This window comes from Pocillopora verrucosa, chromosome 12, assembly GCF_036669915.1.
Source record: "Pocillopora verrucosa isolate sample1 chromosome 12, ASM3666991v2, whole genome shotgun sequence".
Classification (NCBI taxonomy): domain Eukaryota; kingdom Metazoa; phylum Cnidaria; class Anthozoa; order Scleractinia; family Pocilloporidae; genus Pocillopora; species Pocillopora verrucosa.
Genome location: NC_089323.1, coordinates 4,410,398 through 4,482,182, shown reverse-complemented (window position 1 = coordinate 4,482,182; position 71,785 = coordinate 4,410,398). Strand labels below are relative to the sequence as shown.

General features: G+C 37.3%; 8 protein-coding genes and 1 pseudogene across 9 annotated transcripts; 8 read left to right on the top strand and 1 right to left on the bottom strand.

Annotated features, from left to right (window-relative positions):
• The first annotated feature begins 5,997 nt into the window (after positions 1-5,997).
• On the top strand, positions 5,998-6,942 carry LOC136277415 (melanocyte-stimulating hormone receptor-like). Its single transcript, XM_066159444.1, has one exon. It carries the CDS (start codon positions 5,998-6,000, stop codon positions 6,940-6,942), a length of 945 nt encoding a protein of 314 aa, XP_066015541.1.
• Positions 6,943-11,125: 4,183 nt separating this feature from the next.
• On the bottom strand, positions 11,126-15,203 carry LOC131793463 (QRFP-like peptide receptor). Of its 2 annotated transcripts, XM_059110878.2 has the most exons (6): positions 15,134-15,203; positions 14,437-14,628; positions 13,899-14,038; positions 13,468-13,738; positions 12,750-13,007; positions 11,126-12,089 (listed from the first exon to the last, which is right to left on the bottom strand). In XM_059110878.2, the coding sequence occupies exons 3-6, from the start codon at positions 14,015-14,017 to the stop codon at positions 11,775-11,777; spliced, it is 963 nt and encodes a 320-aa protein (XP_058966861.1). In that variant the 5' UTR covers positions 14,018-14,038; positions 14,437-14,628; positions 15,134-15,203; the 3' UTR covers positions 11,126-11,774. The 2 variants fall into 2 exon arrangements, with proteins under 2 accessions (XP_058966861.1, XP_066015483.1); XM_066159386.1 differs by lacking the exon at positions 15,134-15,203 and having other exon boundaries at positions 14,437-14,733.
• Positions 15,204-26,474: 11,271 nt separating this feature from the next.
• Positions 26,475-27,656, top strand: LOC131793464 (5-hydroxytryptamine receptor 1D-like). Its single transcript, XM_059110879.2, has one exon. It carries the CDS (start codon positions 26,475-26,477, stop codon positions 27,654-27,656), a length of 1,182 nt encoding a protein of 393 aa, XP_058966862.2.
• Positions 27,657-31,982: 4,326 nt separating this feature from the next.
• LOC131793503 (melanocortin receptor 5-like) lies at positions 31,983-32,924 on the top strand. Its single transcript, XM_059110919.2, has one exon. It carries the CDS (start codon positions 31,983-31,985, stop codon positions 32,922-32,924), a length of 942 nt encoding a protein of 313 aa, XP_058966902.2.
• A 2,534-nt stretch (positions 32,925-35,458) lies between these two features.
• LOC131793482 (melanocyte-stimulating hormone receptor-like) lies at positions 35,459-36,589 on the top strand. The gene has a single exon (XM_059110894.2). The coding sequence runs from the start codon at positions 35,501-35,503 to the stop codon at positions 36,440-36,442; it is 942 nt and encodes a 313-aa protein (XP_058966877.2). The 5' UTR covers positions 35,459-35,500; the 3' UTR covers positions 36,443-36,589.
• A 5,114-nt stretch (positions 36,590-41,703) lies between these two features.
• On the top strand, positions 41,704-42,246 carry LOC136277414 (5-hydroxytryptamine receptor 1D-like). The gene has a single exon (XM_066159443.1). The coding sequence runs from the start codon at positions 41,704-41,706 to the stop codon at positions 42,244-42,246; it is 543 nt and encodes a 180-aa protein (XP_066015540.1).
• Positions 42,247-46,554: 4,308 nt separating this feature from the next.
• On the top strand, positions 46,555-47,502 carry LOC131793465 (melanocyte-stimulating hormone receptor-like). Its single transcript, XM_059110880.1, has one exon. The coding sequence runs from the start codon at positions 46,555-46,557 to the stop codon at positions 47,500-47,502; it is 948 nt and encodes a 315-aa protein (XP_058966863.1).
• Positions 47,503-53,840: 6,338 nt separating this feature from the next.
• LOC131793467 (melanocyte-stimulating hormone receptor-like) lies at positions 53,841-54,886 on the top strand. Its single transcript, XM_059110881.2, has one exon. It carries the CDS (start codon positions 53,841-53,843, stop codon positions 54,780-54,782), a length of 942 nt encoding a protein of 313 aa, XP_058966864.2. The 3' UTR covers positions 54,783-54,886.
• A 6,695-nt stretch (positions 54,887-61,581) lies between these two features.
• On the top strand, positions 61,582-62,519 carry LOC136277413 (melanocyte-stimulating hormone receptor-like; annotated as a pseudogene).
• The last annotated feature ends 9,266 nt before the right edge of the window (positions 62,520-71,785 follow it).

The following is a 71,785-nucleotide window of genomic DNA, read 5'->3' as shown; positions in this document are numbered from 1 at the left end:
CAATCGCTTGCCAAAGAGCAAGTCTGAAAATTATGGCAGAAAGAACTTATGATGTAAGGAATAGTTCGAAAACTTTAACTTGGTTGATAAGACAAACTGTTTTTCAGCATGTTACCAGCATCTATAAAGACTGTTTATCCAGTGCAAAATTGTAGTCCTCAGAAGGTTATCCATACATTTACTTGAGCGAGTAGTTTTAAAACCCCTTTTATGACCAAATTCAATTATGCGAGAAGACATGATTTTAAAGAATCCAGAAAATTTTAAGAGCGTTTGTCTGTAAAAATCAAACATATCGCGGCAAGGGTGGAAAATTCGATTTCTTTCTTATTTTAAAGTTCGATAGGCTAGACTATAACTAAAATCACTGGATACTTTTTTTGGCAAAATATCTTTTTATTTCAGAGAAAAATACAAATAACGAAATTCCGTTAAAATCGTCATTTTTAGCAGCAAATTATCGCACGAGTTAGAGGGCTTCGCGTGCAAAAACGAATCTCTATCTCGTCTCTTAAACACTCAAAACTTCTTTTTCGATCTCATAAGACCTCACAAAATGATTTTTGCTAACATTGCGCTCTCCTTTGCGCTTGAAATAATTTAATTTCGAAAGCATGCATTTCTCTTCAGCAAAAATACTTCGTGAATAAAATTAGTTTTCACCATGTGCTAAACCTTCAAATGGATTAAGCTTTTGGTGGTTGAATTTCGAAAAGATGTTCTCATTATTACTGTAAAAATTTGTTTGGGCAAATGATTGAGAGCGATACAAAAGCTTTTCAAAGTCCGTTAAAATGCAGTTATTTCACCTTTTGCGGTCAACATTCCAGTCGCGAGTCACACATATTTTAATATGTTTCAACCCATATGAGGCCGAAAAATGTACATAGAAAGATATTTCCAAATGCTCTAACCTCATTTGCCGCAGAAGACCGATCCAGAGACCATTTTAGTGTGATTCTCTTGTCGTTCGCCGTATTTAGGTCTGTATAAGTGATAACGTCCGATGAAACCACCAACCCTGTTGAACACCATCTTGTTGTCAAACGTTCGATATCTTTCTTCACTGTGGCATCTTATTCAACGGTTCAGTTGACTGCGAGTATTGCTCAGTTACAATGCACTAAAAAATTACATCTGACAGTCTCATTCAATGCTAAACTGAGTTGACTACAAACATGTACGCTCTTTGAGTATTTGGGTTGTCACGCAATAACGGTGACAAAGGAACTTTAGGGGGTAGGTGAAGGGCAAAACTCCATATAATTAAGCACCATCAGAATTGAACTCTTGGAACCTACAAATTATTTTATTCTGTAAACATTTTTGTAATAGTGTCATCTTTGTCTGGCGACAAACAGTAAAATACATTTACTTTAGGGGGTAGGTGAAGGGCAAAACTCCATATAATTAAGCACTATCAGAATTGAACTCTTGGAACCTACAAATTATTTTATTCTGTAAACATTTTTGTAATAGTGTCATCTTTGTCTGGCGACAAACAGTAAAATACATTTATTAATTGCAGGGAATTCTTCTTGTTTTTTTGGCGCTCTGTGCCTGTCGTACTTATTAGGGGTGTTTTTCTTTCCGCTAAAATTGCAAGGAATACCCTAATAGCATGAAAGAGAACCTTTTGTACATTTTTATAACACCATGCTACAAAACGCAGTGGTGGGGATGTGTGGCTTATGTGAGGCTGGGGTGCTATGCTCCGTGGCCAATGTGTGGGGCTTGCATAAGGGAGTGGTATTATTAACCGCTGTTAACAGACCCAACTACCGTTTAAAACCATAAACTACAGAGGGGCCGACATATGTGCGCTCGGCACAAAATAAGGTCGATCTCATCTTCAGGACCGGTAAATTTGAAAGCCGACTCGTGACTTGCGATATTCTTGGTGCATCAAAGTAAAGAAACAATTTCCGTTTCACGAATTCGATCTCTAGTGCTGTAACCAAAAACTTCGCCAATAAGCAACTTAAACGAACAACAACCTTCCATTTTTTATGTAACAAAGTTGACTCTGTAAGTTAGTGTATTTGTGAAAAACAAAGTCCGAAGTCCCGCCTCAAAGCCAACAATTGGCATCGTGTAATTACCATAAACCAGGTTTTGTTTACTTAGGCCAAAGGCCCGATCTCCGCGACTTACATGTAAGAGATTTCGATGTTCACAACAACAAAAAAGCTTAGCAGCAGAGTGACGTCTTTTTACTTTCCCCTTCCCCTACCCCCTAAAAAATAACTTTCCATTGTATGATTTGCATTGCGTGACGACTCTCCGTATACAAAACTACGTTGACTGCAACATACGTGTAGTACCACTTTTAAAAGCATCGATCAGATCTACTGCACCACAAACCGAACAACACTCACAGTTAACTGAACCGCTGGATAAGATGCCACAGTGCAGAAAGATGTTAAACGTGTTACAGCGGTTGGTGACAGTTTGCAGGTTGACAGGCAGTTTCATCGGATGTTATAAATACGACGAGCGACAAGATAACCAAAGTAAAATAGTCTTTGGATCTCTCTTCTACGGCAAATGAGGTTAGAGCATTTGGAAATGTGTACCCATTTACATTTTCCGGCCTCATATGGGTTGAATCATATTAAAGTAGGTGTGTGACTCGCAACTGGACTGTTGAGCTTAATCTATTTGAAGGTTTAGCACATGCTGAAAATTAACTTTACTCACAAAGTACTTTTACTGAAGAGAAATGTATGCTTTCGAAATTAACTTATTTTACACGCAAAGAGGAACGCAGTGTTTACAAAAATCGTTTTGTGAGGTCTTATGAGGTTGAAAAAGAAGATTTGAGTGTTAAAAAGACGAGATTGTGATTCATTTTTGAATGCGAAGCCCTCAAACTTGTGCAATAATTTGCAGCTAAAAATGACGATTTTAACGGAATTTTTTTATTTGTATTTTTCTCTGAAATAAAAAGACATTTTGCCAAAAAAAGTATCCAGTGATTTTAGTTATAGTCTAGCCTATCTAGCTTAGCTATCTATCTAGCTCTAGTCTAGCCTAGCTAATATTAAAATAAGAGAGAAATCGAATTTTTCACCCTTGCCGCGAAATTTAGAATTTGTCTGATTTTTACAGACAAGCCCTCTTAAAAATGTTCCTTTATTTAGTTTTTCTTGTTGAGTCATGAGCTAAGCAAGGCAAGCCAAGCTGAAACTGAAACTGAACTTTAGATAGAATATGATGAATTGATATAGAGTGTCCCAGACTGTTAAGCATGTCTCTATAAGCAGAGTTCATATTCAGCTACTGTTGTTATCACTAGCCTTTTCCAGGCGTTCATTTAGTAAAACGGAGCGAAGTGGTACACGATACGGTGGTAGTGGTGGAGTGATAAAACGGGGGAGTTTTGTGTCGGTTCGGGTCGGGTCGGGTGAACGCCCCTGTTTACCCCACTAGACCCAAGCCTAACTCTTTTTTCGGTTCGCCCTGAGTATCGCGCCCTCTACTGAGCACCTCGTTTTATTCTCTGTACGCCTCAAACAGGCTGTGTTATCACTCGATAAGCTGTCAAATCAAAGTGCTCTGTGAGCAAACTGTGAATTGACACATGATTTTTTAGATTATGTTTAATGTTATCTGGTTTAGGGAATTTTGTGGTTGATTGTCATATCTAAAGTACGAGCAGTAGTTCAGTGTTCGCTAATGCAGCAAAGAAACAAAGTAACGATGGGATAAGAAGGCATTACAATTGAAATGATCATGTTATTACATTTGACAAGGTAGATGATGTCATGTGTTTTAAACGTCTATCATTTTTGTTTCGGTTTCAAAAGAAAAGGTTGGAAGTAAATGTGGGTGAAAAGTGAAATTTACTGTCTTTCGTTGTAAATATTAGAAAATCAAGGCAATACTGTCTTAATGAAAACATTAACGATTCCCTCTTTATCAAATGAGACAAACGGGAACGAGTTTTGAGTGATATAACTAAGCCAAGCCTGCCACCGTCATTTTGGATCTCCGCCTGGGTAGATTTGAGTCACGTGCTAGGCAACGTATAATCAATAACAAGATAGAATTTCAGTTCAGGCCTATTTATCAATTTTGTGGTGTGTAACTTTCGCATTTTAGTACGTTATATGTATGTTGAATCTTCAAATTGTCTTGAAACTTAAAAGAAAATTGTGATTTAAAAATTCACTGAAAATCGGTAGCTAAAATTGTTTGTTTAGGTGTTATTTGATTTTCGTGTTAACTTGTTATTTCGTCAGTCGCCGGCATCTTCTATTGCTTCACACAGGAAAAACACAAGCGACGAAACGTAATGATCATTTTGTCCTCAATCTCACGCCATAACAGAAAAACCTTTTGAACATCCGTAAACTCCGAGCGTTTCGCAGTAAGCGATATTTTCAATGAATCTTCGGATTGTTTTTAAGTTCAAGGATTGTAAATTACAATTTTATGAAAAACGAAGGTTGTTCTGTTATTTCAGTGTGAATCCTTGCATGTCTGCCAGTCGCTGGCGCCGCTTGTTGAAACTAAAACGAAAAAAAAAAAAAAAATTTTTAGATTATCATAGGCTTCTTTTTCACCCTACCACTATTCTTAGCAACAAAGGTCGCCATTTCGTCTGTTTACTGCTCGCCAAAAACCATCAAATGCACTCAATAGCCTAAAATCTAAAAAAAGTTTACTGGAATCAACCAATCGAGCGAGCGAATGCCATTCCCTACATCGTATCTATAACTCGCTCTTGCGCATGCGCGCAATTCACGAGTTAAAAAGGGGCTTTTATGCAGAATACAAGAGACTACTACACATATTTTCTTCGAGTCAGCTTATTACGAAAGAGGAATCGAGACACAAAATAAATGTAATCACCTCTCGCATACATAACAACTTAAATTGTTACTACGGAAATGTTCTACAATCAAATAATGACTCAACAAAAAAAATTAAAAGTTTATCTTACTAAATGGTTTATTAAGCAAACAATGTAAAAAGGTTTCTGTAGCTGTATGCTTTGCGCCTATGAACGTATTGTAGAAAAAAAAAAGCGTGTACAAGTGTAGTTTTTCAAAATAACTAAAACAAAACCTTGGCTGAAATAACATGGTATTGGTGATCATAGACTCATCCAACTGCTTCCTGACCAAGTAACATCTGCGCTGCAATCTTTTTGCTTTTTCGAGTGTTCCGTACGCATGTGATCATGATTCTGGTATGCCCCAATATCTCAGCATTAACATAAGCTCTTCATCATCTGTCAATAGCTTTCAGTGAAGGTTTTCCTTATCAAACATTGATGTTTTCACAATTTTTTTTTTGAAACAATGGTCACAGAGAATATAAATTTGTCCCCTTTATATGGTGCCATATCCAAAATGTCGTTTGGTTTATCAATTAAAAGTAGGAAACTTCCGCCTTAGAACCAGACATAATTTGCACTCACAATGTCTCCCGTTAGAGGAGCATTGAATTATTTATGATCTTTTGACTAACATTTCCACCCTTTAAAATGTGCGACACGTAGAGACCAAAAATTTTAATATTTCTAGAGCAACTTTGCATCCCTAACCGACACAGATTTTGAGATTGGACTTTTTCTCTAAGTTTTCCTCAGCTGGTAACGATTCGTGGCGTCCCAAGATGTCGGCCGATGCGTTGAACAAGGTTCATTTGAATGTTCATTTGAGTAAATGACAAGTTGTCATTTGAATGTTCATTTGAGTAAAGAAGTTTTTTTTTTTTATTTTTTAATTTTTTTTCAAAATTTGTTTTATTTTTTTTATCACAAATGCAGGTTTACTTTCCCCTTAATACAATTTTTTTTGTGTGACAAACCTCACAGCTTTCGGACATTTTACAAAGTCAGAAGCTAGTGATGAATTTTTACTCTCTGTGATTATTATTCAAAAATTAAGGTTTAACAGACCTTGACTTAAAGGGTGCTGTTAAGACGAAATATTCCTCGTTTTAACTTAGGATAACCTGCAAGAGAGTGGAAACGACGGCAGGATGATGGCGACAACAAATCTAACGGAAAGGGGAACACATACGCAAGCATTTGAAGAATCGCTATGTTCCCCAGTTTGGGTGGGTGAGTTTAAACAACAATCACTTTCATTCTCAGCAGTCAACATTCTCCTCTCCATCACAGCAACTCTTGGGAATTCTCTTATCCTTGTTGCCCTTCACAAGGAATCTTCCCTCCATCCGCCATCCAAACTCTTATATCGTTGTCTAGCAACCACAGATCTGTTGGTTGGTCTTGTTATCCAGCCTCTCTTTGCAACTTACTGGATGTCCTTGGTTAACGATCACTGGAGTCTTTGTCGATACGCGAGGGACGTAGGCTACATGGCAGGCTTTACATTGTGTGGAGTTTCTCTCTTTACAATGGCGGCCATAAGCGTGGACCGACTTCTCGCCATGTTGTTGGGACAGAGATACAAAGAGATTGTAACTTTGAGGCGCACGTATATTATGTTAGCTATCGTTTGGGTTGTATGTCTAGTCGCTGGTTTATTCACTCATCTCAATTACCGTATAGCCCTTTGGTGCAGCCTTATATATACACCATCTTGCCTGTTGATTTCAATCGCCTCCTACACAAAGATTTTCCGCGCTCTTAATCATCATCAGGCTCAAATACAAGGCTATTTTCAGCAACAGCCGAGCCAACCGAATGCACTGAGCATTGAGCAATACAGAAAGGCAGTCTACAATGCACTGTGGGTGCAGTTAGCTTTAGTTGTCTGTTATGTACCACTTTTTACAGTGAAAATTGTAATCTTTTTTAGTTCAAAGAGATTTTCGAATTTGTTCTTAATCTACGGAATGCCAATTGTCCTAATGTTCTTTAACTCTACTTTAAACCCGTTCCTTTACTGCTGGAAGATAAGTGAAGTGAGACGAGCAGTAAAGCAGACAATCAGACAAGCAATCTGCTATGTCGAGAGGTAGACCTACTTAACGTTGGAATGTACTTTTTCTTCTTATTTGGAAACTGTGATATCTTTGAGTTTCACCGATTATCGAATTTCATCATAATATGGGGGCATGGCGAATATTTTAGTTTTCTTTAACTCGACTTGAAACCCGTTTCTCTACTGTTAATTTTAAAAGCATTCTTATCACCAAAATCGAATATTTAAGGGAATACGCGTCTTTATCACAAGCCGTGTACAAAAAGCCGGTCTTATAAGAAAACAATCTCTAATTTCATAAGAATCGAACAGGAAAGCTACTGACACACGCTCTTGAGTACCTATCACTGCTCTAAATTTAAAAGGTTTGTATGACAGCTCACCACTTCAAGTTTTATTTCCGCGCTTCAATTTCATCTGATGGTCAAAAACTGATTTATGTCAATACGATTGTGAAAAAGGGAATGATTATAGTGGAAGGATTAAGACTTTGGTTTACAAACTACGTTCTAACCTCTTTTATGTGGTGTCCTTTAACGCTTTCCTTTCGTCCTTAGGACTGTTGTGAATATCACGGAAATAATATAAGGTTTTTGTGCAAATTTTTGACCAGTAAATAATATGAAAAAGTTCATGTTGCCATAAATGTCATAAATGAAGGCGCATCTTTTAGATAAAACGATGTATAAAGGTACAAGGTTATTTATCGATCGACTGATTTCCGACCGTGATTGCTAGATATCGTACACTTATGTTCTAAAATACTCCAGAAAATCTAAAATGTTCCTCTATTTACTTTGTCTTGCTGAGTCATGAGCTAAGCCAGGCAAGCCAAGCTGAAACTAAACTTTAAATAGAATATGTTGAAATGATGTAATGTATCCTAAGCTGTTTAGCATATATCTATAATTAGAGCTTATATTTAGTTGTTGTTGTTATCACCAGTCTTTTACAGGCGTTCATTCAGTAAAACGGAGCGAAACGTTACACGGCACGATAATAGCCAAGGAGAGGAGAAACGGGGAAGGTTTGGGTCGGTTCGGGTCAGGTCGGGTCGGGTGAAAGCCATTCTTTACCGGACTCGATTCAAACCCCCATTTATTTTCGGTCCGCCCTGAGGTTTGCACCGTTTACTGTGCTCTTCTTTTACAAGCTGAATTCTTCGAAAAGGCTGTGTTATCACTCGATAAGCTTTGAAAAGGCTGTGATGCAGACTGCAAATGACTACTATAGATATTTTCTTGGAGTCTGTAGTGGAGCCATTTATTTCGAAATAGGAATCGAGAGACAAAATGAATGCATTTTCTCGTCGTGGTGACGATAAAAAATTAAAGTAAAAATAACGGAGTTAAATGAAAAGCATTCGTTGGGGATAAATTTAGTACTTACATATTACTGATTATATACCAAATTCCCCAAAACTTTAGCCCTATATGAATAAAATCTTGATAAAATATTAATATCAACCACTGGTGTTGGGATAAAGTACGTACACAAATCTTAAAGGTGGTGTGAGACTTCGGATAGCCTTCGCAAAAAAACACACCGATTAACGATAAAATAGTATTTTAGGGTCCAAAAACAATACAAGTTTTTAAGATCTGGGGAATTAATAAGGGCGTACATTCAACTTTGGTGTAGTTTTTAAAATCTTAGCTGGCCTTAATTCTGTTAGTAAAAGATCGAACGATCCACGGCAATAGCTGATCCCTCGCTTAAGCTCGTTTAGTTATCAAGCTGTCCTCCTGACAGATACGCCTTGATTACAACAAAACCGGTCAGACTCCTCGATGGGTTTTAGCTCAGTGTTGTGCATTTGATGAAACCAATATTACAATGTTCGTTGATAACGTGGACAAATCAGAGTTTATCGTGTATTTAATCAAAGCTTAGTTTCTTCAGCCGTTTCAGCCCAGGGCCTGGGTGCCACAAGGCGTGTGCAACACATCATTCCCTTGACCTCTTGCACACACAAAGAGGGTTGGCAGCTGAGTTAAACAGCATCTTCGTGTCGACAGTAGTAATATGGACAAAGATGATGTTGAGATTCGAGACGATTCTTAATACGTATTCAACTGACTCTGCTCCCCAACAAATTGCGAACATGACACTGACTGTTGTGACCATCAGAGTGATACGTTTCCGCACCCCCAGCACACCCTGAGAATGGAGAAAGCTCAATTCAGCTCAGCGGTATGTGGAGATCATATTTTAATCGCAAACCGTGACTTCTGTTGGGCCTTATGATAAACCAAATTGTTTGAGGAGGGAGGGAGGGTGTGGCGGTCGACAGGGTCAGTTTGAACCCAATATGCTGCGAAACACGTTATTCTAGATATACATCGCAGGCATCCCTACTGAAGAATTCATTTGACAACTCTGGTCAGTGAATCTAATCCTGAAATGTGAAATTGTCATCCAATTTTCCATATCTACACACAGAGGTCCCTGAAAGTGTCTGAGCTCAAAGACCAGGTTAGAATCGGTTTATATTGCCATTTTGTTTTGGGAAAAATGATGTTGGTCTAAAAACTCACATGTTGTCTATAGTTCAATGGATTACTATCATCAGGATCGCACCAGGAGATGAAAAGGACTGTGGCGTGACACGCATGACTAGAGTCATGTGATCAGCAAGTCTCACGAACCGTCGAGACTCGTGGCACCCGAGTCATCACAAACACAAACCTGAACTGGACATTTTTTTTTTTTTTTTTTTTAGCTACAACAAAAATTTTTAATGTCCAGTTCAGGTTTGCGTTTGGGACGACTCGGGTGACTTGCTGATCACATGACTATAGTCACGCGTGTCACGCCACAATGACCTGAGAGTATAACACAATCATAGTGACAGCAAAAGCTACTTGGTGGAGTACTGCATTGGTATCGCGGAGGTAACGGGTTAAAATCCTGTAAAAGCCTGAATTTTTTTCAGGCCTTATCACCATTTCTTAAGTAGTGTTTATTACTGCGAAGATCGCTTCCATGTTAATTTCTTAAATCGAAGTTCGCATTTACGATTTTCATATATTCCCTTGCAGATTTCGAAAAATTTCTTACAAGTTTCGAGTCAATATGGAATATTAAACAACAGCTCCATGGTTATCATCTTTCAAGGATTCATTACCAAGTTTTATCCTCGACGATGGCAAGCATATCCACGATTTTGTTATACAGCTATTTCAATTTACGTTGTCGGATCAAAGCTTCAAGGGTACGGGACAAGACCGAAAGGCGGTATGGGTAGATTAGAATTAATTTTACGCTTTCGGGGTTGTCGGCGCGAGATGGACATGGAGGCTGAAAATACATCGGAGATCTTCGCTGTATGGACGAGGCATTGTTAATTTTGCTGATAATTATTCATTAAGATCCCATATTCCCCTTCGGTCTTGTCTTGTAGGCTTGAGGCTTTGATCCGACAACGTAAATTGAAATAGCTGTATATGCTTTGACAGTCTAACAGAAGGCCGGTCAATTTGCAGTTTTTAGCTTTCGACTGATGTTTATGTTTGTTGCTGTTTTTGTGGTACGTCTAATGAAAGTTTCGCAGCGGTGTTTCTGAATCAGTTAGCGTTTCCTGTAGTGGTGAAAGCGAGAGAATCGATCGAATCATTAAAACGAGTCAGAGAAGTTGAGGAACTTGCAGTTTGAACATATCTATGAACATATGAATGAACATAACCAAGTCAATAGCATGGCACTTTACATCGCACTTTGCATGGAACCAGACATCGCACATATCATATTGGATTCCATTTTGGTTACTTTTAACGGGTGTGGTACATACACCGCGAGGATGCTTATACTGAAGACCTGAATTGCTTACAATATTTCCACCGAACGAAAATAAGATTAGAAGAAGTTGCTGGAAAGCATCCTTTGAGGGCCTAGAAAAGATGGCAGAACGAACAAGGCCACGCCAAGAACGATTTACGGCCGCCTCAAGTCCTGCCTGAATGGTTTGTTTGGAGGCCAAAGTTATGTTTAAGCCAAAGTCGATGTACTCTTCCTAAAATCCATGCCAACTTGGTAGTATTGAACTCAAATGTAACTCAAATAGGAGCAAAATAGCCACCAAAGTAAAAACACTCATCTTGTGTCACCATTGATGTAAATAGCTATTTATAACCCTATTATGAAGTAAGAACTCGAGGTAGTCATCGTTTCAAATATAGGCAAGGTATGGCGACAAAAAACGTTTATTTTTATTCCTTTCCTCAAAGACCATAAGATTATGAAATGAACTACCCGTGGAAATAGTTGAGTCAAACTCCTTGGCTGTTTTAACTCTAAGTTACTTTCCTATTTAGTTAACAATCACAAGGCACTTTTATTTTATATTCTCATATTTTATAGTATACAGTTAAAAAAGTACTATCCGAATTTCTTTATTCATTTTATCCGAGTGTTGTATATTTTATATCTTTGTACAATGATAGTTCGTGTGGTGTATTTACATATTTTACCAACTTAAAGAATCTAGATGTACATTAAAAATTGAAAATTTACTACTTCAATTGAATATCAAACATGCATCATCACAGAATGTGCACGCACAGATGATTTCCTGGTAATATTTCTTCTCCGTAATTATTACTCGTTTTAAAAGAGAAGAAACGACATAACAATGACATATTCGGGTAAATATTTAAATTTTTTGCTCAAGATCTCCGAATTTTCAGGATGACTTCTAAGCTGATGTGTACATTTCATATGTCATGTAGCAATTGCGAGAAATCCTGAGTATACAAAAGGCACCATAAGTACTCTTCATTCGTTTAATGTACAAATAATCTTTAGCTCTAAGACACTACTCCTTAACACAACTTTCTATTTTCTAATCAATAAAGTCAACTATGCTACCAACTAAAGCTTAGTCTCTATACTGGTATTTTCCTCGATAGTTATAGTCCTTTGCCTAGGTGCTACAGCGCGTGTGCCGCAAATCACTTCCCTGATCTTTTGTCTAAACTGATGGTTCAGGAGGCCATACACCAAAGGATTGACGGCTGAATTGAACAACACCAATATGTCGACAATGGCAATGTGTACAAACGTGATTTTTAGGGTAGTAGTAGTCCTTAAAACGTATTCAACTGACTCTGCTCCCCAACAAATCGCAAAAATGACACTGACTGTTATGACCATCATGGTGATTCGTTTTCGCACCCTGATCACACCCTGTAAATAAAAAAGACAAAGATAGTCATTCTGATTAAATTTTGACAATCAATCTCTTGATTTATCTTCAAGGCTTCTTTTCAGCAAAATCAAAGCAGGTGTATTTGTTATCTATGAGAGAATTCCTACTTTTATTAATCCCGTCCTTTGCTTGACGTTTTCATTTAATCTAGTTTTTGTTCAAAATGATATATATATATATATATATATATATATATGTATATATATCATATTTTCATAGAGGGTGATCTTATAGAAGAATGACTACAATTGGGCTATCGATTATTAAGAGACGCACAGATAGGGTCACTGAGATGTGGATCATCTGATTAAAATGAAGAATAAAGCGTTCGAGTTCCCAAATGTGAACAGGTCAGTTATAACGAATATATATAAAAAATTACCCGCGTCTGATTGGCTGAAAACGAGTTCGGTTCTTTATATAATACGAATGCAAAGTTGTAACATGAGTGCAAATTACAAATAGCATGCACGCACTGCTGAAATTTCTTCCGTTAGTGTGAGGGAAATGTCGCGAAAAGTGTAAAAGATGAGAATTTTAAGGTAAAAGAAACCGACGGCGAGAAGCGCAGAAAAACGCAAGTTTCCATGCCGCCATCATTATGCAATGTATTATTAATGAAATACATTTTGACTTACTTGTTGCTTATAGCTTAAAGGAACGCAACTCTTTGGTTTCAACCATAAAGGAAGCACGACTTGAGAGTAAAGAGTAATCATCAAACCAACAGCTGCAACAACCAGGAACAACCATGCATAACAATTGGCTGTGGACATCCACTTTTTGGGCCAGCTTAGCACACAGTGGTTTTTTCCATCTTCCCTCTTATAAGTACGGGCAAGAAAGAGAGGTATATTGAAAATCACCGAGAATATCCAAGAACAAAGAAGGATCACCTGGAAAGGTAAGTGAAAGGAAAACGTGTAAGTGAGTGTTTTTTTGGGCACGACTAACAACAAAAAACATATCGTTTCTCAGTTAATATGTCACTTCTTTGCACGCGTGCGCTCTCGCGGCCAAACTGCATTTTCACTTATTATGCGCCACCGACGCCAAATTTCCGGCGCTGTCTCTGTTGAACTGAGAAAATGATTAATTTTATCTCACTTTGACGTGAGATCCTCTTTATTACCCCATGATGATTGCTTTCGTGAAACTAATCACTTTTCATAGCCTGTATAACCATCATCATTTATTGTGCTATTAAGTGGCATTGCCAAGTTTACGAGAACAGCGCAACGATAGTATACGCGAATAAAAAAAAAAATAAAAACACTTTGCAATAGTACAAAGGTAAATAAAGATGCATAGCAATCACCCTCCTCCAGAGCGCCACCAATTTATACCATAACTCACCTTCAGCTTATGCTTAGTCATTTTTCTATTTGGATCCATTGGATGTACTACAGTATAATATCGTTCCACGGCAATCGTAACCAAAGTAACAACAGAAGAAACTCCAGGAATCCAAGCAAAATTTCCACCAGTCATCAACTTGCAGAGGATGGAACCTGTTGCTCCCTCTGGGTGGCTCAAATTCAAGCCGAAAATAAGTTTTGGTGCAATAAACGTCGCAAACAGAATATCGGAGACAGCCAGGTTCACGAGTAAATAATTTATGGGAGTCCTTCAGAGTCAAACAAAAGGTAGACATGATGATAATGACGTTGGCAGAATTTTAAAGTATATATTTTATGATCGTAAGCAATAAATCTACAAGCACAGGTCTCAATCTAACTGCATAAAAACGTATCCAATTTACTGTTCGATCGTTACCGGCGACATACCTCATTTGCCGACTTCTCTTGATAATCAAACAAACAACTATATTGCCAGTGACGACCAAAACGACGAGGACCAAGAACACAGTGGTAATCACAATAGAAGAAACCTCGTACTTGACCATCGTGACTCAAGAGTTAGTTCTCTGCCAAAAAAATTATCATTAAATGTAAAACGGACGCTGATTTAGCACTTTGCAAACAACCCGCATAATTTTCTCCTAAAGTTGGTGCCATTTCGAGAATGAACACGATCACTTCGCTATAGATGAGGACGGTCTGAGAAATGGAAACCTTTCAACTTCCGAGTTTCAACTAAATATCAAGTGGAAATAGAAAAAGTACAAAATAATTAACGAGAAAAAGAGACTCATTCCGCGGTTCTTTATTGAAGTCAACATTTGCTATGCTTTTACCCGTTTTTTGGTCCAATTTTTCCCAATAAAAACACAGCTGATCTAAGTTCTGTTCATTTGAATGCAAACGTCATAAGATTATCGCAACATTTTAACCATATCATTGAATAACAGTAGGAACGTCTTACCTGTTAAATATCGAGATAGAGTAGTCTTAAAACCAAATAATTCAGACAAATCCGTTAAGGATCCAGCCAATTCGACGATGACTTCCACTTCCCAAAAAAATGGCTTGAGGCCAAATAGCGGGGAATTAATTTAACCCTTTTATACGAACAACATCGTGCAATACCAATTTACGCCTAGCTCAGACGCGTTGACTATAAAAACATGAATAAGATTAATGAAAGTATACTGACAAGAATCTGCGTTTGATAATACGTTTAAAACGGGCCAAGCCGTTGATATGTGGGCTACAATGTTGAACAAAGAGGGGCCATTACAAAAAATTGGTATCTGGACTTGTACGTTTAGATTGCGACGATGACAACTTCTCAGAAAAGTCGGAAACGACTTGTAAATTTATCCAACTGCATGTGTAAATTTTCGCAGAGAAAGTTGACAATTACTGTTCTCAAAAGAAGGTGATTTGATAAGGCGCGCGAAAGTAGGTATCATTAATCCAACTAGGTGTCTTTACCGTAATTTCATGACTGATTAGCAAATTAACTATCCTTCTTTGTATCAATATCTTAGATGCTTCATGCAAAACAACAATAAGGAAATTTAAAAAAAGAGCGTGGGACGAATATAGATATTGCCGACATGTTAAGAGAGCAGAATTAAGCACATGCCGAATCAAGAGCGAGGAGGTGTAGCACCTACCTGATCCAGAGTAAACTTAAGGGAGACCATATGGCTGAAGCGTTAGAGATCATGCAATGGAAAGTCTTGCTCAGTAGACTAATTGTTTACCATTTGCGTTTATTTTATTCTCAAAAATAGACAGCCACGGTTACTAATGACATAAACTTTAAAATTAATGCAATCAGCTGGTGGTACTCTTATGCATTATCCCATGCAATATGTCAAAGCGAGTGTACATTACATTACCCAGACAAAGATCGTTGAGAAAGTTTGAAAAAGAGCATTGGATTAAAGCTGAATATTTTATTTACGAAGTGATTTTCTGACAAGATTTTACAAGGTGCATTAAAAGCGAACCATTGCTCCTGTCAACGTAGACGTTTCGTGCATTAACAATTCAACTTAAGTTGACAGTCGCACGACAGTTATAATTAAAAAGGGAAAGAAACTTCACCGAAGGGTAGGCGAAAAAAACGAAATGCTGTCCAACATCTCAAGTCTTTTTGCGCAACTTAGCAGACGAGGACTGAAGCCAGAGTAAGTTTCAAAAACCTATCTGAAGAGAACGCTTATGCGGCCTTCCTGGCGTACGCCAATAGATTGTAGGTTTTAATAATTATAAATAGAGTAATAAAAACAAAGTTAGATTTTCAACCCAACTATCATATCGGCAGCCGTTTATGCCATTTGTTTGTTTAAAAAGGAATCTTAAGCCTTTTTTTCTGGCAAAGGCTGTTTTCTTGCGAAGGCTGTTGCTTAAAATATTAATACGATAATAAAAGATATGGTTGGAGACAGGTTACCTGCATTTTAGTATTGCGTTTTGCGGTTAAACATCCCTCATCTTTGGGATTATTTCTCGGCCGCGGACATTATAAGCGGTAGTTTAATTCAAAAGGAACAACGCTTTAGAACTTCAGAATTTTTTTTCTCCAAATCGGGTTCATTTTCAAAGTTATGTGGCTTTAGTAATCATTTTACCTAACTTTGTCTCTTAAGGTTACTCCCCATCTTGGTTTACTTGGATAAACTGAATTCAAATATTCAACCTGACGTTTCTATTGGAAAATTTTCTGAAATCTTCAAAAGAAACCGAGTTTTTTTCAAACAAAAGTTAGTTAATCAGAAAGGTGTGATGATCTCGGATCTGGCGGAAGTTTCGCGGCAACCGCTCATGTTGAGGCTCGATTTTTGTGTTATTTCCATATTTTGTTTACATCGCGCACTTTATACAATTCACACGAGGAATTTTTTGCTTTTGAAAAAATCTTTCCTATGGAAAAATCAAAGGCGGAAGAAAGTACCGTTCATTGATGTGTTGTCTTTACCAACGCCCCACTGAGCGATTGAGATGAAAAAACAAAACAGAATACACACACAAAAAAAAATCGTGTTTGCAATAGGCTCCTTGTCCCAGCTGCAGGAAATCTTGGTTCATCGTCATTGACGCCAGAAGGTCCTGCATGTTCTCCCATTCGTTTGCGGTTTCAGGAGGCGAGATAATCTCCTGGCGTGGCGCGAGTTGTTTGTGAACCTTTATGAGCTAAAATATCTTGTTTGATCTTGGGTGGAATACAACCACTTCAAATGAATTTATAGGGTATATAGATTTCTCCGATTTTCGTAAAATTGCGTCTAAACATTCCAGAAATAGTGACAAATGAAAGTGTGTTAGGAAATTTTGATATTTGAAATATTTTTCCCGTGGCGTCCATTTACGCATATTTTTAGCTACTCCAAATTTAGATGCCGGTATCTAGGCAACCAAGAAGTATATCGAAAAAGCCTGATATACTTTAATTTATTGATGCCTTGTAAATAAGACTGTCAGCCATTTTGCTCGTGCTGCGGCATCCAATAAATTCATCCGATAAATTCAACAGAAGAACCCTCGCTTGTTTCACGCCTTACTGCCTCCTGACACTTCCTTAAAAGAAGAGTTGCTTAAATTATATTTTCATCGTAGACTGCAGCCATTAAGGTTTATTCTGATATACAGTTTGCTAGGATGTTACTGAAACTAGTGCGCTTGCGAACTTTTCCCGAAGGACACCGCGAAGGTGGGAAGTAACCTTAAAAATTTGTGTTCAAGCTGTGAATATCAAGTCAGTTAACAACTTGCGTCGCGTTCCAATCGAATTTTTTTACATTCATCGAGGAAATATTGCGAATTACTGATGAAAAAATGCTGCAAGTTAGTAAGCTTAATCTTCACAAATATGTCTATCGATAAAACCATTGTAGTAGGCTTGTAGTGGCAATCTACCTCAGTGAGTTTCGTTTGCTAAATTCTCTTAATTTTCCTGTTATTGGGACCTTCTATTTTCCATTTCACACCATCAAATGTGCTCCCAGAAAAAAAAAATATTGGAACATTATTGCTAAAAAATCATCAAGGAAGGACAACTAGTTATTAATTTTAAAATTTTGCCAAAGCTGTGAACCTAGAATTAATGTTAAAAAGATCTTGTGATCCTTTACAAGGTTTAGTTTCCACACCATGTGACGGTAACAGCAGAAACATTTACGTACTACGTACCTAATTGTTTTTTTTTTATTTACATAAGAAAACAATTGAGACAGTTAACAAGAAAAGGATGCTTGAAGTTTTTGCACTTAACTAAGGTGCTGGAGGCCCGCGATGTCATCCGATACAGCTCAGCAGTAACAGCAGACAATGAAATAAGATAAGGAGTAAAGTAATGGAAAGAAGCTAAAGGAAGAGAAGAAGCACTTCTCTAGTTGTCAAATAATCAACTCGCTCCATTCAGTTTATAACAAACAAGAAGAGGACGAATGTGGTGTGAGATTGACGCAAAAAAGAGCTTCAACCGTTTAATTTGGGGAGTAACGATCGCTTACAAGCCTGAACCAAAAGAATACGGACTAGCTTACAAATGAGTAAAACAACTGCAAAATAATTTGTTTTTAAGTTGACCGTATCTAACTTATGATCGATCTTATGTCGATACACTGTTCCTTTTACCTTTAGCAATGCTATGGCATTCGTCAAAATGGTGCCGGTTTTCGAATCCTCAGCACACTCTGGAAATAAAGAAAAGAAATAAGCATTCCAGTCATTAATTACGCTTGGCCATTAAAAGGAAAACAACAATATTCTCTATAATTCCTTCAAGGTTTCATTTTCTGTCAAAAATTTTGCCTTAAAGTTGAGAAAATAAGAAGATGGAAAATGACTAGAGGGGAGTATCTTTTTTGTTTTTGTTTTTGTTTTTGTTTTTGTTTTTGTTTTTTTTGTTTTTGTTTTTGTTTTTGTTTTTTTTCCCCTTTAACTTGTCTTTTGACTGAAAAGCTTTACCAAGCACTTCTTCACAAACTACGCAAGATTAAGTAGATTTACTTTCAAGCTGAACGTTTACCAACGATTCTTCCTCTTTAATTTCTTTGCTTATTTCTGTCTACCCTCAGATGAAAAAAGTGAGGTATCTACGTTTGGTAAAAAAAGTTTCCTTGTGTAAAACATGACTAAAAGCTGAGGGGAACTATTCTCTTGCCAAGGCTCTGCTAGCGGAAAAGCTTAATATAAGGTATGCACTATGCGTGAAAAAAAAACAAAAACAAAAAAAAAAAAAAAAAAAGCAAAAAAACAGAAATATGCAATAAGAAATTACTTGCTGTTGACAGTTTAATGGATTGTTGGCATTAGGCTTAAACCACATTGTGTAGATTGTTTTCTATTTCAGTCAAGCGGATAAACCACTGTGAAATATCTCTCAAAGGAGATCGCCACCAAAGTAACAACTAAATTAATTCCGGGAATCCAAGCCAGCTTCCCTCCGGTCAGCAGTTTACAAAGGACTAAACCTGCTACTCCATTTCACTTCCTTAGATTGAGGCTGACGATAACCTTTGGTGTAATGAAGGTTGCGAACAGAATATTGGAGAAAACCAGGTTCACAGGCAGGTAATTGATGGTGATTCTTTAAAGCAAAAGAGCGTGTTCAAAAAGCTATACATACGAGAGTTTTAATTCTTAATGAAACGAAAGTACATGTACGGAACTGTGCGAGAGACGACCTCTCAACCTTTATTTCTAAAATTTAGGAGTAAATGAACTTGTTTCATGATTTCACATCCTGCACATACCTCGCTTGAAGATTCCTTTTGATAATGAAACAAACAAGTATATTGTCGGCGATGTCAATATCGACAAGTAGTAAGAGGACGGTAGTGATCACTACATGAGTTGATTCAAACTCCATGACCATCCTGTTATCGAAAAAAAAAAAAAAAGGCATACGACTCCTACACTTATTTTTTTAAGCTTAAGGAAAAGTCAACATAACAAGAGGAGCCCAAGAAATTGACTCTATTTGAGTTGAAATATCGAGAAGTTATAATCATTTTCGCATGAAATTGAGACTTAATTACAAAGTGTTGTTTTATGTAGACATATGAAAAGCATTTAGTGTAAACATGTGACAAACAAGGATTACAGTGCGATATTGCCCGGTTCACTTCTATGGGACAAAAAAAAAATTAAAAAAGGCGCGAAACAAAGGTATTGCATTAACTTTTAAGCCATAGAATTGCCTTATTATTGAAATTTCTGTGTTTAAAATAGTACGCTGTATTAAAACAATTATCAAAACCAGATCACACCTTTCCGCTCAAAATTTGAATTCTGTATGAATAAACTAAACCATCTGCATAGAATCAACAAAATAAAGTTATTCAACGCCTTTTTTTTTCCTTTTTTAATTTCAATGATAATAGCAAGGACATCAAAAACATTTACAAAAGAAGTGGATATGAATTATTTTTAATTTTCAGTGTCATACACCAATCGACTCTATTGAAAACACTTATGACTTAAACCGTGGGAAATAGTTTTCCAACGATAGAACACCTGCTTCTTGCAAACATGTCAGGGAAATTTTACTCGCGATACCCTCAGATTATTACAAAGATGAACTAACTAATGGAAGATTATTTTCCGCAAACTTAAGAAGAACAATAAAGCTTACAAAGTAATGATAAGGTCAAGACTGGTTGTTTTTTTTTAATAATTGGACTTCCGTTCACTAAAAAGCAGAAACCTGTACATTCTTCGAAAAAATGTTTTTGTTTTGTTTTGTTTTGTTTTGTTTTTTTTCTTTTCTGTTTGTTTGATTGTTTGTTTTTTGTTTCTTTAAAGCGCACTGATGAAGGACAGTCATAAATGTTATTCCAACTCAAACGAGAACACGATTAGTTTGATCGGCTTTAACTTAACGAAAATCAGAAACAGAGAACTGAAAAATTAAATTTTGATAATCATGTTAATATTAATATTCGCGGCCCTAGTAAAATATCCGAATATGCTCAGGTTACTGATGAGTGAACATATGTCTAAAGGGAGTAAGTTTCTAAAAAACTTTCGTGTTGCGTCAATGAGAGAGTATAATGGGGTAATTTAGTATTACTAACTGAGTTGATTGACTACTGTAAAGAGTTTAAAAGCGTTCTTCCTCAGCACGTCACTTACCACGAGTTTGCATTTAGACAGATTTCCTTTGTTGCTGAGAGGATACATCACTTCATAGTAACGTTCGATCGAAATATTTACCGAAGTAAACACGGAAGATACCGCTCCTATTCACGCGGAGGGTTCCCACCAGTTAACAACTTGCATAAAACTTTACCAGTAACTCCGCCAGGATGGGTGAACGTCTGACTCAAGATGTACTGCGGGGCGATAAACGTAGGAAACGTGATATCTGCCATAGCCAAGTCCACAAAAAGATAGTTGATGGAAACTCTGAGGAGGTGAAGAAATAAATCAAAAGCAATTGACTCTTTTGTCTTCTGTAAGTTGACCATAGGTCTAATGATGTTAGAAAGAGCTGGAACATCATAAACAAACGTTTCATTTAGAAGTAAATAAAACATTGATTTTGGTTCACGGTTTATGCCCACCTCATACCTCGATGTTTTAGTATGACACTACAGACCATTGAGTTTCCAATGATTCCCACGAAAATCAGAACAGAGAGCACTGCATTCGTGAAAACACCAGCTGAATCTGCTACTGTGGTTCTTGAACTAAAAGCCAGCTCAGCCTAAAAGTTAGACATTAATAGGTATTTTGAAATAAATATCAAGTAGCTGTTTCTATATCGTTCCAATTTTTTCGAAAAACGTGAATCGATGAGACCATGTGGAGTACAAAAATTCCCCCTGCTGGTTTGTCTTTTTACCCAGCCTCTTTATGCTACTTTTTGGATGGTTCACGAACACTGGAGCCTTTGTCGGTACGCAAGGGCCGCAGTCTACATATCAGACTATGCATTATGTTCAGTATCTTTGTCGACTTTGACGGCTATAAGCGTGGACCGACTTCTCGCGATGATGTTGGGATGAGGTACAAAGAGATTGTAACGTTGAGGCGCACGTATATCATTTTAGCTATCGTTTGGGTTGTATGTTTAGTCACTAGTTTATTCTTTCATCTAAATTACCGTATAGCCTTTTGGTGCAGCTTTATAGCTACACCATCTTTCCTGATGATCTCAATCGCCTCTTACACAAAGATTTTCCGCGCTCTCGGTCATCATCAGGCTCAAATACAAGATCATGTTCAACAACAACCGAGCCAACCAAATGCACTGAACATGGCGCGATACAGAAAGGCAGTGTACAATGCACTGTGGGTGCAGTTAGCTTTAGTTGTCTGTTATGTACCACTTTTTATGATAAAAATTGTGATCTTTCTTAGTACAAAACGATTTTTGAATTTGTTCATATTCCTGGGAATGGAAAATGTCTTAGTGTTTTTTAACTCTACTTTAAACCCGTTTCTTTACTGCTGGAAGATAAGTGAGGGGAAACGAGCAGTAAAGCTGACAATCAGGCAAGCAATCTGCTATGCAAAGGGTTGACCTTTTAATGTTGGCATGTGCTGTTTCCTCTCTAACTTGTTGGGAAGTTTTGATATCTTTAAGATAATCCGATTATCGAAAGCTCATCATAATCAGGGGCATGGCGAATGTTTTAGTTTTCTTTAATTCGACTTTAAATTGAACGCGTTTCTTTGCTGTCAATTTTAAAAGCATTCTTATTACCAAACTCGAATATTTAAGGAGAATACGTAACTCTATCACAGACCGTGTACACAAAGCTGGTCTTATGAGAAAATATTCTCTCATTTCATGACAACAGAGTACAAAAGCTGCTGACACGCGCTCTTGAGTACCTTCGACTGCTCTTAATTATAAAAGGTTTGTATGACATATCAACACAGAAAGGATCATTTCTGCGCTTGAATTTCATCTGATGATCAAAAATGATTTATGTCTTTCAAATTTTGAAAAAAAGGGAATAAGTATAATGGAAGGAATAAGACTTTGGACTAAAAACTAGTACAGTGTAATCTCTTTTATGTGGTGTCCTTTAACGCTTTCATTTCGTCCTCAGGGCTGTTGTGAATATCCGCACGGAACGAGTAGAGGTTGTATGCAAATTTTTGATGAGTAAATAATATGAAAAAGTTAACGTTGCCATAAATGTCATAAATGAAGGTATATCTCGTAGATAAAATAACAATCAAATAAATTTGATCAGTGATGTTTAAAAGTTTAAAATTATTTATCAATCGAAATGATTTCCGACCGCGATTTCTGGATATCTAAAATGCTCCAGAAGATTCTAAAAGGGTTCGCTTATTTACTTAGTCTTGCTGAGTCTTAAGCTAAGTCAGACAAGCCAAGCTGAAACTGATCTTTAAATAAAATTTAACGAAACGATGTAGAATGTTCCAGGCTGTTAAGCATATCTCTAAATACAGAGCTCATATTTAGCTGCTTTTGTTATTACTAGTCTTTTCCAGGCGTTCATTTAGTAAAAAACAAAAAAAAACAAAAACGGAGCGAAATGGTACACGGCACAATATCAGCAGTGGAGTAATAAAACAGGGGACTTTTGGTTCGGGTAGGGTCGGGTGAACTCCGTTCTTTACCTGAGTCGACTCAAGCCTCACTCTTTTTTCGGTCCGCCCTGACTATCGCGCCGTTTATTGTGCACTTCGTTTTACTGGCTGAACGCCTCACGCAGGCTTTTTTATCACTCGATAAGCTGTCAAAAAAAATAAATAAATAAATAAAGGGCTGTGATGCAGAATGCAAGAGACTACCCACATATATCTTCTTCGAGTCAGTAGTGGAGCCACTTATTACGAAAAAGGAATCGAGAGACAAAATGAATGCAATCACCTGTCGTATACAAAACAACTTTAACTTTTCCCATGGTAATATTTTGCAATCAAATAATGACTCGAAAAAATAAACTAACTAACCTTACTTAAAGGTTTATTAAGCAAACAGTATCAAACAACATAAAAATATTAATATAACTTTGTGCTTGCGCCTATGAAATGATTGAATATTTTTCGAAGTCGCAAAACCTTATTGTAGAAAAAAAAATAAAAAAAAAGGCTAGTACATTAAAAAAAAAAAAAAAAAAAAAAAAAAAAGACTAAATCAAAAATAAATCAAAAGCTTTGCTAAGAGAACATGGTGTTGGTGACCATAGCTTCATCCAAAGGAAGTCTTCAAATTATTTCCTGACCGATTGACATCTGTGCTGCAACCTTTTTATTTTTCAGTCTGCCTTTCGTATGTGAGAGATCACAGCATTGCCATAAGCACTTCGTCATCTGTCAATAGCTTTTGGTGAGGGTAAAATGATGTTTTCATTATTTCTTTTGAAACAATGGTAACAGAGAGTATAAATTTGTCCCTGTTATAGGATGTCATATCCAAAATGTCGTTTACCAATTTGATAAACAAGTAAGTAAGACAATCAACATTGTTCAGTAGCAAAATTCCGCCTGAAAATCAGAGATAATTTGCACACAAAATGTCTGAAGTCGGGTGAATATTTGAAATATTCATGATCTTTTGAGTAACATTTCCACCCTTTGTTCTATGTTGAGACCTTTCAGTGTAAAACGGCAGGATAAATTGTCGCATAATCTCTTTTTGGCAAACAACTGAAAAAGAGGAATCGAGAGACAAATTGAATGCAATCACCTGTCATATAAATAACAACTTTAATTTTGACCACTGTAATGTTTTGCAATCAAATAATAACTCAGCAAAAATATTTACTTACCGAACTTCATCTCGGTCCATAAAAACGCAGAAAAAGAACGAGGTTAATATCCAGCCATCTTGACCGAATAAGCTTGGTCAAGAGAGAACATATACTCCACAGTCGATCTCAAGTTTTTATTTCATTTTTTGTCTTCATCTCTTCTCTCAGTCGTGAGGGGAGAAAATGAATAGATGAATAAATAAATGAAAAAAGGAAGCTCAACAGTTTGCACCTATAATTATACGGTACATGAACTGATAACCGAGGTGTAGTGAAGCCTTAGAGGGCTAGAAGTGCAATATCCCTGATTCAAAAACTTTTTACCCAAGCCTGCAAATTGTCCGACCCACAAGTCGGAGGACTCCTTTGTCCAAGTTTGAAATTTCATTTATGACTTACGTTATCACATTTTGCCAAAATCTATTGTACTTAAGAGTCTGAGCCAGTGATATATGGAGAGGTATTGGTCAGCTTACTCATTGTTTTGCCAGCTATCTTTTGACGCCAATTGTTCATCAGTATAACGGTTTGCAGCCAATGCTTTTCGACTTAAGTTTAACAAATAAAAATACGCTGATTGATATCAGCGAGCCTGCAATGTGACATGAATACTGGTCGGAGGATGTTTTTGTGCAACAGCTGTCACTTCAACATCTCAATATGGATCTCCGCTATAACAACAATGCACTGGCGGAGTTAAACGATTGCACTAGAGGACTAAATGTTGTTACATTTACGACTTTATTACATTTAGGACCAAAGTCTATTACATCTAGGACTTTATTACATTTAGATCCAAATGTTATTCCATTTAGGACTTTATTACTTTTAGGAAATTTATTACATTTAGTCCTTCAACAAGCCACGCAGACCATTGAAGCGAACTTTTCACATTTGAAGAGTACCTTCCATCGTTACGAACAAGAAATAAAAGTTCGGAGCACGAGACACAACTCTTCTCTAATATGTCTACGAACTTGACCAAAAGAAACGTTTCAAAAACGCTGCGCCTCATGAATCCACATGATGACGAATATCGTTGTCGATAAGAGTACATGACACGCTCAACCACTGTCGATTGGATGATTATTTAGTCTTGATTATATTATGGTGGAGATCTCAGACGTTTGGTTTTCTAAGGTTTATTCCTAATTAATTAAAAATATGGCAGCCAAAAAAAAAAAAAATTCGTATTTTTTGATTTGTTTCGACAATTTCTTTATTGACGGCCTTGATCTCCATTACCGTACCTGAATTTTCATCACAAGGTATTCAAATTTTATTGATATCCTTCCGCTCGAGAAAACTACTTATTAAATAATGTTATCTCCACTTCTAAATACGGATAATTGTGCTGGAAAACAGTGAATTGGAATTCTCAAAAGGGAATCAAATTTTAGGAAATTATTTCTCAACCAAATTCGAATTTCAGCACCATAATCCTTAACTGTAGACTGTCTTTTTTGATGTCACCGGCCATATTATAACTTTGATGCGTGTGTAGTCAATTACTAATTTAAATGGAATATAATCGGTGTGCAATTCTATTGTTTAAATAATCAGCTGCCGACAGAGTTTTTGACTATTCAACAGATATTCATGTCATGTCCAAAACTTACTTCTCCCTGAATCTGAGCGACTCCACTTTACAACTAGATGTTCAGATGAGAAAAAAGGACAGAAAAAATTGACACCAGATGGTGCTTAGCAAACAGATTCAAGCGTCCTTTTTTTTTTTTTTTTTTTTTTTTTAATTTTAATTCAGAAATGGATAGAGAGATTATGGTAACATCAAATTTCGTTAAGGAAAGTAAGCGGCTGCCTATTCAGAGGCTGCTGCGACACTGATGTTTGTATTATGCTTCATATTAATTTTCTTTTCAGTTTCGGACTGTTCACCTCCTAAAAATTAATGCAAAAACAAGTATTAGTAATTTAAAAAGTCCAAAATTGAGCGCAGTATCGGCAAATTATTGATAAAGAAAATGGTTTCAACCTACGCACGTTTGTTCTGACGAATTATATTCCATGACCAATCACGGGGCGCACAGCTTTTAGTCAGTCTTGTGATGAACATGGGTTTCTCTTGGGAATTAGAAACTGCCTTTTCAATGAAACACAAAAGGTAACTTATGCAACTAAAGGGGTAACAGCAGTTATTTCTCATAGCAGGCCTTCCATTTTCTACGCAATAGATTATTTTCACGGATATCAGTCTACAAGTCTGAATGTAAAACACACGGTGATAAAACTGGAGTTTAACAAAATGAATGTAAGTAACTTTGGGGATGCATTTAAAAACTCCTCCAAATCATTGTTATTTGGCCCAGGCACAACGCAATTTAGATGGGACTTAAAGCGAACACTTTCGCTTCAACTCACCATTGGTGCAACAGCCGTTGCTTGTCCATGGATCATATTTCTAAACATTTTGGTGATCTTAGCAATCAAGAAAGTAAGAGAGCTACAGAAAAACTCCAATATTCTGATTACTAATTTGGCCGTGACTGATCTTTTAGTTGGAGCAGTTTCTATGCCTCTTTCAATCACTGTGGATGCCCTGATTCTTCAAGGAACTGTATCACATAGCACTATTTATCTGTTGAGTGAAATTGGTGTCTCTGTACTGATCACTTTATATACTATCTCCTATCGTCATTTATTGCTGATAGCTTGGGAGAGGTATGTGGCGATAGTTAAATGGACAGAGTACAAAGCGTTAGTCACAAAAGGACGGATGAAGAAGTATACTCTAATCGTCTGGATGGAGAGTGTTACATACATGGCCTTACATCAAGCATTAGTTTTGGGTAAAATTCCTCCCGAGGTTCTACTTGTGGTGGATCTTGCGATTAACCTCAGCTATCTCACTGAAACGTTACCGTTGTTATATTTTTATGGCATGATTTATATCGTTCTACGGAGACAAAACAGATGTCAAATCAGCCAATTGAGTGCTCTGATTAAAGCAAAAAGGGAAAGGAAACTTGCGTTCACTGCATTTCTGCTGTTAATAGCCGCTTTCATCTGTAGTGTTCCGATACTAGTACTCATGACCTCGGCATCATACTCACCAGTTTTTCGCACGTATTCGGCCTTACGATGGGTATATATTGTGGTTCAAATAAACTCTCTCGCGAATCCCTTCCTCTATTTCTACAGAAACAAACGTTACAGGAAAGCTCTGCTACAAATAATAGGATTCGAGAAGACACAGGAAATCGAGCGAATAGATCCCAAAGGGCATTGTGCAAGGCGGAACCGTTGCACCGTGGAGCCTATGGACACCGAAGGAGCTCTAGGCTTCAAACGATCACACTCACTTCCAGAGCAGACTCTTGGACAGAGGAACACGAGAGTGTCGAAAGCTACAACAATGGAAAGAAGAATGTCGGCTCCATGTTTGACAAAAACAGACAGCTTGCAAAGCGGAACACAACCCTTCTAGCTAGATGGTATGATGCAGATAGAAAATAAACCATGATAGACCATCAGAATTTTTTCCATCCTGATAACCAAGCCAAGGGCTCACATCATCATGAAAGGTTGAGGTCAAAGTCATTTAATGAAATATATTTCGAAAGCTATTGAAAATCTCACGAAAGTTGAGTGTCAAAGAGAAACCTTAGTGCCATCAGCCATAACGTCTTTGACTGATTGACCATTTTACGGCTGCAGTTAATATTCAGTTTCCTTATCTGTACTTTAAGAAATTCATGGAGAACAGTATGGAGAATATGCAAACTGAGTTAAAATATAAGAGCGCTGAATGAATTCCTGTCAATACCAATATCCATCTGCAAAAATCCAGTAAATTTTAGGCTTATTTTGATGGCAAAATTTTATCAAGCAATTTGGATCCACCTGTGCAAAAAGACGGGTTGCTTATACATATTTTGAGATTCCGGGATTCTGTCGAATTATTCGGTGCTTAAATTTTGCAACTGCTTACTGGACATATGTCTGTGAGGAAAAATCAAAGTCAAAATCAACTAAGAGGAAAGAGTCCATATTGACCTGGAGTTCATCGACACTCTTCTTCACGCCGAGGCTCGTAGCGAGAGAGTTTGACCCACTGCTCACCATTTTAAAAGCTAGAATGCACGCAAATGAAATCAAACTTTAAAAAAAGCTAATTGGTATATTCTTTTTTCTAATAGGAAGGGGAGGGCGACAGTAATACTGTCTTCTTAAGGGCTGTTCCAATAGCTTAAGTCCAATTTTTTGGCCTTTATGAAGGCATTGGAATCTTTAATTTCATCGATGTTTTTTAGTTCTTGTACAGTATCAAAGGCAAGTTCTACCTGGCCTGAGCCCGCCCAGGCTGAGAACTACTCGAGAAGCGCTGCAAAAGGATATATTATTTTTTTACTTTTATATGGAGACCATATCACTATTCATATCAATTACCATTTATAAAAGTCATCTGAATAATAAAAGCAATTACTTTTGGGTGTACTGCAACTTAAGCGCTGATAAGTCAAGTGTTTTTTTAAACGTTCCGCGATTCATCTCGGCTCGGTAAAACTAAAACTAAAAACAAAAACGGAAAAACAAAAAAAAAACAAAACAAAACAAGAAACAAAAAACAAAACAAAACAAAAATAAGGTGATAACTCGTGTAAAGATCGCAAAAAAAATTGGCTAAACAAGCACTTTCTACGAAATTTCACTGGACCTAGTTTCCAGCCGCGTTTGTGGTCGTCTTTGGTATAAACGTAAAAAGGAATTTTTCCGAAAAGACGGATCGATCGTGATCATGGTCACACGTGACGGGGCTTAATGTAAGCAGTTACTAGGTAGTAGGTTTTCAATTGTCTTGTGGGAACTTTCTACCACTCGATTTTTTTTTTTGGAAACCAGCGGCAGCTCAAAAAAGCACCTTTTTATTTTCGGAATTAGCAAAAGGGCGCTCAAGAATCTTTGCGATTCCTATTGGCTGTTCAAGCGACGTTGCATGAAAGCGAGGAAAACAGTGTGGAGTCGCCCTCTATAGCCGTTGACTACATTCAAACAGCGAATAATTCTCCCAATATATTCTGTTCCACATTTTCCCGAAAAGAAGAGACGTCGTAACTTAAATTCTAATCGCAGCCAGATTAAAGATCGAAGGCGTATCAGTTAAATGGTAATTTTCCAAATACCAAGAATAAAGAACTACACTCAAAAGTGTTTGAAATACTCCATGTAGATTTACTTGTAGATAAAGATTAAGGTTCTTGTCGCAAACGTGGAACAAAGAAAAATTTTGAGTCCCTGTATGAAATTAAGCTTTAGGCTAAGAATTCCTTGCCCCCATTCTCTAACACTGAACAACAGAGACTCTGAGGTTAACGAAGCCATAACTGGCTTTATGTGTGACACGTGCCCTGCTGGAATCTGGAATGTCGTTCCACATCCTTCCTATTCTAAAGGGTAAATGGCATTATTGTTTACTAGCTTGGAATTAAACATGATAAATTAGTTTTTCAATTTCAATTTTTTTAAATGGATTCTCTGGGTGTTTCTCTAACCTAATGTCTCATTTCCTCTATTCCGATTCAGTAACAGCTGATACAAAAATAAAATGTTTTATCCACAATTCGTTTGGAATGACTCCGCTGACGACATTTCGAGATGTCCTCTATAGGAAAGGTTGCGTGTTTTAAATATCCTGCTGGCTTCTGTTACATAAATAATCTTTCCAGAGACTGTGATATATTCTTGAACATTGCTTTACCAAAATAACAACAAAAAAAGCAGAGAGGAAAACATTAATTCGAACTTTCCTTGTGGAATAGAGTATTTTTTCTTTTTATCTATGAGGCCATTTTTAAGGCTTCGATTTCTTTTTGCAGAGTTCTTTGTACAAATTTAACAGTGACACTGGCCCCTGAGTGCCCACTTTTTCCTGTTTTGAATGGAAGATATAAAAAGACTAATTTTGCAGAATCATCATCTCCTATTTAGAGCCTACAACGATGTGTGCTTTGAATCTATGGGGTCTGATACTAGGGATAAATGTAATGGGAAACGTAGGCATAGATAGATACAGGCTATGATTTGATGTCATGTTTCCAGGGAAATAAAGAACAACCAACGAAGAAAGTTGCCTTTAGATATTTTCATTAGGAATATTCACATTAAGGAACTTGTAAGTCAAGACACTTCTTTACACGTAAAAAAAAATAAAGAAAGAAAGAAATAAAGAAATTATGCTCAAAATCGAGATAAACATCTCTAAAGAAGTATCGAAATCAGGGGACAGAAATTTTTGCCGATAATACAAAACCCCTCAATGTAGAATCCAAACTTTGTGCGGGAGACAAGGCAACCACACTGCCTTATTTAAACGGTTAGGCTTTCAGTAAAAGGCTACAGCCTACCGAACTATATTTACTTATAGTATAACACTGAGGAAGTGCTTGAGCTTCGAAAAATTTCAACATCAATTCGGAGTCCTATCACACATACGCCTTAAATACGAAACTGACATTCCACGTTAATCTAACAGAGAAGATATCACCCAAAAAACAACCGAAGCAGACATATGCAACAACCATGACCAAGATGCATCCTTTTATCTTCTAATCCTGCAAAAACCTAGTTCGAAAACGCAAAATATATTCGTTTTAAGGCTAGGGTTTCTTGGCTTACAGTCAATAAAACTAATTCGTTTGAAGATATTTGAATCAAACTCCTGCAGTAGGTTGTTACTTAAAACCCTAGTGAGATGAAGTAAAACTATGATCTATAGGAGGTGAAGCCTTTTTTTATTGTTCCTTTTCTCTGACATTGTAGACAGAATCACACTTCAAGCATTTGAAACAAATTTGATTTTTTTCTAAGCCACACCTTATAAACTGTAAACCCTGAAAGAGTTTTGGTGTTTTATCAACCCAATGTGTCTATCATTTTATCAAATGAAAAACGGTTTAAACCAAAGATTTTAACATGAATATGAAGTCGGACGAGAAACCCATCGTGCCATTTTCAATTGTTTTCCCCAGTAAAAAGGCTCTCAATGGAGATTGCCCCAGGAATGCCACTTGTCAGATGTCAAACACGTTAAAGCTCTTGTCAAAGAGCTTATAAAAGCCATAGCAACGTAGACAAAAACTCATTACTGGCTGAAAATTATGTTATGATCAAAATGACACCAACGTAAAGGGACTGAAATGAACAACAGATCTGAGAGCGATATTGCGTGAATTTTATATTTAAGATATCTTTGCGATGAAAGTACAATTTTATCCACCTACGGCTTTTTCTTACCCTATCTAATGTAAAAAGAAAATCAAAGAAATTGATCATTTCATTTCTATAGACAACAATCAAACGTATGCAATATCAATCAAACATATATGGAAATGCATGCATATTATGTATAACATCCACACGTTCTTGTTTTAACCTCACACAAGCTAATTTTGAGAACATAAAATGTTTTCGTTTAAAGGCTAGGGCATGTTGACTTGGAGAGTTTCCGGCAGAGTATTTTTTTGAAAAATATTTAAATCCAGCTTCCGCTTTTTCTCTGTTATATTGTGAAATTAACCTATCACAAATACAGCTTTATTTTCCTCTTATCACTAATTCAAATTCGCGCAGAAAAACTGGCCGCACAGCTTTCGGGCATTTTACATAGTCAGACGCTAGTGATGAATTTTAATTATTTGCAGTTGTTATTCAGAAACTAAGGTTAAACTGATCTTGACTGGGAGGGTGCTGTAAAGACGAATTATTCCTCGTTGTAACTAAGGATAAACTGCAAAAGAGTGGAAACGACTGCAGGATGATGGCGACAACAAATATAACGGGAAGTGGAACACAGACGACAGCATTTGAAAGATTGGTATGCAGTCCGGTTTGGGTAGGTGAGTTTAAACAACAGTCCATTTCATTCTCGGCAGTCAACATTCTCCTCTCCATCACAGCAACTCTTGGAAATTCTCTTATCCTTGTTGCCCTTCACAAGGAATCTTCTCTCCATCCGCCATCCAAACTCTTGTATCGCTGTCTGGCAACAACTGATCTTTTGGTTGGTGTCGTTACCCATCCTCTCTATGCTACTTATTGGATGTCCTTGGTTCACGAACATTGGAGTCTTTGTCGATACGCGAGGGAGGCAAGCTACATAACAGGCTTTACTTTGTGTGGAGTTTCTCTGTTTACAATGGCGGCCATAAGCGTTGACCGACTTCTTGCCATGTTGTTGGGACTGAGATACAAAGAGATTGTAACTTTAAGGCGTACGTACATCATTCTAGCTATCTTTTGGGTTGTATGTCTAGTCGCTGGTTTATCCTCTCATCTGAATTATCGTATAACCTTTTGGAACACCCTTATAAGTATATCATCTTGCTTGGTAATCTCAGCCGCCTCGTACGCAAAGATTTTCCGCGCTCTCAGTCATCATCGAGCTCAAATACAAGATCATGCTCAACAACAGCCGAGCCGACCAAATGCACTGAACATGGCGCGATACAGAAAGGCAGTCTACAATGCGCTGTGGGTGCAGTTAGCTTTAATTGTCTGTTATGTGCCACAATTTACAGTGAGAATTGTAATCTTTCTTAGTGCAAAGAGATTTTCGAATTTCTTCTTAATCTACGGAATGGCAATTGTCTTAATGTTCTTTAACTCTACTTTAAACCCGTTCCTTTTCTGCTGGAAGATAAGTGAAGTGAGACGAGCAGTAAAGCAGACAATCAGACAAGCAATCTGCTATGCATAGGGTTAGACCTATTTTAACGTTGGCATGTACTGTTTTTTCCATAGGTAATTTGGAAATTGTCATATCTTTGAGTTTGAAACCGATTATCGAATTTCATCATAATCAGGGGCATAGCGAATGTTTTAGTTTCTTTAATGTGACTTTAAACCCGTTTCTTTACTGTTAATTTTAAAAGCACTTTTCTTGCCGAATTTGAATATTCATGAATATTACGTGACTCTATCATAGGCCGTGTAAACACAGGTGGTCTTATGAGAAAACACTCTCTCAATTCATGACAATCGAGTGCAAAAGTTGCTATTACGCGCTCTTGAGTACCTACCGCTGCTTTATTAAAAATGGTTTGTATGACAGCTCACCACTGCAAGGATCATTTTCGTGCTTAAAATTCATGTGATGGTCAAAAATGATCTGTGTCATTAAAATTCTGGAAAAATGATTAAGTGTAATGGAAGGACAAAGACTTTGGTTACTAAACTACTACGCTCTAACCTCTTTTATGTGGTTTCTTTTAACATTTCCCTTTCTTCCTTAGGACCGTTACGAATATCACTGAATGAAAAGGGGCTGTATGCAAATGTTTGATGAGTAAATTATATGAAAAAGCTAACGTTGCCATAAACGTTATAAATGAAGGTATATCTCGTAGATAAAATGAGAATCAAATAGATTTGGTCAGAGATGTTTAAAACTTCAAAATTATTTATCAATCGACGGATTTCCGAACGCGATTTCTTGATATCGTAGATCAATGTTTTTTAATACTCCAGAAAATTTAAAAATGTTCGTTTATTTACTTTGTCTTGCTGAGTCATGAGCTAAGCCAGACAAGCCAGACCGAAACTGATCTTTAGATAGAATATGATGAAATGATGTAAAATGTCCCAAGCTGTTAAGCATATCTGTATTAGCAGGGCTCATATGTAGTTGCTGTTGTTATCACTAGCCTTTTCCAGGTGTTCATTTAGTAAAACGGAGCAAAATCGTACAGGGCACGATAGTAGCAGTGGAGTGATAAAACGGGGGAGTTTTGGGTCGGGTCGGGTCGGGTCGGGTGAACGACTCGACCCAAGCCTCACTCTTTTTCGATCCACCCTCACTATCACGCCGTTTATTGTGCACCTCGTTTTACTAGCTACACGCCTCGAACAGGCTGTGTTATCATTCGATAAGCTGTCAGAAAAAAAAAGCTGTGATGCAGAATAAAAGACACTATCACATATATTTTCTTCGAGTCAGTAGTGAAGCCATTTATTACGAAAGAGGAACCGAGAGGAAAAATGAATGCAACCACCTGTCGTATGCTTAACAACTTTAACTGTTACTACGGTAATCTTTTGCAATCAAATAATGACTAAACACAAAAAAATTGAAATAGTTTATCTTACTAGGTGGTTTATTAATCAAGCAATTCAAGAAGGTTTCCGTAGCTTTATGCTTTGCGCCTATGAAATAATTGAATATTATTATTCGGTTGCAAAACCGTATTGCAGAAAAAAAGCTATTACATGTATAGTTTTTCAAAAAAACAAAAAACAAAACCTTAGCTGAAACAATATGGTATTGGTGACCATAGATTCATCCAAAGGAAGTCTTCCAATTGCTTCCTGGCCAAGTAACATCTGCGCTGCAATCTTTTTGTTTTTCAGTTTGCCGTACGAATGTTATCATAATTCTGACAAGTTTCGATATCACAACATTTGCATAAGCACTTCATCATTTGTCAGTAGCTTTCAGTGAAAGTTTTCCTCAGTCAAACAGAGATGTTTTCACTTTTTTTTTGAAACGATGGTCACAGAGAGTATAAATTTGTCCCTGTTATACGATGCCAGATCCAAAATGTCGTTTACCGATTACAGGTAATTAAGACAAACAGTAATGTTCGGTAGCAAACTTCCGCCTTAAAACCAGAGATAATTCGCACACACAATGTCTCCCGCAAGAGAACCTTTTTAATTATTTACGATTTTTTGACCAACATTTCCCCCTTTTAAAAGGTGAGACACGTAGAGACCAAAAATTTTAAATCTTTCTAGAAATTAACTTTGCATCTCTAACCAAAATAGATTTTGAAATTGGACTTTTTAACAATTAATGGCGTCCCAAGATCCCGTGAATTGATAATTCACGCTATTATTTGGGTAAGGGAACGACTCCGATCCAAACAACACGTCGGCCGATGCGTTGATCAAGGCGTAAGCCGACGGCAATCGGTCGACTATCGCCATCTTTCGGTCGACTTTCGATATCCTATCACTAAAGGTTTATTTGAGTAAAGAAGTTTTTTTTTTTATGTTTTGTTGGGATATTAACCTATCACAAGAGCAGTTTAATTTTCTCCTTACTACTAATTAAAATTCGCGCATAAAAACTGGTCTTTTGCTCTCTTTCGTGTCACAAACCTCACAGCTTTCGGACGTTATACATAGTCAGATGCTAGTGATGAATTTTTACTTCCTGTAACTGATATCCAAAAGCTAACGTTCAACCGACCTTGACTTATAGGATACTGTTAAGACGAAATATTCCTCGTTGTAACTAAAGATAACCTGCAAGAGAAAGGAAACGACAGCAGGATGATGGCGACAACAAATCTAACGGAAAGTGGAACAAATACGCAAGCATTTGACAAATCGCTATGTTCCCCAGTTTGGGTAGGTGAGTTTAAACAACAGTCCATTTCATTCTCAGCAGTCAACATTCTCCTCTCTATCACAGCAATTCTTGGGAATTCTCTTATCCTTGCTGCCCTTCACAAGGAATCTTCCCTCCATCCGCCATCCAAACTCTTGTATCGTTGTCTGGCAACGACTGATCTACTGGTTGGTCTTGTTACCCAGCCTCTCTATGCTGCCTACTGGATGTCCTTAGTTCACGAACACTGGAGTCTTTGTCGGTACTCAAGGGACGCAGTCTACATATCAAGCTATGCACTATGTTCAGTGTCTTTGTCGACGTTGACGGCCATAAGCGTGGACCGACTTCTCGCCAAGTTGTTGGGGCTAAGATATAAAGAGATTGTAACTTTGAAGCGCACGTATATCATTTTAGCTATCGTCTGGGTGGTATGTCTAGTCACTGGTTTATTCTCTCGTCTCAATTACCGTATAACCCTATGGTGCACCCTTATAGTTACACCATCTTGCCTGATAATCTCAGTCGTCTCGTACACAAAGATTTTTTGCGCTCTCGGTCATCACCAGGCTCAAATACAAAGTCATGTTCAACAACAGTCGAGACAACTAAATGCATTGAACATGGCGCGATACAGAAAGGCAGTCTACAATACACTGTGGGTGCAGTTAGCATTAGTTATCTGTTATGCACCACTTTTTACGGTGAAAATTGTAATCTTTCTTAGTACAGGGAGATTTTCGAATTTCTTCTTAATATATGGAATGGCAACTGTCTTAATTTTTTTTAACTCTACTTTAAACCCGTTTCTTTACTGCTGGAAGATAAGTGAAGTGAGACGAGCAGTAAAGCAGACAATCAGACAAGCAATCTGCTATGCATAAGGGTAGACCTAATTTAACGTTGGCAGGCTCTATAACTAATTTGGAAATTCTGATATGGAATTTCATCATAATCAGGGGCATGGGGAATGTTTTAGTTTTCTTTAACTCGACTTTAACCCCATTTCTTTGCTGTTATTTTAAAAGCATTCTTATCACCAAACTCGAATATTCAAGGGGAATACGTGACCATCACAGGCCGTGTACACAAAGCTGGCCTTATGAGAAAACATGCTCTCATTTCATGACAATCGAGTCGAAAGCTTCTCTTGAGTTCCTACCACTGCTTCAAATTAAAAGGTTTGTATGACAGCTCACCGCTGCAAGGATCATTTCCGCGCTTAAATTTCATCTGATGGTCAAAAAATGATTAGTGTCATTAAAATTCTGAAAAAAAATGAATAAGTATAATGGAAGGAATAAGAATTGGTTTAAAAACTACTACGCTCTAACCTCTTTTATGCGGTTTCCTTTAGGATTTCCCTTTCATTCTCGAGATTGTCACGAATATCACGGAATGAATAAAAGGTTGTATACAAATTTTTGATGTGTAAACAATATGAATAGGTTGACGTTGCCATAACTGTCATAAATGAAGGTATATTTCACAGATAAAATGGGAATCATATAAATTTGGTCGGTGATGTTTAAAAGTTCAAATTATCTATCAGGATCGACTGATTTCCGACTGCGATTTCTACATATCGTAGAATTTTGTTCTAAAGTACTCCAGAAAATTTTGAAAATGCTTTCATTTATTTTGTCTTGCTGAGTCATGAGCTTAGCTAGGCAAGCTAAGTGAAACTAATCTTTAAACAGAATATGATGAAATGATGTAGAATGTTCCCTCGAGTTAGGAAGGGTAAAGACTCTTGCGCATGGAGGAGATAAGATATGTAAAGAGTATATGTACAAATGAAGAACATAAAAAACCCTCTTCATCCTCTTCTACCAACACGCCTAGACAATACCTGTCCCTACATCCTAAGGCACAAATTAGACTAGCTTTACTTTTACAGAAACATTGCTACCTGTAGAACGAAGCGCACGAAAGATTTTTTGACTATTAAGGATTTATAACAAATGTGATGCATGTTCTGGTGTGGCGTATATAATTTGTACTTAACATATACAGAAATGTACATAGTTGATCTTATTGAGTTTTCAGTGTATTATAACTCGTTAATTCAGTAAGTTACGGCAAAAGAGTTTAATAAACTGTTATTATAATGTCACAGGCTGTTAAGCACATCTCTATAAGTAGAGCTCATATTAAGCTGCTGTTGTTATCACAAGGCTTTCGTTTAGTAAAACGGAGCGAAATGGTACATGGCACGATAACAGCCGTGAAGTGAAATAACGGGGAGGCTTATGTCGGGTCGGGTCGGGTCGGGTCGGGTCCAGATCGGTACAGATCGGGTAAGGAGAACGTTGTTCTTTACCCGATGGAACCAAGCCTCACTCTTTTTTCGTTCCGCGGTAACTATCGCGCCGTTTACTGTGCACCTCGTTTTACCAACTGAACGCCTCGAACAGGCTATGTTGTCAATCAATAAGTTGTCAAAAAAAGTACTGTGATTCAGAATGCAAGTGACTACTACAGATTTTTTTTTCGAGTCAGTAGTGGAGCAAGTTATTACGAAAGAGGAATCGAGAGTTAGACAAAATGAGTGCAATCATCTGTAGTATACATGACAACTTAAATCGTTTTAATGGTAGTTTTTACTTTTCTTTTTTGAATGTCGGTTTGGACCGTTACGTTTATTTTTACCCATAAAAAACCTGGGCTAAAACAGTATGGTCTTGGTGACCATAGACTCATCCAAAGGAAGTCTTCAAACTGCTTCCTGACCGAGTAACATCTACAATGCAACCTTTTTTCTTTCAATTTGCCGTACATATGTGATCACAATTCTGACAAGTCCCGATATCACAGCGTTGGCTAAGCACTTCGTCATCAGTCAGTAGCTTTCACTAAAGGTTTTCCTGAGTCAAACATTGATTTTTTCACAATTTCTTTCGAAACAACGGTCACAGGGAGTAAAAATTTGTCCCTGTTATACGATGCTTTATCCAAAATGTCGCCGACCAATTCGATAACATGGTAACTAAAACAAACAGCATTGTTCAGAAGCAAACCTCCTCCTTAGAACCAGAAATGATTTGTACAGGTAATCACATGATTTCGAGTGCAATTTAGAATAAATAAGCAGGTGTAAATTTTTTTAAAGACTAACAAAATTGCATGAGCCCATAGGGCGAGTGCAATTTGTGTTCTTTGAAAAAATTAACAAATGCTTGTTTATTCCAAATTACACAAGAAAAATCATGTGATGACGTGTTAATAATATACATGGAAAAATACGAGATGTCCTATCATAATTAGGCATAAGTAAAGCCGGCGCATCAAGTGCAAAAATAATTTATTCAAACCGTGCGTTCGGTCAAAACAACCGCGTACGATCAAACTATAACATGCAATGATATCTTCAGTCATTTCAAAGACTATATATAAAGAACTTCGAAATAGAATCATCACTCCACCGACTGCCCAACTGAATTTTAATACTCATTTTGTTAATGATGTTTTAGAATGGAAAGAGATTTACAGCTTGCCATTTCGTACTTCCTTGGACACAAAATCGCGTGAATTCCAGCTGTATAAACTACTTAACAGGTGTCTTATCACAAATTCTTTTTTAAACAAAATTGGTATTATTCCATCCCCGGCGTGTTCCTTTTGTGGCGAAATGAACGAATCCTTGGAGCACTTTTTTTTTTCTTGTCGTTATACTAAGGATTTCTGGGCTGAGGTAATAAAGTGGTTCGATAATCTAGGCGTAAAGATAAAACACGTCTCTGAAAAAGATATAATGTTTGGTATTTTAAGGTGCGAAGACGAATTATTAATCAATCATATTTTCATAATTGCCAAACAGTATTTATATTCTTGCCGACAGAACAAATCTCTTCCTTCAATTAAAGTATTAAACCTCAAAATTAAAACGATCCACCAACTCGAGACAATGATCGCAAAATCAAATAATAAGCTAAAAGCTCATAATATGAGATGGGACAAGTACAAAAATTATTAGATGATATAGAATCTCATGTTTTGTTGCTGCACTGTACTAGTATTATATTTAGAAGCCGAGGAGAGCTAAGAGGAACTGTGGATTGTGTATGTAGATATATGATATACCGTGTCTGTCTGTTTATGTGAATTATGTTTGTTTATGAAAAATGTATGTAACTTTGAATTAATAAAAATTAATAAAATGCAAAAAAAAAAAATATCTTCACACCTTTAAGGCGCAAAAAAAGTTCAAAGTTTGGCTAAACAGTTCAAGGAATTTTTCGGTCTGTGTCCGAATCACTTTCGATGAAACCGGGAATCGAGGTTTAACCATGCTTGTTTTTAATTTTGGCATTGGATCGCTCGAGCAAAATGTTAAGCTGGGTCGGCTCGTAATTTCCGATTTCCTTGTCAATTCCCTTCTCTAAACACCATTTTTCCAAACCGACAACCAAAAAGCAGTACTTTTTACAGTGTTTTCGTTGTTTGAGCTACTTTTCAGCTGCGATGACGAAAGAAAACCCACTGAAAACGCCGGCCATTGTTTCACTCGCAAAGTTTCAAATTTTCAAATTTTGTTCCGACATCCAGGGCTCGCATTTGATTGGCTTTATGTAAGTTTCTTTGATTATTGACCAATCAGAATGTCTAGTTTGTTACTTTCTTTGCACCGAATCAACTCTCTTCTGCACTGAATTACCTGAAAACTGCATTTATCTTAACCAATCAGAACTGAGTAATTTTTCCATGTATATTATTAGCACATAAAATGTCTCCGGTGAGTCCTCATCTTTCTTAATTTTTCTGAAATGTTCCTATACACACTAAGACATCCTGATGACTCAAACCAAAAGTTGTTTCCCTTGGATTTGTTTCACTCAAACGTGGATTTTTACTCCCGATTCCTCAAACTCAAACTCAAATTTCTCGAACCAATTTTCGTTTGCCTTCCAGGTTGAAGAACTTGGGAATCCACCATATTAAGTTGCTGCAGTATGTGGGAAAGGATTAAAGAGATAGTGGAAGAATTTAATAGTCAATAAATAATAATAATAATAATAACTGAATGCAATAAGTATGTCAACAAGGACCTTAACTTGTGCCTAAATATAACGATATAATAAATTACTGATCGACAATTAAATCATGTATATGAAATGTCTCACCAACTGGGCCATAAAGGTTAGCTATCATCCCATTAGGTGCAACAACTGACTGGAATTTTAATGCATGAATCCTTTTATGCCCATTGTATAGCACTCTCTGGTGTCTCCTGGTCTGGCAATTGGTCGAACTGTTCCATCCACGAACCCCCAACAATTAGACAACGCAGATCCTCTGCCGGAAATTGCATCTGCAAAGCTCTACAAACAATCGGGCTGCAGCCAGGGCTAGTTCAAACTTTGTAAAGTATACTCATAGTTAACAAAGGTGTAGCTTGAAACTTCCGAGGTAATCTCGCTTAGTTCAAGTACAGATCTCCCGAACCTTGGAATTAAGTCGCTCAATCTGCATGGGTATGCAAATCTTCGTAAAAGAATGCACAAACCTTCCATGCCAGTTGCTACAGTCCCGTTTCTACATACAAATGTATCAGGAATGGCCAGAACTTTTGCTGACAGGGGCAATTCAGCAAGTCCAAAACGAAATTCAGCCTTGCGTTCTTCGTCCGTGACGCGAGTCAAGTCAAAGCGATCTTGCGACCAATAAGGAAAGGACGCATTTTTTTGGGTTAACCTTTCGAAAAGCATCGAAAACTTGACATCCTCTACGAACATAAATGCCAGAGCATCTTGTGTGGTTTGTCTGCTAAACATTTCCAAGGTCGACAATGAATAATTCGCGCAATTATCCGGGTAAGGCGACGAATCCGATCCAAACAACACGTCCGAGTGTCGACCGACTGTCGGTCGACTTTCGATATCCTGAAGGTTTATTTGAGAGAAGAAGTTTTTTCTGTTGTGTTGGGAGAAATGCAATTTTACCTCCTCCTTTTTACTAATCACACATCACAGCTTTCGTGAATTTTACAAGCTCCGACGCTTTACGAATGTTTTTATTTATCTTCTGTAATTGCTATTCAAAAAATTGAAAGTTTAACTAATTTTGACCTGGAGTATGCTGTTAAGACGAAATATTCCTCGTTGTAACTAAGGAAAACGCGCAAAAGAGTGGAAACGACAGCAGGATGAAGGCAACAACAAATATAACGGGAAGTGGAACAAACGCGCAAACATTTGAAGAATCGCTATGCTCCTCGGTTTGGGTAGATGAGTTTAAACAACAGTCCATTTCATTCTCTGCAATCAACATTCTCCTCTCCATCGCAGCAATTCTAGGGAATTCTCTTATCCTTGTTGCCCTTCACAAGGAATCTTCACTCCATCCGCCATCCAAACTCTTGTATCGTTGTCTGGCAACGACTGATCTACTGGTTGGTCTTGTTACCCAGCCTCTGTACGCTACCTATTGGATGTCCGTGGTTCACGAGCACTGGAGTCTTTGTCGATACTCTTTTGACGGATGTGGCGTAACAGGCTATGCATTATGTTCAGTGTCATTGTCGACACTGACGGCCATAAGCGTGGACCGACTTCTCGCTATGTTGTTGGGACTGAGATACAAAGAGATTTTTACTTTGAGGCACACGTATATTATTTTAGCTATCGTTTGGGTTGTATCTCTAGTCGCTGGATTATTCCGTCATCTCGATGACCGTATAACCGCTTAGTACAGTCTTATAGGTGTATCATGTTGCCTAGTTATCTCCATCGCCTCGTACATTAAAATTATTTGCGCTCTCAGTCATCATCAGACTCAAGTGCAAAATCACGTTCAACAACAGCCGATCCAAGCAAATGCACTGAACATTGCGCGATACAAGGAGGCAGTGCACAGCGCACTGTGGGTGCAGTTAGCTTTAATTGTTTGTTATGTACCATTTTTTATAGTCGAAAGTGTAATTACTCTTACTAAAGAGCGATTTCGGCATTTCGTCATAATCAATGGGATGGAAGTTGTCTTGGTGTTATTTAACTCTACTTTAAACCCGTTTCTTTACTGCTGGAAGATAAGAGAAGTGAGACGAGCAGTAAAGTACAATCAGACAAGCAATCTGCTATGCATAGGGGTAGACCTATCTTAACGTTGGCATGTACTGTTTCTTCTACAGCTTATTTGGAAAAATTGTTATTGTTAGGAGTGAGGGGAAGAAATGCCATTTCATGACCAGAAGAGTTAGGAAAAATATGAGGAGCTACCTCTAAATAGCATATTGTACTTGAATTATCGAACGAACAGCTAACAGGCGAAAAATTGTAGTTTAGTAACCATAACAAAACAATAACTTCGCCAATTTGCGCATTTGTAATGAAGTAGTGAAGGCTATCAGTTATTTTGGAATCAGAATGCGCTCAGGATTTTTCATAGCGATCAAATCTTCATGAGATACATTTCATCTTAGGCCAGAAATATGGTTTCTTGATAACGCGCTGTTAATGGACCCAGCCGCTTGATTTTGTCATGATTGGGAATTAGTTATTGGGTTTTCAACGAAACATTGTAAATTAAAGATGCGGCCTTTGTTAATATCTGCTTAAATACACTGTAGGGAATGCTTATAAAAAAAAGTTTATTATCTCTATTTCACACGGAGTTATTGTTTGAGACCAAGATGATTTGCAAAAAAAAGGATTGTCCCAAGTGAAGAAGAATTCGTAATGTTAATGATGTTTGAAGTAAATTAATTTTGAATAGTTTTATTTGATCCAGTTTTCTATTTTTCCCAATACCAATTAGCGTCTTCAATAAAGGCTTTTACCTTTAACTGAGATAATTCACGGCGTCCTAAGGTTGCATAAATTATATCAAAAGTCGATAAACCACCTTATCAATGAAAGTTTATATGGGTAAACAGGGTTTTTTGTAGTCATATTGTGAAATAATTCTATCACAAGTGTATATTTGCTTGCGGTTTGCTGCTAATTAAAATTCGCAGAAAAACCTGGCCCCTTTTTTCTTTGTCGTAAAACACATCAGGCAGCTTGTCAGAGCATTTTCCATAGTCAAATGCTACTGATGAACTCTTTATGTAATTATTATTCACAAATTGAGGTTTGGCTAATTTACAAGATCATGTTTGACAACAGCCGAACAAAACAAATGCACCGAACATGGCGCGATACAGAAAATATCTTAAAGTTTAAACCGATTATCAAATTTCTCCATAATCGGGGGCATAGCGAATGTTGCAGTTTTCTTTAACTCCACATTTAAACTCGTTTCTTTAGCGTTGGAAGATCAAAGATGCGAGACAATCAGACATGAAATTTGCCATGTTTTGTTTCTTCCAAAGCTGTTTAATAGTTGTGGTTGTTAGTAGAGAGGAAAAGATATACCATTTGATAAAAGGGTAATGTCGTGTGCCAAAGATTAATTAGAGCAAATAATTTGAAAGGCACCTTTATTAACAAATTCGAATATTCAAGAAGAGTTATGTCTCTATCACAGGCCGTGTACACACAACTGGTCTTATGAGAAAACATTTTCTCATTTTAATGACAATCGAGTACAAAAGCTGCTTACACCCGCTCTTAGGTACCTACCGCTGCACCTAACGAAAAAGATTTGTATGACAGCTCACCACTGCAAGGATCATTCCCGAGTCTGAATTTCATCTGATGGCCAAAAAAATTATTTATGTCATTCAGAATTCTGAAAAAAAAGTGAATAATTATAATTGAAGGAATAAGTTTCCATAAATAAAAATATATATCATCGATAAAACGAGAATCAAATAAATTTGGTGGGTGATGTTTGCTAGTTCAAAAATATTTATCGATCGACTGATTTCCAACCACGATTTCTAGATATCGTATATTTACGTTTTAAAATAATCCAGAAAAATTTTTAAACGTTTCTTTATTTACTTTGTCTTGCTAAGTCATGAGCTATGCCAGGCTGAAACCGATCTTAAAATAGAATATAATGAAATGATGTAGAATGACCCAGGACGTTAAGCATGTCTATGTAAGCAAAGCTCATATTTAGCTGGTGTTCTCATCACTAGCCTTTTCCAGGCGTTCATTTAGTAAAACGGAGCGAAATGGCACACAGGAGGATAGTAGCGGCGGAGTGGAAAAACGGGTCGGGTGAAAGCCGTTCTTTACCCATCTCGACCCAGTCTCACTCTTTTTTCGCTCCGCCGTGACTATCGCGCCATTAACTTACTTTGCACTTCGTTTTGCAAGCTGAACACCTCGAAGAGGCTGTGTTGTCACCCGATAAGCTATCAGTAAAAGCTGTGATACAGACTTAAAGTGACTACAACAGATATTTTCTTCGAGTCAGTAGTGGGGCCATTTATTTCGAAAGGGGAATCGAGAGACAAAATGAATGCAACCATCTGTCGTATACATAACAACTTTAACTGTTACCACGGTAATGTTTTGCAATCAAATAATGACTCAACGAAAAATTCAACTTAACTTACTTCAGCGTTATTAAGCAGACAATATAATAAGGTTTCTTTGGCTTTATGCTTGGCGCTTTTAAAATGAATGAATTTATTAAAAAACAAAACAAAACAAAATAAAACAAAAAAGAACCAAAACCTCGGCTAAAATAACATGTTATTGGTGACCATAGATTCATCCAAAGAAAGTATTCAAACTGCTTCCTGACCTAGTAACATCCGCGCTGCAACCTTTTCCTTTTTTTTATATGTGATCATGATTCTGACAAGTCCCATGATCACAGCATTGCCATAAGCACTTCATCATCTGTCAATAGCTTTCAGTGAAGGCTTTCCTATGTCAAAAACTGATGTTTTTTGCCATTTCTTTTGAAATGATGGTCACAGAGAGTGTAAATTTTTCCCTGTTATACGATGCCATTTCCAAAATTTGGTTTACGAACTAGATAAACAGGTAACTAAGACAAACAGCATTGTTCGGTAGCGAACTTCCGCTTTAAATCAAGATATAATTTGCACACAGCATGTCTTCCGTGGGAGGAATATTTGAGTTATTTGGATCTTTTGAGAAACATTTCCACCCTTTGACAAGTGTGACATGTAGAGAACAAAAATTCAAACATTTTTAGAATAACTTTCCATCTGTAATCTACATTAATTTTGAAATTGGACTTTTTCTCCCAGTTCGCCTAACCTGATAACAATTCATGTCGTCCCAAGTCACGTGAATTAATAATTCACGCTAGGCAGCCAATCTGATCAAATTCGTCAAAGTGTCGGTCGACTGTCGGTGTCCTATCAATGAAGGTTTGTTTAAGTGAGGAGTTATTTGTTTTTCTGTTGTATTATGAAATCAATCAAACAAAAATACTGGAGACAGTTACAAGTAAAACGCACGGTAAAAGGTTCAGACTGTTTTGTATACTTTACTTGACGCCTTAAATAACTTTATAATGCGTTTTCTTTGCAATTGAATTGTTTGCCCATGGATCAATTTGAGTCCGGATAACAAAGATGAAATTAAACATACTTCCAATATCAGGAAAGTTTCAATAGGAACGATCGATTTACTTCATGTTACTGGAATAAAAAGAGACAAAATTATGGAAATTTTTTCTCGTCTAAATAGTGCATCATCTATAGAACTGATATGAATGATATGAATGAATAATTCACGCAATTGTCCTGGTAAGGCGACGAATCCGATCCAAACAACACGTTATCGAGCGACTGTCGGTCGACTTTCGATATCCTGAAAGTTTATTTGATAGAAGAAGTTTTTTTCTGCTGTGTCGGGACAAATGCAATTTACTTTCTCCATATTACTAATTCAAATTCATGCAGCAAACATAGTCCTTTTTTTCTCTTTCGTGTGACAAACATCACAGCTTTCGGGAATTTTACAAGCGCAGGAGCTAAACTGATGTTTTTTTTTTATCCTCTGTAATTGCTATTCAGAAATGAAAGTTTAACTGATCTTGACTTGGAGTATGCTGTTAAGGCGAAATATTCCTCGTTGTAACTAAGGAAAACGCGCAAAAGAGTGGAAACGACAACTGTAGAATGATGGCGACAACAAATATAACGGGAAGTGGAACAAACGCGCAAACATTTGAAGAATCGCTATGCTCCTCGGTTTGGGTAGGTGAGTTTAAACAACAGTCCATTTCATTCTCAGCAATAAACATTCTCCTCTTCACCACAGCAATTCTTGGGAATTCTCTTATTCTTGTTGCCCTTCACAAGGAATCTTCCCTCCATTCGCCATCCAAACTCTTGTATCGTTGTCTGGCAACGACTGATCTATTGGTTGGTCTTGTTACCCAGCCTCTCTATACTACCTACTGGATGTCTTTGGTTCACGAACACTGGAGTCTTTGTCACTACGCAAGGGACGCAGTCTACGTTTCAAGCTATGCATTATGTTCAGTGTCTTTGTTGACTTTAACAGCCATAAGCGTGGACCGACTTCTCGCCATGTTGTTGGGACTGAGATACAAAGAGGTTGTAACTTTGAGGCGTACGTATATTATTTTAGCCATCTTTTGGGTTGTATGTATAGTCGCTGGTTTATTCTCTCATCTCAATTACCGTATAGGCCTTTGGTGCAGCTTTTTAATTACACCATCCTGTTTGATAATCTCAGTCGCCTCGTACACAAAGATTTTCTGCGCTCTCAGTCATCATCAGGCTCAAATACGAGATTATGCTCAGCAACAGCCGAGCCAACCGAATGCACTGAACATGGCGCGATACAAAAAGGCAGTCTACAATGCGCTGTGGGTGCAGTTAGCTTTAGTTGTCTGTTATGTACCACAATTTACAGTGAAAATTGTGATCTTTCTTAGTACAAAGAGTGGAATTTCGAATTTCTTCATATTCCTGGGAATGGCAAATGTCTTAGTGTTCTTCAACTCTACTTTAAACCCGTTCCTTTACTGCTGGAAGATAAGTGAAGTGAGACGAGCAGTAAAGCAGACAATCAGACAAGCAATCTGCTATGCAGAGGGGTAGACCTATTTTAACGTTGGTATGGACTGTTTCTTCTATAACTTATTTGAAAAAAGTATAGATGTTAGGAGAAAAGGGAAGATATGCTATCTCATGATGAAAAGAGCAAGGAAAAATATGAAGAGCTCCTTCTCAATAGTACATCGTAATCGAATTATTTAACGAACAACTAACAGGTGAAAAATTATAGTTTAGTAGCCATAAAAAAACAATAACATTTCTCCAATTTGCGCATTAGTAATTAAGTAATGAAGGCTATTATTTGGAATCAAAATGAATTGAGGATTTTTCTTTTGATCAAAACTTGATGAGATATGTCGACTGAGCTCAGAAATACGGTTTAGTGATAACGTGCTTTTCACGAAGCCAGCCTCTCGATTTTGTTATGATGGGGAATTAGCCAAAGTGTTTATTACGAAATAAAAAATTCCGTTTACTGTGGACTTCGTTTTACTAGCTGAACGCCTTAAACAGGCTGCGTTGTCACTCGATAAGCTGTCGAAAAGAGAAAAAGAAAAAGGAAAAGAAAAAATCTGTGATGCAGAAAAGAAGAGACTACTACAGATACTTTCTTCTAGTCAGTAGTGGAGCCACTTATAGCGAAAATGATTGTAATACCTGCTGTATACATAACAACTTTAATTAATTCGACGGTAATGTTTTGCAATCAAATGATGACTCAACCAAAAAAAATTTGACTTACCTAACTTAATGGTTTACAAAGCATAAAATATATATAATAAAGGTTTTTTTAGCCTTGTACTTTGCACCTATGAAATGATTCAATATTTCTAATCGATAACAAAACCATTTTGTAAAAAAAACGTTGGTGTGGTAATTTTTTTTTTCGGCGTAAATAACATGGTATTTTTGACCATAGATTCGTCCAAAGGAAGTCTTCAAACTAACGGATTGACATCTGCACTGCAACCTTTTGTATTTCCGTTTGCCGTACGTATGTGATCATAATTCTGACAGGTTCCAAGATCACAGCACTGCTATAAGCACTTCGCTAGCTATCAATAGCTTTCGGTGAAGGTTTTCCATAGTCAAACACTGATGTTTTCACCATTCCGGTCCAAAATGTCGTTTACCAATTTGATAAACATGTAACTAAGACAAACACCATTGTTAAGTAGCAAACTTCCGCCTTCAAACCAGAGATCATTTGCATACAAATTTTTTCCCATGGGAGGAATATTTGAATTATTTATGATCTTTGGAGCATATTTCCACCCTTTTAACTATCTGGAGACCTTTCAGGATAAAACGGCAAGATAAATTGTCGTAGAATCTTTTCTTGCTGAAAAACTGATTCCCTTACAGGGAATTAGTTATTTAATGCTACACATGCCAACCTCTGGGGAAATGTCAATATTAAGTTTTCAAACACAAAAGACACTTGAGATCGTTAGCGCATTCCAAATAATGTAAATATATCGTTCAAACGCTTGATTATCTATGCATTATGAAAAGGTGAGGTTTGAGCCACAGTTAAAGTGAAGTTGTTAGCAGGAAGCAGCAGTTTTGATGATGATAACGAAGTTAATGTATTTTTTAACATGGCATCAATTTCGACATTCTTCTCTGGTCAGGCGATTGAATCTTCAAGCAGTAAATCCGGCCAGTCTAGAGAAAACGAAGCGGTCAAAAACACAAACAAACAAACTGGTTCTCGATCGACGAGAACTTTGGAAAAGGTGAGTTGCTAAAGGAACGGATTAAGAATTTGAAGGACTAGAAAGCGACACAAAACTTTCACTCTTGCCACAAAGCTCTCCCGCAAGCGGACGAGATCAAAAAATGCTCCTAGGAAACTTATCTCAAAGTTGGGTGGCCGAGACGAATGAATCTTCTCCCAGCCAAAAGCGAAGACTTTTAGATCCCACAGTCCCCGAAATTTCGATGTGTAGGGTTTTATCTTGCCCCATCAAAGAACCTGTTTAGAGGCACCCAGTCAAGTTTTTTTTCGGCTGTTGCCGTTGAAGACTCGAAATCCCCCAGTGGCTTTCCATCGTTGTTTTTTTTCTGACCTGGAAGCCTCACAGAACTCGTAAGTACTTAGTCAAACTCTACACTTGTTTTCTCAGGTTTATTCTTAATAATTTAAAAATACAGCAGCTAAAAAAGAAAACAAAGATTCTTATTTCTTCATTTGTTTCAACAATTTCTTTACTGACTGCCTTGATCCCCATCAATAGAGTAAACCTGAATTTTCATCACATGGAATTCAAATTTCTTTGATGTCCTTCCTCTCCAAAAAACTGTCAAAGTAATGTTATCTTTACTTCTAACTTCTATGTGAATGAAATTCTAACAAATTATTTCCCAACCAAATTTGAATTTCGGCACCATAATCCTTAATTGTAGCTGTAGACTGTCTTTTTTGATGTCACCGGCCTAAGGTTTGAACCTCACTGTCTGTAAACGATACGGATTTTTTAGTGTTTTAACCGCCATAATTCAAGAAAGCTCCGACAAACAACTTGTATTGAGAATCGTGAAGGCTTTGCCGTTCATTCATCAACCTAACCGAGTGGTGTTAAAAGCGAGTGACGTGTCAGAAGCTGATTGGCTATATCAACACACATTTCTTATTTGTGAGTTGCTCTACTTTCCGCGTTTGGGGCCGTCTTTGGTATAATTGTAATCATGAACATCAGTCAATTGTTCATAAAAGGAATTGTTCCAAAAGACCGATCGATTCCGTGATCGTGATCGTGGTCACACGTGATCAGGCTCGATGTAAACAGGCACCAGGAATTTTCTCAGTTTTATTGTAGGAGCTTTCTACCAATTGATGTTTTTTCTTTATTTTTTTTTTCATTTTGGAAACCAGCGGCAGCTCAAAAAGCTAGAAAGTGGAGCGACTCGCACATAAGAAATGTATACTATGATTAAAGATGTTACGCTAACAGCATTCCCCCCTTCCCACCTCCCAAGCAACCCACGGACGTTAGATCGTCGTCCTTGCTTGGCTGGGATAGGAAATTTGAAATGGAACCGGAATTTTCGGAAGTCTCTCCAGCAAAATACAAGTGTTAAGTCTTTAAATATGGAGTTGTTTAAAGGCAAATAGTTCACTTTCGCGAGGGAATGGATTAGAAAAAAGGTCTTCAAGGTCTTGGTTTGAACGCCTGGTCAATGTGGGAGGGGAGGGGGGGTGTCCGAGGGGGATTTTGAAGCTCGAATTGATCAACAAGTAACACAATACGCATTTGAACCGTACACGTTTATAAACTCCTGCTTGGGAAATTAAACTGAAAATGAGGCGATTTGGTTTAGAAATCTGCAACACAACCGTGAGTAAGCATTGAAAAACAGGGTATTCAATTCATATTGATGGGGTTGGAAGATCAGGAAACAAGGCATTATGTCATTCATTATTGGCTGGAAAATGTTTGTTTAAATAAGAAATTCGATTTCTTATCATTTACAGCAAATGTAAACTAGCGCACAATTTCATTACATTCTTTATTTACACACAGACCAACAAGCACAAGGCAAATCATTTCGTAACCAGTAGTCTCCTCTTTGAAATAGCCGAGCAAATGAAAAATGGGTAACTCACTTTATCAAAGTCTTGAAAATGGGAAGATAAAAGTTGACTTGTATCCCATTAGTTCCTCCATTTTCTCCCTCTTAGTTGCCTTGTGCTTGTTGTATCATTTGTTTCCATTTCGTCTTTTATAGCACATTCACTTTTTCAAGTTATAAACTTTCTTTTCTTTAAAGTCTTGTGAGATTGATTCTGTAGATGTGCTGTGTACGTTGTCTGACCCGATTTGAATGGCTCCACTCAGTGACCGCGTGCTACGCAGGACTCTGTACATCAATAAGAACTGAAAGATTTAATAATCAGTCAATTATTTTCAACTGTGATAAACAGACCACTTAATTCGCCTTAGTATTCGCTTATAATTTTAATTACCAAAGGCGAACTGATAATCGCACAGAAAAACAGCAACAAAGAGAATCCAATCACCTGGCATATACATGACAGCTCGCTTGAAACAAGAATAAGAAACAAGAAGCTTACCTCACTAACGTGAACTGGGTACCACAAAGAATTTAAAAACTAGCATTTTGAACGTTAGCACTACGCCGCAGCGATTGGAGCAATTGTGGGTTGTGTGTGGGTTCATATACAGAAATGGAGCTACGCTATTGGTGGGAATATAGTGACGAGTAAACAAGAATAAATTAGTTAAATGAAAAGCGCTCGTTGATATCGCGGGGATTAAGAGTGCTGATTTGAAAGATAAATTTTCGTTTTACAGTTTAGCTGCTTTCCAAACTGCCTAGATGTAGGAAAAGACGTCCTTGCCATTTCTATGTACGTCGCAAAGGTGTTATCGGAATCAGTCACCTAGTCGTCTTCCTTCCAAGAAACAGGAAGCTTACCTCACCATTAATTAGATATTGGAAAAATTGGGACCTCAAGCTTCTTGACCTTTAATTTTCTCATGACCACAATAAATAATCTGGCTAAATTTGTGGCCATTAAAAGAACTTAGTAAATGGTGAATGAAACAGTTTAGATAAAGATGGGCTAACAACGTAACTTCTTACACCTGTCGCCGTTTCGTTCCTAAGTCAACACAGGTGCGACACGTAGAGAACAAAAATCCACGTGTCTTTAGAATAACTTTGCATCTGTAACCTGCATTTATTTTGAAATTGGACTTTTTTTTCAGGTTGTATTTTCACTAGGACAATTTTGGCTAAATAAAGTCGGAGAAGTCCAGAAATTCAGTGAAAACAGTTCGTATTGAGTTTAGCGAGTTGAGAATGCACGGTATTTTCACTAGTAATAACAAGGGATTATCTAGCCTATATGACCAGAAGTTCACGCCAAGTTATATTACCTCGCGAGATGGTATAACTTGTCCTCGTAAATGCTGCAAATCGCATCGTGCGTAGTGACAGACGCGTGCTAAATACTCTGGAATTGTTACTTACCAGACGCTTGTATCTTGGGTTAGTTTGCCTCGTGGTTTATTAAAATTCGGAAAATGTCTGACGACTTCAATAATGCTTCCCGTTTTTACCGATTTACCATCCCTCCGCCTCAGTTGGATTCGCCAATTCCTCGGCCAGGACCATACTTATTCCATGGCGCTGGTGTACAGAACCAGAACCAGATTAGCCTACGTGTACCCGTACCCTTCCCCCCGCCAAGGTGAAACAGAGGCGAGGTAACATCTACGCAAACCTGGCACTATTCGTGTTCCGTGACGTCACTCTCTTGCAAGAAAATGTGTTATGATTTTTTTTATTGGTTAACCCCTACGTCCCTAAAGCAAAATATATATTTGAAATCGGACGCTGAAACGCAAATTTACTCGAAAAATGGCGAATGAATTCACTTCAATGTTGTTGTTTATCTCGATAATCTTCACGCTAACACGTGCTATTTCACAAAAAAATATTATCAAATGACATTATTTTGCATAAATTAGAGTGGCGTCACGGAACACGATTAGTGTCAGGTCTGCGTAAACGTTCCCTCGCTTCCGTTTTACCTTGGAGGGGAGGGTACGGCTACGCGTAGGCTAGAAACAGATGGGTATTGTTTTCATTTTAAATCGACAGGATTGCCCTATTTCGTCGAATTCTCCTTGTTTGAAGAGGAATCAAATGCATCCTCTGCACGAATCGCCTTCTCACTCACATCAATATGGCGAAAATTAGCACAAGATAGGTCATCAAGAACGCTTCGTCTCCCGCCATTTTTGCAATGTGCGCACCTTTGTAATTTGAATCGTCAGAGTCAGCGGGTTAAATTCTGGGTTAAATATCCCAATGAAAACAGATGTCACGTTTAACTAGCAAATGTTGGTTTGTAAACGAACACGAAGAATGTTTAGCTAGTTAATCGACCTGGTAAAAAAGCAACCTCAGTTTGCCTATGCCGATAACAATTCATGGCGTCCCAAGATCACATGAATTAATAATTCAAAATAAGTCAACTGTCGACCGACTGTTGGTCGACTTTCAATATCCTATTACTGAAGGTTTATTTGAGCTTTTTTTTCTTTTTTTTTTTTTTTGTCATGTTGTATTGGGATATTAACCTATCACAAATGCAGCTTTAATTTCCCCTTATTACTAATTAAAATTCACGCAGGAAAACCGGTCTTTTTTTCTCTTTCGTGTGACGAACCTCACAGTTTTCGGGCATTTTACATAGTCGGACGTTACTGATAAACTTTTACGTGTTGTAAATTGCTACTCAAAAACTAAGGTTTAACTGATCTTTACTTGGCGGGTGCTGTTAAGACGAAATATTCCTCGTTGTAACTAAAGATAACCTGCAAAAGAGCGGAAACGATAGTAGGATGCTGGCGACAGCAAGTGTAACGGGAAGTGGAACACAGACGAAACTATTTGACGAATCGCCATGCTCCCCAGTTTGGGTATATGAGTTCGAACAGCAGTCCATTTCACTCTCAGCAGTCAACATTCTCTTCTCCATCACAGCAATTATTGGGAATTCTCTTATCCTTGTTGCCCTTCATAAGGAATCTTCCCTCCATCCGCCATCCAAACTCTTGTATCGTTGTCTGGCAACAACTGATCTGTTGGTTGGTCTTATTACCCAGCCTCTGTACGCTACCTATTGGATGTCCTTGGCTCAAGAGCACTGGAGTCTTTGTCGATATTCTTTTGATGGATGTGTTGTAACAGGCTATGCATTATGTTCTGTGTCATTGTCGACAGTGACGGCCATCAGCGTGGACCGCCTTCTCGCTATGTTGTTGGGACTGAGGTACAAAGAGATTGTTACTTTGAGGCGCACGTATGTCATTTTAGCTATCATTTGGGTTGTATCTCTAGTTGCTGGATTATTCTGTCATCTCGATGACCGTATAAACGCTTGGTACAGCCTAATAGGTGTATTATGTTGCCTAATTATCTCCATCGCCTCGTACATTAAGATTTTTTGCGCTCTCAGTCATCATCAGGCTCAAGTGCAAGATCACGTTCAACAACAGCCGAGCCAACGAAATGCACTGAACATTGCGCGATACAGAAAGGCAGTGCACAGCGCACTGTGGGTGCAGTTAGCTTTAATTGTTTGTTATGTACCATTTTTTATATCGAGAACTGTAATTACTCTTACTAAAGAGCGATTTCGAAATTTCGTCATAATCCATGAAATGGCAGTTGTCTTAGTGTTATTTAACTCTACTTTAAACCCGTTCCTTTACTGCTGGAAGATAAGTGAGGTGAGGGGAGCTGTAAAGCAGACAATCAGACAGGCATTCTGCTATGAATAGGAGCACACCTATTTTAACGTTAGCTTGTACTGTTACTTCTATAGCTTATTTGGAAAAATTATAATTGTTATGAGAGAGGGGAAGAAATGCCATTTCATGATAAGAAGAGTAAGGAAAAATATAAGGAGCTATTTCTAAATAGTATGTTGTACTTGAATTATCTAACGAACAACTAACAGGCGAAAAATTGTGGTTTAATAACGAAACAAAACAATGATATGTCGCCAATTTGCGCATTTCTAATGAAGTAGTGAAGGCTATCAGTTATTTTGGAATCAGAACGCGCTCAGGATTTTTCTTTGCGATCAAATGTTGATGAGATATATATCACCTTAGGTCACAAATTTGGTTTCTTGATAACGCACTGTTAACAGAGGCAGCCGCTTGATTTTGTCATGGTTGGGAATTAGCCATTAGGTTTACAACGAAGCATTGTAAATTAAAGATGCGGACTTTATAAACATCTGCTCAAATACACAGAAGGTAATGCTTAGAAAACAAGTTTATCATCTCCATTTCACATGGAGTTATTGTTTGAGACCAAGATGATTTGCAGAAAAAAGGATTGTCCCAAGTGAAGGATAATTCGTAATTGTAATGATGTTTGAAGCAAATGAAATTTTGAATAGTTTTATTTAGTCCAGTTTTATATTTTTCCCAATACCAATTAGCGTCTTCAAAGAGGGTTTTACATTCAACTAAGATAATTCACGGCGTCTTAAGGTTGCATAAATTATATCAAAAGTCGATAAACCACCTTATCAATGAAAGTTTATATGGGTAAACAGGGTTTTTTTGTAGTCATATTGTGAAATAATGCTTCCACTAATGTATATTTGCTTGCAGTGTGCTGCTAATTCAAATTTGCAGAAAAACTTGCCCCCTTTTTTTCTTTTTCGTATAACACACCAGACAGCTTCTTAGTGCATTTTGCATAATCAAATGCTACTGATGAACTCTTTATGCAATTATTATTCACAAATTGAGGTTTGGCTAATCTACAAGATCATATTTGACAACAGTCGAACAAAACAAATGCAACGAATATGGCGCGATACAGAAAATATCTTAAAGTTTAAACCGATTATCGAACCAGCATCAATTAAGACTGTCAATCGTGTGCAAATTTGTAGTCCCCAGAAGTTATCCATAGATTAATTTTATCAAAAAATTTCAAAAGCACCTTTATAACCAAATTCGAATATTCAAGAAGAATTTATGTCTCTATCACAGGCCGTGTACACACAGCTGGTCTTATGAGAAAACATTTTCTTATTTTAATGACAATCGAGTACAAAAGCTGTTTATACTCCCTCTTGAATACCTACCCCTGCTCCTAGTTAAAAAGGTTTGTATGACAGCTCACCACTGCAAGGATCATTCCCGCGTCTGAATTTCATCTGAAGGTCAAAAAAATCATTTGTCGTTAAAATTCTGAAAAAACAAAGACATTAATTACAACTGAAAGAATAAGAATGTTTTAAAAACTACTAACCTCTTTTATATGAGGGCCTTAACGCTTCCCTTTCGTCCTCGGGACCGTTACGAATATCACGGAATGAATGTCAGGTTGTATGCGAATTTTTGATGAGTAAATGATTTGAGGAAGTTGCCACAAATAAATATATATCTCATCGATAAAATGAGAATCAAGTAAATTTGGTGGGTGATGTTTAAAAGTTCAAAATTATCTATCGATTGACTGATTTTCAACTACGATCTCCAGATATCGTAGATTTATGTTTTAAAATAATCCAGAAAATATTACAATGTTTCTTTATTTACTTTGTCTTGCTGAGTCATGAGCTAAGCCAGGCATGCCAGGCTGAAACCGATCTTAAAATAGAATATAATGAAATGATGTAGAATGACCCAGGCTGTTAAGCATGTCTATGTAAGCAAAGCTCAAAGTAAGCTGGTGTTGTCATCACTAGCCTTTTCCAGGTGTTCATTTAGTAAAACGGAACGAAATGGTACACGGCAAGATAGTAGCGGCGGAGTGGAAAAACGGGTCGGGTCGGGTCGGGTCGGGTCGGGTCGGGTCGGGTCGGGTCGGGTCGGGTCAGTTCGGGTCGGGTCGGGTCGGGTCGGGTCGGGTCGGGTCGGGTCGGGTCGGGTCGGGTCGGGTCGGGTGAAAGCCGTTCTTTACCCGTCCCGACCCAAGCCTCACTCTTTTTTCGCTCCGCCGTGACTATCGCGCCGTTAACTTACTTTACACTTCGTTTTACAAGCTGAACGCCCCGAAGAGGCTGTGATGCAGATAAGCTATCAATAAAAGCTGTGATGCAGATAAGCTATCAATAAAAGCTGTGATGCAGATAAGCTATCAATAAAAGCTGTGATGCAGATAAGCTATCAATAAAAGCTGTGATGCAGATAAGCTATCAATAAAAGCTGTGATGCAGACTTCAAGTGACTACAACAGATGAGACAAAATGAATGCAAACCCTTGTCGTATTTATAAATAGCAACTTTAATTGTAACCACGGTAATGTTTTGCAATCAAATAATGGCTCAACGAAAAATTTAACTCAACTTGCTTCAGCTTTATTAAGAAGAGAATGTAAAAAAGTTTCTTTGGCTTTATGCTTTGCACCTTTAAAATGAATGGATATTTTTATGCGGTAGTAAAACCTTATTAAAAAAAAAACAAAACAAAAAAGAACCAAAATCTTGGCTAAAATAACATGTTATTGGTGACCATAGATTCATCCAAAGGACAAGTTACATCTGTGCAGCAACCTTTTCGTTTTTTAGTTTGCCGTAGATATGTGATCATGATTCTGACAAGTCCCGTGATCACAGCATTGGCATAAGCACTTCATCGTCTGTCAATAGCTTTCAGCGAACGCTTTCCTTTGCCAAAAACTGAAGTTTTATTGCCATTTCTTTAGAAACGATGGTGACATGGAGTATAAATGTGTCCCCGTTATATGCTGCTATATCCAAAATTTCGTTTAGGAATTTGATAAACAGGTAACTAAGACAAACAGCATTGTTCAGTAGCAAACTTCCGCTTTGAAACAAGAAATAATTTGCACATAAAATGTCTCCCGTGGGAGTAATATTTGAGTTATTTTGGATCTTTTGAGAAACATTTCCACCCTTTGCCAGGTATGACACATAGAGAACAAACATTCAAATATTTTTAGAATAACTTTCCATCTGTAATCTACATTAATTTTAAAATTGGACTTTTTCTGCCAGTTTGCCTAACCTAATAACAATTCATGTCGTCCCAAGATGACGTGAATTAATAATTCACGCTAGGCAGCGAAACTGATCCAAACAACACGTCGGCCGTCAAAGTGTCGGGCGACTATCGGTGTTCTATCAATGAAGGTTTGCTTAAGTAAGGAGTTATTTTTTTTCTGTTTTATTACGAAATTAACCTATCATAAACTAGTTTTGCTACCCCCCTTATTGCCAATTCAAATTCCAGCTAAAAAACCGGTCTTTTTTACTTTCGTGTGACAAACCTCACAGCATTCGGGCATTTTACATAGTCAGATGCTACTGATGAATTCTCAATCTCTGTTGTTGCTATCCAAAAACTAAGGTTTAACTGATCTTGACTTGGAGGCTGCTGTAAAGACGAAATATTTCTCGTTGTTACTAACTTAAGGATAATTTGCAAAAGGGTGGATACGCAATATGCTTTCTAAATAGCTTTCTACTTTTTCCATTCCGATAAACCTTTAAAAAAATTGGCATTTTAGATGTAGAAAATCAAATAATTTAGATGGTAAATTTTGGGCACGTTACTAAACCAGAGAAAAAATGTTTTTTGTCTTCTCACGTGCGTAGAACGAAGAAGAAACCTTGAGTCTCCCTACAGGAAACTATTAGGAAAACTTTTTACCATAACAATCACGGATGTACACAAAAGTGGGTCAATAAAACCAATGAAGCTTAGATTTTGTTGTGTTGAAAAATACTGGGGACAGTTACAAGTAAAACGCACAGAAAAGGTTCAGACTGTTTTGTATACTTAACTCAACGCCTCAAATAACTTGATAATGCATTTTGTTTGCTAATGAATTGTTTGCCTATGGATCAATTTGAATCCGGATAACAAAGATGAAATTAAACATACTTTCAATATCAGAAAATTTTCAATGGGAATGGTCGATTTACTTCATGTTACTGGAATAAAAGGAGACAGAATTATGGAAATGTTTTCTTGTCTAAATAGTGCATCATCTATAGAACTGATGTAATGATATGGATGTTCCTGGCTTCAATGAAGTTAAAAGTCAATCTTGAAGTTAAAAATACAGCAGCTAAAAAAAAAAGATTCTTATTTCTTCATTTGTTTCAACAATTTCTTTACTGACTGCCTTGATACCCATCGATCGAGTACACCTGAATTTTCATCACAAGGAATTCAAATTTCATTGATGTCCTTACGCTCGAAAAAACTATCTAAGTAATGTTATCTTTACTTCTAACTTCTATGTGAATGAAATTCTAACAAATTATTTCCCAACCAAATTTGAATTTCGGGCACCATAATCCTTAATTGTAGCTGTAGACTATCTTTTTTGATGTCACCGGCCAAATTATGACTTTGATGCGTGTGTAGTTAATTGCTAATTTAAGCGGGGATAAAACTGGAGTGTAGCAAAATGACTGTAAGTAACTTTAAGGATGCATTTAACAATTCCTCTAAATCAGTTTTTCTTTTGGGGGGGCCCAAGCATACCGCAATTCAAATGGAACTTAAAGCAGACAATATCTGACTGGATGAAGACATAGGGAAATAGAGAATAATAGATAGGTGCGCGTAGATATGGAATTTCTCTTCGAGTTTTTGACTCGATAGCTCACGAATGAGCGCAGCGAACGAGTGAGATGTCAAGTTGAATACGAGAAGAGAAATTTCATATCTAAAAGCAACCACGTATTATTTTGTTTATCATATAAACACAATAGCCCTTTTAGTGAGAAGAAAAGCCGACTTCATCAATGAATGAAAATAAAAGAATTGACAATCCCCGAATAACAATCGTAGAGTGCGTTGGCGCTAATTCTAAGAGAGAAAATTCGTTAAATCATGATTACAAATACAACACGGGTCGTAATTTTTAATTTAAAGAAACTATTATTTGCATATACGGAAATGGAGCTACGCTACTAGTGAGAATATGGTGACGAGTAAACAAGAATAAATTAGTGAAATGAAAAGCGCTCGTTGATACCGCGGGGATTAAGAGTGCTGATTTGAAAGATAAATTTTTGTTTTACAGTTTAGCTGCTTTCCAAACTGCCTAGATGTAGGAAAAGACGTCCTTGCTATTTCTATGTACGTCGCAAAGGTGTTATCGGAATCGGTCACCTAGTCGTCTTCCTTTCAAGAAACAGGAAGCTTACCTCACCATTAATTAGATATTGGAAAAATGGGACCTCAAGCTTCTTGACCTTTAATTTTCTCATGACCACAATAAATAATCCGGATAAATTTGTGGCCATTAAAAGAACTGAGTAAATGGTGAATGAAACAGTTAAGAAAAAGATGGGCTTACAACGTAACATCTTACACCTGTCGCCGTTTCGTTCCCAAGTCAACACAGGTACGACACGTAGGGAACAAAAATCCACGTGTCTTTAGAATAACTTTGCATCTGTAACCTGCATTTTTTTCACTAGGACAACTTTGACTAAATAAAGTCGGAGAAGTCCGGAAATTCAGTGAAAACAGTGCGTATTGGGTTTAGCGAGTTGAGAATGCACGCTATTTTCACCAGTAATAACAAGGGATTATCTGGCCTATATGACCGGAAGTTCACGCCAAGTTATATTACCTCGCGAGATGGTATAACTTGTCCTCGTAAATGCTGCAAATCGGATCGAGCGTAGTGACAGACGCGTGCCAAATACTTTGGAATTGTTACTTACCAGACGCTCGTATCGTGGCTCAGTTTGTCTCGTAGTTTATTAAAATTCAGAAAATGTCTGACAACTTCAAGTATAATGAAATGATATAGAGTGACCCAAGCTGTTAAGCATGTCTATGTAAGCAAAGCTGATATTTAGCTAGTTTTGTAATCACTAGCCTTTCCAGGCGTTCATTTAGTAAAACGGAGTGAAATGGTACACGGCAAGATAGTAACGGCGGAGTGGAAAAACGAGTCGGGGTCGGGTCGGATCGGGTCGGGTGAAAGCCATTCTTTACTTGTCTCGACCCAAGCCTTGCTCTTTTTTCCCTCCGCCGTGAAGATCGCGCCGTTAACTTACTTTGCACTTCGTTTTACTAGCTGAACGCCTCGAAGAGGCTGTGTTGTCACCCGATAAGCTATTAATAAAAGCTTTGATGCAGACTACGAGTGACTACAACAAATATTTTCTTCGAGTCAATAGTGGGGCCATTTATTTCGAAAAAGGAATCGAGAGACAAAATGAATGCAATCACCTGTCATATATATACGTAACAACTTTAATTGTTACTACGGCAATGTTTTGCAATCAAATAATAACTCAAAGAAAAATTTAACTTAACTTGCTTCAGCTTTATTAAGCAGACAATGTAAAAAGGTTTTTATAGCTTTATGCTTTGCGCCTTTAAACTGAATGAATATTTTTATTCGGTAGTAAAACCTTATTGTAGAAAAAAAGCTAACAGTTTAAAAAAAAAATTCACGCTGTTATCCAGGTAAGGCAGCGAATCTGATCCAAACAACACGTTGCTATCCAAAAAATAAGGTTCAACTGATCTTGACTTGGAGGCTGCTGTAAAGACGAAATATTCCTCGTTGTTACTAACTTAAGGATAACTTGCAAAAGAGTGGAAACAACAGTGATGGCAACAACAACAAATATAACAGGAAGTGGAACACAGACGAAAACATTTGAAGGATTGTAATGCTCCCCATATTGGGTTGGTGAGTTAAAACAACAGTCCATTTCATTCTCAGCAATTCTAAACATTCTCCTCTCCATCACAGCAACTCTTGGAAATTCTCTTATCCTTGCTGCCCTTCACAAAGAATCTTCCCTCCATCCGCCATCCAAACTCTTGTATCGTTGTCTGGCAACAACTGATCTGTTGGTTGGTCTTGTTACCCAGCCTGTCGCTGCTACTTATTGGATGTCTTTGGTTCACGAACACTGGAGTCTTTGTCGATACACGAGGAACGTAGGCTACATAACAGGCTTTACATTGTGTGGAGTTTCTCTGTTTACAGTGACGGCCATAAGCGTGGACCGACTTCTCGCCATGTTGTTGGGACTGAGATACAAAGACATTGTAACTTTGAGGCGCACGTATATCACTTTAGCTATCGTTTGGGTTGTATGTCTTATCGCTGGTTTATTCTCTCATCTCGATCACCGTATAACCTTTTGGTGCAGCCCTATATCATCTTGCTTGGTAATCTCAGTCGCCTCATACACAAAAATTTTTTCGCGCTCTCAGTCATCATCGGGCTCAAATACAAGATCATGCTCAACAACAACCGGGCCAACCAAATGCACTGGACATAGCGCGATACAGAAAGGCAGTGTACAGTGAACTGTGGGTACAGTTAGTTTTAGTTGTCTGTTATGTACCACAATTTACGATGCAAATTGTTCTCTCTCAGTACGAAGCCATTTTCGCATTTCTTCATATTCCTGGGAATGGCAAATGTCTTACTGTTCCTTAATTCTACTTTAAACCCGTTCCTTTACTGCTGGAAGATAAGTGAAGTGAGACGAACAGTAAAGCAGACAATCAGACAAGCAATCTGCTATGCATAGGGGTAGACCTATTTCAACGTTGGCATGTAAATTTTCTTCTATGTAGATTTTTTGAAAGAATTCTAGACGTTAGGACAGAGGGGAATGTATGCCGTTTCATAATGAAAAAGGGTAAGGAAAAATATGAAATAAGTCGTATATCGTATTCGAGTTATGTAACGAAAAAATAAAAGGTGAGAAAGCATAGTTTAAGAAAACAATATTACGTCTCCAATTTCCGAATCTGTAGTGAAGAGGTGAAGGCTATCAATTATTCTTATTTCTATCAGAATTTTTCTTTGCCATCAAATTTTGATCAGATATTGCTCAGAAATATGGTTTAGTGATAACGAGCTTTGAAAGGAGCTGGCCGCTTGATTTTGTTATAACTGGGAATCAGCCATACTGTTTATAACAAAACTAAGATAATTCACAACGTCCTAAGTTTGCATAAATTATGTGCAGTGTACTTTAGTTACAGTTTGCCTTAGCTGATTGTTATGTACCTAACTTAACAGCGCAAATTGTGAATATCTTTGAGTTTAAACCGATTATCTAATTTATCATAATCATAATAATCATTCGCCATAATGGCCAATGTTTTAGTTTTTCTCAACTCCACTTTAAACCCGTTTCTTTACCATTGAAATCAAAGATATAAGACAAGCAGCAAAGCAGACAATCAGACAAACAATTTGCCTTGCATAGGTTTCGACCCATTTCGACGTTTACATGTCTCTTCCAAAGCTATTTAACAATCATGTTTGTTACAAGAGAGAGGAGGATATACCATTTAATAAAGAAGAGTGAGGAAAACCATAAAGAGTCAGATCTCATTTTTATATTCAAGTTATCTTAAGAACAACTAAAAGGTAAAACATTAGTTTTGTAATAAAATATATCACAGGAATATCACATGCCGAATTCACTCACTTATAATGAAGCAGCAGAGACTATTCTTTTCAAGTAGAATGCGCTTACGATTTTGCTGTTTTGTCAAAACTGAATGAGATATGTCACTTGGCCCCGACACACGGTTATGTGTTTACGGGATTGTAACAGGAGCCACGGGCTCGATTTGCTTATAACAAAAATATGTCGACTTTGTTTTCATCTGTTTAAATATTTTGAAGTCAATTCTTAGAAAATGAGTTGATTATCACTATTTCCACTTATAGATTTATCGTTTGAGACCAATCGTTTGCCGGAGAGCAAGTTTGCAAATTATGACAGAAGAAACTTGTAATAAGAAATAGAGTCAAACTCTAACATGGTTGATAAGAATAGCTGTTTATCAGTCTGTTATCTGCATCAGTCAAAACTGTTTATCGAGTACAAAATTGTAGTCCTCAGGGGGTTATCCATAAATTTCTTTGAGCAAGTAATTTTGAAAGCACCTTTATTAACAAATTCTTATATTCAAGAAGATTTCGTGACTCCACCACAGGCCGTACACACACAGCTGGTCTTATGAGAAAACATTCTCTCGTTTTAATGACAATCGAGTACAAAAGCTGCTAACACGCGCTCTTGAGTACCTACCACTCCTCCTAATTAAAGATTTGTATGACAGCTCACCACTGCAGGATCATTTCCGCGCTTGAATTCCATCTGATGGTCAAAAAATTATTTATATCATTAAAGTTCTGAAAAAAAAAATAATAGGAATAGGTCATTGTTTTAAAAACTACTACGCTCTAACATGGTATTTGATTTCACTATCTCATCCAATCTTTTTGATATTATACATGTAGAAAATAGATGGTAAATTTTCTGCACGGTACTGAACTAGAGAAAATATCTCTGTTATCTGCAGGAATTAAAAATGTCTATCGAGTGCAAAATTGTAGTCCTCAGAAAGTTATCCATAGATTTCTTTGAGCAAATAATTTTGAAAGCTCTTTTATCACCAAATTCGAATATTCAAGAACATGTCGTGGTTCTATCGTAAGCCTTGTATACACAGCTGGTCCTATGAGAAATTATTCTCTCATTTTAACGACAATCGAGCAAAAAAGCTGCTAACACGCCCTCTTGAACACCTACCACTGCTCCTAATTAAAAGATTTGTATGACAGCTCACCACTGCAAGGACCCTTTCCGCGCTTGAATTCCATCTGATGGTCAAAAAATTATTCATGTCTTTAAAGTTCTGAAAAAAGAATAAGTATAATGGAAGGAATAGGACTTTGTTTTAAAAACTACTGCGCTCTAAAATCTTTTATGTGGTTTCCTTTAACGCTTCCCTTCCGTCCTCAGAACCGTTACGAATATCACAGAATGAATAACAGGTTGTATGCGAATTTTAGATCAATAAATAATATGAGGAAATTAACGTTGCCATAAATAGAGTTATATCTCGTAGACAAAATGAAACTTAAATAAATCTACTTTGTCTTGATGAGTCATGAGCTAAGCCAGGCAAGCCAAGCTGAACCTGATCTTTAAACAGAATGTGATGAAATGATGAAGGATGTCCCAGGCTATTAAGCAAAACTCATATTTAGTTGCTGTTGTTATCACTAACCTTTTCTAGGCGTTCATTTAGTAAAACGGAGCAAATGGTACACTGCACGATAGCAGCGATAGAAAAAACGGGGGATAATGGGGTCGGGTTGGATCGGGTTGGGTCAGGTCGGGTGAACACCCTTCTTTACTCGACTCGGCCCAAGGCTCACTTTTTCTTTTCGGCTTCGCCGTGACTATCGTATCGTTTACTGTGCACTTCGTTTTACAATATGAACGCCTCGAACAGGCTATGTTATCACTCAATAAGCTGTCCAAAAATAATAATAATAGTAATAATAATAATAATAATAATAAAGCTGCGATGCAAAATAAAAGTCACCACTATAGATATTTTCTTCGAGTCAGTAGTGGAACCACTTATTACGAAAAAGGAATCGAGAGTTTGACAAAATGAATGCAATCACCTATCGTTTACATAACAACTTTAATCGTTACCACGTTAATGTTTTGCAACCAAATAATGACTCAACAAAAAGATTAACTTACCTTAATATTTTATAAAGCAAACAATATTTGTAGCTTTATGCTTTACACTTATGAAATGATTGAATATTTTATTCCATAGCAAAACCGTATTGCAGAATAAACGCTACTGTGATAGTTCGAAAAAAAAACATTAAAAAAACCTTGGCTGAAATAACATGGTACTGGTGACAATAGATTCATCCAAACGAAATATTCAAACTACTTCCTGATCGAGACACATCTGCAATGCAACCTCTCTGTTTTTCAGCTTGCCGCACGTATTTCATCATAATTCTGACAAGCGCCGAGATCACAGCGTTGACATAAGCACTTCGTAATCTGTCAATAGCTTTCCGTGAACGTTTTACTTACTCATACATTGATTTTTTTCCACCACATATTTTGAAACAATTGTCACAGGGGGAATAAATTTGTCCCTGTTATACGATGCCATATCCAATATGTGGTTTACAAATTTGATAAACAGGTAACTAAGACAAACAGCGTTGTTCAGTAGCAAATTCCATCTTGAAACAAGAGATAATTTGCTCACAAAATGTCTCCCGTGGGAAGAATATTTAAATTATTTATGATCTTTTGAACAACATTTCCATCCTTGGATCTATCTAGAGACCTTTCAGGGTGTAACGGCAGAATAAATTGCCGTAGGATTTCTTTTCGCTGAAAAAAAACTGATTCATTTTAGTATGGTTACTTAATACAAATTACACATGCCGAGCTATGGGGAAATTTTAATTTGTTCTGTTGCACAAAAGACTCTTGAGATCGTTTGCGCATTTCAAATAGGGTAAATGATACCATTTAAAATGCTTGAGTATATATATGCATTATTAAAAGATGAGATTTAAGCCACAGTGGATGTGAAGTTGTCGTGAAGGCGAAATATCTCTGTTACATCCAAAGAAAAGAAGATACTGACGATGTCGACCACAAATTTAACAGTATTCGAAAGGCAAACAAAAACATTTGAAGACCTGATTGCTCGCCATCACTGGCAGGTGGATTGCAACGACAATCAATTTATTTCACGGCAGTTCACATTCTCCTCTCGCTCATGGCACTTTCTGGGAACTTTCTCATCCTTGTGCCCTTCACAAAGTATCTTCCCTTCATCCGCCGTCCAAAGTCTTGTATCGTTGTTTGGCAGCAACTGATCTGTTAGTTAGTATTGTTAGCCAGCCTTTCACTGCCAGTTATTGGATGTCCTTGGTTAAAGAAGAGTGGTATCTTTGCCGATTCGCATACAGGGCAACTTACATAACAAACTATACATTATGTTTAGTGTCTTGTTGACAACGGCGGCCATAAGCGTGGATAGACTTCTCGCCCTGTTGTCGGGGCTGATGCTACCGACAAATTGTAACTTTAAAGCGCACTTACTGCATGGTAGCAACCTTGTGGGTACTGTTTGTCGTCGCTTGTTTATGCTATATTTTAGACTACCGAATAGATATGTGGTACAGCCGTATAATATACCATCTTGCTTAATAATCTCAGTGGCTTCGTACACAAAGATTTTCGGCGTTCTCAGTCATCACCAGGCTCAAGTACAAGGTTTTATACAACAACAGCACAACCAACCAAATGCATAAACAGGGCGCGATACAAAAGGGCAGTGTATAGTGCACTATGGGTGCAGTTAGCATTAGTGATTTGTTATGTCCCAATAGGTGTATCAGGAATTTTGATTGCATCTAGTAATACACACTCATCGAATTTAATCGTCACCTGGGGAGTGGCAAGTGTTTTAGTTTATTTTAATTCGGCTTTAAACCCCGTCCTTTACTGCTGGAGAATCAGTGAGATAAAGACAAGCAGTGAAGCAGACAAATAGCCAAGCATTGTGCTCTCCATTGAATTAACTCTCCTCTGACTTACACATGTATCAAGCCTGAAAAGCTGATGTATGAAATTATCAAAAGCACGGCCATTAGTGTTGTCTCTTGAAAATTGTTCTCCCCCTTACCTCGATATGAAATTTGCGTAATGAAAATATCATTCTCTACTTAAAACACATCTTTACATACTTACAATGATCGATATGACATGTCCACTATCCATTATGAACCAGCGCGTTACAAGTTTTGATCAAAACTCTTACTCTGTGTAGAAGGGGAAAAAGACAGGCCATTTCTTGATAAAAAGAGTAAGGAAAACATGGAGAGCTACTTATAAATGGTATATTACATGCGAGTTATCTAATGAAGAACTCACAGATGAAAAATGTAGTTTAGAAGCCACGAGAAAACAATAACATGTCTCCAATTTGCGCATTTCTAATGAAGTAGTAAAGATTTATTTGGAATCAGAATGCACTCAGGGTTTTTCTTTGCGATCAAAACTTGATGATGATGTCACCTGAGCTCGATAATAAGGTTTAGTGATAACGCGCTGTTAACGAAGCCAGCCGCACAATTTTGTCATGATTGGGAATTAGCCATAGTGCTCCTAGCGAAACTTTGTAAATTAAAGATGACAAACTTTGTTAACAGATATTCAAATGTGCAGTAGGAACTGCTTAGAAAGGAAATTGGTAATCTCTACGTCATATAGAGTTATCGTTTGAGACCAATCGTTTTTGCCTAAAGATTAAGCTCGCAAATGATATTATTGTTCGTTTTACTAGCTGAAAGGGTTAAACAGGCTGTGTTGTTTGACTCGATAAGCTGTCAATGATAGCTGTGATGCAGGGCTACTAGTGACTACTACAAGATATTTTCCTAGAGTTCAGTATTGGAGCACTCTTATTACGAACAGAGGAATCGAGAGTTAGGGTCAAAATGATATGCAATCACCTGTCGTACACAATAACAGCTTTAATAATTGTTACTACGATTAATAATTTTGCAAAGGTTTCTGTAGCTTTATGCTTTGCGGACTATGAAAGTTATGAATATTTTTATCTTATGTAGCAAAACTGTATTGTAAAAGGCTAGTTTGTGTTTTTCGAAAAATAAAAAAATACATACAACAATCAACAACAAACAAAACCACTGGCTACTAAACTAACATGGTATCGGGGGACCATAGACATCATCCGAGGTGAGAGTTTTATAATTGCCTTCCTAACCGTGTTAAAATCTACGCCGCAACCCTTTTGTTTTTCAGTTTATGCCATTACGTTATGTGATCATAATTTCTGGACAAGTCACGTGATCACAGCACTTGGGCAATAAGCACCTCGATCAATCTGTTCAATAGCTTTCAGTAATAGGGTTTTCCTAAGTCAAACACTAGTAATTGTTTCACTTATGTATTTAAGAAGCAAATGTCGTAGAGAGTATAATATTATGTTGTTACTGTTATGACGATGCGACATATCCAATACGTGCGTTTACTCAAAGAGCTTACCAATTGATAAAACAGGGTAACTGAGCAACAACAGACAGCATTTGTTTTTTTTCCAGTAACAAGAATTCCTGCTTAAAACCGGAGATATTTTGCACAACAAACTTGTCTACCCGTGATGTAGAATGTGTGAATTAAGATCGTTTGAGCCTAGAAGTTCCACCCTGGCGATGATCTATCTGGAGACCTTTTGAGGGTATAAAGGCAGGAAGCTAAATTGTCGCCAAACAAATTTCTTAGTCACTGAGACAACTGATTCGCCTTTAAGGAATGGTTATTTTATGCAAGGCACACATGCTAATCTCAATGAGTAGGTTTTGCGGCACAAGAAGATAACTTCGCAGATCGTTTTGTGCAGTTTCAAATAGTGAGTACCGTTTAAATGGCGCATGAGTATAGTATTCATTTAAGGCACAAGGTGGAAGTGAAGTTGTTGTGAAGGCGAAAGATCTGTGTATATCCAAAGGAAAGTAGATATTAATGATTGCCCGGCTTTCAAATTTATACTAACATTTAGAAAGGCCCACCACAAAAACATTTGAAGACCTAGATTTAGGCTCGTCATCATTGAGCAGGTGGATTGCAACCAACAATCAATGTATTTCAAGGCGTAGTGCACATTCTCACCTTTCGCTTATGGCAATTTTTGGGGAACTTTCGATGTCTTGTTGTAAAAATATAAACAGCGTTTTTGAGTATATATACAGGACGGGGTGATTGGGTCATTTATTTTGTACTACCACCAGTCACTCGATTCCTTTTTCGTAATAACAGTGGCTCCACTACTGACTCCCCGAGAGAAAACTATACCTGTAGGTAGTGAGGCTTGTACTCTGCATCAACGGTCTTTATTACGATGGTCATGTTTTTTTTTATTTTGACAGCTTATCGAGTTGATAACAATAGCCTGTGTCGGAGGCCTTTCATAATGGTTGTTAAAACGAATGACGTGCACTGAGGTAAAACGGCACGCGCTAGTTTCAAAAAGTGGCAGAGCGGGAAAAAACAAACAAATAAAGTGGAGGAACTTGGGATTGAGGTCGGAATGGTTAAAGCACACGCGTTAACCCAACCGTCGATTGCGACCCGGAACCTCACTCTACATCCGATTGTTTTTTCACTCTATCGCTGCTAATCACGTGTAGTGTACCATTTGCTCCGTTTTACATAAGCATGAAAGCGCCCTTAGAAAAGGTTAGTGATAACAAACCAAAGCAACTAAATATGAGTTCTCTTCACTGGCTGAAATGTAGCCTGGGAACAATCCTTCATCATTTCACCACATTCTGTTTTTAAAGGAATCGGGATTTCAGCTTGGCTTGCCTGGCCTTAGCTCATGAACTTAGCAAGGACAAAGCTTAAATGTATTTAAGTTTCATTTTGTCTATGAGATAGATTACTCTTTATTTATGGCAAACGTTAAATTTCCATCAGTAGTAGTTTAATGAATCTAAACATTTCGACATACAACCTGTTTTTCATTCCGTGATAATCGTAACGGTTCTGAGGACGGAAAGGAAATAGCGCGTTAAAGGGCACCAAATTAAAAGACGACTTAGAGCGTAGGTAGTTTTGATAAAACAGAAGTCCTATTCCTTCCAGTATACTTATTCTTTTTTCAGAACTTAAAAGACATGAATAATGTTTTGACTATCAGATGGTAACTTGGAAGCGCGGAATTATGGTCCTTGCGGTGGTGAGCTGTCATACAAATATTTTACTTAGGAGCAGTGGCTAGTGTGTGTTCAATGAGCGCCGTCTGTTAGCAGCTTTTTTGCTCGATTGGTGGTTAAAATGAGAGAATGTTTTTACTCATAAGACCAGCTTGTGCCAACTGTGACAAGGCTTATGATAAGAGTCACGATTCCATGTTCTTGAAATATTTCACGAAATTTTGGATGATAAAAGCAGCTTTCAATATGACTCACGCTCAAAGGAAGGATTTATGGATAACCCCCGAGGGGCTACAATTTTCTAGCTTCGATAAACAGTCCTAAATGATGCAGATAACGCCGAGTGATAAAACGGAATTTAGTCATTAAACAACCATGTTATGAGGTTGGCTTCTATTTCTTATTATAAGTTTCTTCTGTCGAATACTTTCGCAAACTTGCACTCTCCGGCAATACGATTGGTCACTCACAACGATAAATGTATATGTGAAAAATAGTGATACTCAACTCATTTTCTAAAGAAACTGACTTCAAAAAATATTTAAAACACGATGAAAAAACATTAAAGTCCGACAAATTTTGTTATGAAAGGCAGATCGGAAGACAGTGGCGTCCGTTCTAACAATCCGTTATCAATACACCCAATTACATCCGTATATCCTGAGCTCCAAAGCCCCAGTGACATATTCATCTCAATCTAGTTTGACAAAAGATACAGAAAAAATCGTCAGCGGCATTGTGCGGCTGTTGAATAAAGAATAGGTCCTCCATTGCTTCATTATATAGTGTCCTAGTGCATGATTTAGGCAAGTGTGATATTCTGTGAATGAGATATTGTTGATTACACATAAATAATGTTGTAACGTTTAGTTGTTAGTAAGGATAACTTGAATATAAAAATGGAGAAGTGCAGCTCTTTATGGTTTCCCTCACTCTTCCTATATTCATGGTATTATCCTCCTATATCTTGTAACAAACATGAGTTGTTAAATAGCTTTGGAAGAAAAACATGTAAACGTCGAAATGAGGTCGGGAAAACCTATGTAAAGGCAAATTGGGCTTGCCTGCCTGACCTCGATTGTCATGCTTTACTGTCTTGTAAACCGGTGTTTTAAAGTGGTAGTTAGAGAAAAAACTAACGAAACATTCGCCATTATGGCGAATGATTATTATGATTCATGATTAAATTAGATAATCGGTTTTTTAAACTCAAAGATATTCACACCACCTATTTGCGCCTTTGTTAACGAT

Excerpts from the sequence above, each read along its gene's own strand:
- LOC136277415 (XM_066159444.1), top strand. The coding sequence starts at position 5,998 with ATGGCGACAACAAATCTAACGGAAAGGGGAACACATACGCAAGCATTT.
- LOC131793463 (XM_059110878.2), bottom strand. The coding sequence starts at position 14,017 with ATGGTCAAGTACGAGGTTTCTTCTATTGTGATTACCACTGTGTTCTTG. Across the intron at positions 13,739-13,898 it reads AAGAGAAGTCGGCAAATGAG|GACTCCCATAAATTATTTAC; the intron begins GTATGTCGCCGG and ends TTGACTCTGAAG. Across the intron at positions 13,008-13,467 it reads TGACTAAGCATAAGCTGAAG|GTGATCCTTCTTTGTTCTTG; the intron begins GTGAGTTATGGT and ends TTACCTTTCCAG.
- LOC131793464 (XM_059110879.2), top strand. The coding sequence starts at position 26,475 with ATGAATGTAAGTAACTTTGGGGATGCATTTAAAAACTCCTCCAAATCA.
- LOC131793503 (XM_059110919.2), top strand. The coding sequence starts at position 31,983 with ATGATGGCGACAACAAATATAACGGGAAGTGGAACACAGACGACAGCA.
- LOC131793482 (XM_059110894.2), top strand. The coding sequence starts at position 35,501 with ATGATGGCGACAACAAATCTAACGGAAAGTGGAACAAATACGCAAGCA.
- LOC136277414 (XM_066159443.1), top strand. The coding sequence starts at position 41,704 with ATGAAGGCAACAACAAATATAACGGGAAGTGGAACAAACGCGCAAACA.
- LOC131793465 (XM_059110880.1), top strand. The coding sequence starts at position 46,555 with ATGGCGACAACAAATATAACGGGAAGTGGAACAAACGCGCAAACATTT.
- LOC131793467 (XM_059110881.2), top strand. The coding sequence starts at position 53,841 with ATGCTGGCGACAGCAAGTGTAACGGGAAGTGGAACACAGACGAAACTA.